At 37.8% G+C, this 50863-nt stretch overlaps 2 protein-coding genes across 2 annotated transcripts; one reads left to right on the top strand and one right to left on the bottom strand.

Annotated features, from left to right (window-relative positions):
• Positions 1–11905: 11905 nt before the first annotated feature.
• LOC578020 (pleckstrin homology domain-containing family F member 2) lies at positions 11906–45242 on the bottom strand. Its single transcript, XM_030993456.1, is given in 11 exon segments — positions 11906–13160; positions 14291–14388; positions 14865–14953; positions 14955–15019; positions 16066–16102; positions 16104–16167; positions 17111–17236; positions 25455–25518; positions 26273–26410; positions 36276–36340; positions 45125–45242. Coding segments are annotated over 11 exon segments (897 nt in total). The 3' UTR covers positions 11906–13127.
• Positions 45243–45387: 145 nt separating this feature from the next.
• Positions 45388–46936, top strand: LOC586856 (ribonuclease kappa). Its single transcript, XM_786619.5, has 2 exons — positions 45388–45607; positions 46220–46936. Exons 1-2 carry the CDS (start codon positions 45536–45538, stop codon positions 46427–46429), a joined length of 282 nt encoding a protein of 93 aa, XP_791712.1. The 5' UTR covers positions 45388–45535; the 3' UTR covers positions 46430–46936.
• The last annotated feature ends 3927 nt before the right edge of the window (positions 46937–50863 follow it).

Here is a 50863-nt window from a genome sequence, read left to right as displayed (position 1 = left end):
TTATATGGGTAGATGCATAATAACCTAGTCATACTATCAAAACCGACACCAGACCGACACCAGACGGAACAAAGAATGAATTACATCAAATTACCAGTGTGGAGTCTGATTGGCGGTGTGACTAAAGTGTAAGAAAGGAAAAGGTGTATAGTTAGCCCATATTTTTTTCTTCTTCCAACCGGTAACCAAATTAGGCAGCGAAAGAGCAGACGCTGTGGCAGTAGGAACGTTGTCAGGCTGGCAGATAAGTGGTGCAGGAGATCTCAGGGAACCGAGGCTCTTGACGGTACCAAAGACTACCGCCAGGAACAGGAGACGGCAGAACAGGGTAATGAGTTGGCCAAACATTGTCCATGAGGAAGAGGATTCTGATGAAGACATTCCCCTGGCCAAGCTCATCGAGAAGGAGAGGCTGAAAAGACTACAAAAAGAGGCTGCCAAAGATGACCATCCTCCAGAGACACTGTCGGAGGAGGTTAATACGGAAAACTTGGGTAAGGAGACGATTCCGTCCTCTCCAGAGTCAGAACTTCCAGGACCTTTTCTTCTGAGCCAGTCGCGACCGGGTGAAATGTCTACCGATTCCCGCGTCATGGACACGGTCACTGGGGAAAAGCAAATAAATTCAACAGTGTCAACGCGAAATGATGTCGGTGAAGATAAGGGACCTGACCAAGGTGTTCATACAGAAGTGCATTCGCATCCGCGTATAGAACAAAGCGATGATAATCTTCCAGAGCGACCAGAGGAACACATACCTATCAAGCCGTCCTCTGAGCCTGAACATGTGAAGAAGTCCGGTAAGTTCCTGTATGGAAATTCTAAGAAGGGCAAATCGCTGGTGAAGAAACGCAATCGTTCATCACAAGAACTATCGCGTGATCTCTCTTCGAATTCGAGTGATGCCGCTGCTAGGTTAGGTGGAAGACGCTTCGTTGTCAGTTGCTCTCCAAATACAGATAGCGTAGGCGATGGGAACCACTTATATTATAGGAACGATTCGAGTCCTGATATCTTTGATTGAATGTGAATTAATAACAGCGTTTAAGAATATCCTGCCATTGAAATATGTACAATGTCTATGCAAAGTTATTGTAAATAAGTTTGATTTGTAATCAATTTGTAATTTCTACCTCATGTAATCGCATCATAATATTCACGGCTGCCTCTTCTTCATAAATCAATTCGTCAAACTTTTTGTTTCTGGTGAAACAAGAGACAATCGATACTATTCAAAATTGAATGTAAATTGAAATGCTATACTTTGTTTGTCAAATAAGAGTATTTTATTAACTAGCGTCCCTATAATTATTATAGGGAGGTGACCCCATTTTTGCCCTCAATTTTATGTCGACACGTCCATGATTTATGTTGGCATTTATTGTATCACATTATTTCATTATTTATTTGTTGTAAAAATATTGTAGATTCCTATAAATTGTTTGTAAAATGATGGTTTGAATTTGTATTGATATGCCTGTATTCGCTAGAGTAAATCCATTAATTTTCACATGAGTTTTATTTAGGAGAACCTCAGTATCAAAAGAGTTTTCTCAAAAGAATATTCGGTCGTAGTTTACCTCTTGATCTTAATTTGTAGGCTTTTTACTAAACGAATCTAACCCCCTTTGAATGCTATTTGAGTCATTTTAGCGATTTTGTTTGTCAAGTGATAGCTATAATTAATAAGTTTTTTAAAATTAATTTCTGAAAAAGTTATAAACGAATGTTATGTTCGTGTTTGTTTCCTTATTTTTTTTAAGCGATATAGAGGTTAAATTTTTGTTCTCCTTTCGAATGCTTTCTTGTTAATTTCAATGTATTTCAGTATGACTATTGTTATTTTGTTGTTATCCGTATATTTTTGTTAACTGTAACGTTTTAGCAGGTAACAAACAAGAACAGTATTCTAATGTAAAAGCTTCGATGTGGCTGAAAGTCAGCTAAGTTTCGAATACGATAAAAACTTGCAACGAAAAATAAGGTAAATAAATTAAGTATGTTATTATCAGCATTTCTCGAGATAATATCATTCAAATGAATGCATGAAAGAAATATTGTAAATACTTTACCTTATGTACCATTAATGTAAACTTAGTGGTAAACTCGCTATGTGTTATGTTAAAGTTTAAGCACTGTTCAAAAAGAGGAAAATAAAAAGCAATGCAATTGTAAATATGTGTTTATATTGAAATATGAACAGGATTGGCTAATATATCTATGGTAAAATTTTGAATTCTTTGACATGGAGGTCAACATTGTGTTGCTTTTGGTGACTAAACAAGATATGAAATATAAAAAATGAAAAATAAAGAGTAAAGGTGAAAAAAGGGGGGAAATATCAAAGAGGAGAGAGAGAGAGAGAGAGAGAGAGAGAGAAGGGAATCGAACCGATGAAAAGAAAAAGAGGATTTAGAAGGAAAGACATACAGGAGGGAGAGAGAGAGAGAGAGAGAGAGAGAAGGGAAAGTGAGAGAGACAGAGACAGAGAGAGGGGGAAGAGGGAAGAGAGAACGACATAATCAGCTTGAGATGGACGGGGGGGGGGGGGGGGGGGGACAGTTCATGAGAAATAAGGGAGGGAAAGATTGAGTAGATAATGAAAGGCATACATTTTTAAGAGAGGGAGGGGGCATTGAGGAGAGAGAGATCTACGAGAAAGCAGTTATGAACGAGAATAGAAGATAGCAGAGAATTGGGGCACTAGAGAAAGGTACAAAGAGGGTGAGAGAAAAAAAATCGACGTCGCATCGACTATCTATTATGAGCTCTTTCTCTCAGACTCTCTCTCTGTATTTCAATCTCTAACGTGTGAACATTGGTTTCATTCATGATATATCTCTCTTTCCCTCTTTCAATTAATGATCATCTCTCTCTCCCGTCTTGCAGCAATATGGGCCCCATTTCTTAAAACTTGTAATCAATGACAAGTTACAATAACAGTTATAAGCTACTAAAATTCTTGCGTTTGATTGGCTGAGAGAAAAATTACAACTTTTTCATTTGAAATTGGTAAGAAGTTTTATGAAACGGGGCCCTGCTCTCAAGATACATGTAGTATTGGACTGATAAACCCCATGCTTGTGATGGACGTGGCTTCTGAAGTGCCAGCAGAATCGGACTGCACATGTAGCCATGCAGAAAACAGAAAAGGGTTGTATCACGTCATCATCGCTAACGATTACGGAATGGAACAGAACATAAAACAACCAACAACTGAAGGCATTTCTAGAAAGTAACCTCTGTTAACATTTATTCATTTCTACAGTATTAATCGAAATGGGCATACAAACGTACAAGAATAAAGTTTTAGAAGGCAACAGAAAAGAACAGTATTCTAACATAAAATCTTCGATGGCTAAAAGTCAGCTAAGTTTTGTACTCGATAAAAACTTTCAACGAAAAAAAGGTAAATAAGCTAGGTATGTTTTATCAGCATTTTTCGAGATAATAACCACTCGAAAATACATTCAAATGAATACATGAAAGAAACATTGTACATAACTAATGCATTTATACTCTAAATTTATTGGTAAACTCATTATATGGAAATTGTTATGTTCTGAGCACTGTTCAAAGAGACTAAAGTAAAACGCAATACAATTGTAAATTCATATATGTGTATATATTGAAATACGAACAAGATTGGCTAATATATCTATGGTAAAATTTTGAATTCTTTGACATGCAGGTAAACATTTTTGGCTTTTGGTGACTAAACAAGATATGAAATATAAAATATGAAATATAAACAGTAAGGGTGAAAAATGGAGATACACAATCAAAGAGGAGAGAAAGAGAAGGGAAACGAACCGATAAAAGAAAGAGGACTTAGAAGGAATGACTTAAAGAAGGGAGAGAGACAGAAAGGGAAAGTGATAGAGAGAGAGAGAGAAAATGACCTACTGTAATCAGCACGAGATGGACGGGAAAAAGGGAACAGTTCATGGGAAATAAGGAAGGGAAACATTGAGTAGATAATGAAAGGCATACATGTTTAAGAGAGGGGGGGGGGGGGGGGAAGAGAGGGCATTGAGGAGGAGAGAGATTTAACATGGTGAAAGACATCTACGAGAAAGCAGTTATGAACGAGAATAATAGAATAGCAGGGAATGGGGGCACAGGTAAAGGTAGAGAGAGGGTGAATTTAAAAAAATAAATAAATCGACGTTGCATCGACAATCTATTTTGAGCTCTCTCTCTCTCTGTATTTCAATCTCTAACGTATAAACATTTGGTTATTGGTTTAATTCATGATATCTCTCTCTTTCCCTCTTTCAATTTATTCACATCTCTCTCTCTTTCTCTCTCTGTCTTGCAGCAATATGGGCCCCATTTCTTAAAACTTGTAATCAATGACAAGTTACAATAACAGTTATAAGCTACTAAAATCCTTGCGTTTGATTGGCTGAGAGAAAAGTTAGAACTTTTCATTTGTTATTGATAAGAAGTTTTATGAAACGGGGCCCTGCTCTCAAGATACATGATACAAGATACATGTAGCAGTACTGGGGGTGTTTCACAAAGACTAAGAGCGACTTAACTATGGCAGGCCATTAATGCCACAATTCTCTCACCATTTACTGGCATTGGTCTCTCTAGGGACGTACAAATCATGGACACAAATCAACAGAATTTACATTTTTTGATAATTCATTATTGAAGGAAAAATATTATCTAAAGATCAGAAATGAGAGACCAATAGTGAGAGCAACCAGTGGCGTGAATAGTCTGCCATAGTTAAGTCCATCTTAAAGTTGATCTTAGTCTTTGTGAAACACCCTCCTGTACTAATAAATCTCATGCTTGCAATGGCTGTGGCTTCCAAAGTGCCAGCAAAACGGGACTGCACATGGAGCCATGCAAGAAAACACAGAAGGGCTTTACGACGTCCTCATCGCTAACGATTACGGAATAGAACATAAAACAATCAACAAAGCATATCTAGAAAGTAACCTCTCTTTACATTTTATTCATTTCTACAGTATTAATCGAAATGGGCATACAAACGTACAAGAATCTCCCTTTTTTCTCTCTCCCAAATTCCTTAACATTATCAATATACAACTGGGCACACTCTTACAGAATACATTGTTTTGTTCCGATCACAACTTTATGAAATCTAATTTCACAATAATTTTTTCCTCAATAAAAAATACCGCTTCCAAACATTCAGATTGTACTCCCCCATGGTTTAACAGAGCAAGCTTAGGATTTTTGTCCCTGGCGTTTTAGAGCCAGGAGGGTACAAAACTTTACTTTAACACAGAGTTAATGCCCTTCTGGCTCTCAACGGACATGTTTTGTCTGCTGGAAGCTAGTCGGGCACAAACTCATAATCTAGATAGAGTAAACCCTCTTTTAGCTTACAACAGATGATTAGGTCTGTTTAGAGCCAAAAGGGAATTAACTCTGTGTTAAAGCCCCACTGCACTACTTAAAGCTAATTGCGCCCTCTATATAGCAAACAATGCATAATCGGTGCCTGTTGGTCCCCCATGATCCCCTTTTCTTATGTTAATTGAGAGCTGATTTGATGAGAGAACCACCTGTCAGTGACCTTGCAGAGAGGTCTAATCCCCCTAGCCAAACTAGTACAGACGGGCTTTAATGTTATGAAGTTAATGCCGTTTAGGCTCCAAACACATGATTTGGTCTTTAAATTTGGAAAATGATACATGTGCAGGCAAATCATCTTAAGAGGAGCTTCATTAAACGGGCAAAAAAAAACAAATACAGGTCTTTCCATGGTGGTACATCGTCTTACCATGGTGGTACATTGTTTGTTTGGAGCCAGAAGGCATTATTTCATGAACTGTAACACAGAGTTAATGCCCTTCTGGCTCCAAATAGACAATATTGCCCTTCAACTAAAGATCTATAGTGCAATGTACGACGAGGCTTATTCCAACAAGGAATGCCTGCTTTTTTAATGTGAAAGCAAATAATTAGGACTTGCTTTGCTGTGGGGAAATAAAATGGATGCATTTTTTTTTCTTTCTTTAAATTATTTTGAAGTAAAGCAATGTCACTCAAATTGTTCACACCCATACCAGTTTAGAGTTTTCTAGGGGTCTAGATTAATCACCTTACCATCCTCAAATTAGCATCATTATTTGTACTTTCCACTCAATCATAGTTAAAAGAAAAATACAAATGTACATCAAGTGAATCAGTTTGAATGAAAATGACAAAAATCAACAATAAATTGCCAATTGCACATGAAAAATAGTGATTATAAATTTCACTTCGTGTTGCCAATTTAGAGGTTCCAATGATTACTCCCACAGAAGTGGACTCGGCTTTCCAAGCATTTTTTGCACTTTTTACTCATGTGCAATTTGCAATCGGAGCTTTCTAAATCAAAAGAAACAAATAAAATCCTCAAAGAGTGACCCTGAACTGTCATGGGATAGGAAAACATTAATTCCTGGGGGGTGTTTCACAAAGATCTGAAGTCAAACTTAAAATTATGGAGACCCATTTGTAGCCTTAAAATAAAATATATTCAAAAGCATAAATTCAAGTATTTTAGTTTTTTTCATAAAGTCCACATTGAGAACACGAAATCTCCTTGCATGAATTATTTGAATAAACATTTTATGCCTTTAAAAATAACTTTTACAAAGTATTTTCAAAGATGCTAACAGCTTTCCATAATTGTTAAGTCCATCTTAGAGATCAGTTCAACTTAGGATCTTGGTGAAACACCACCCTGGTTTCTTAATTGGAATATCATCTCATTCACCGATATTGCAACTAAAAACAGAACCTGCTTCTATCAGGACCAACGTAGTTAAAAAGCAAATGATACCCACATCAAGAATTCAAGGAAACTGTCTAAAACATGTCACTCCTATGTTTTGAAGGAACATTTCAATTTACAGAGAACGTCATACTCTAAAATAAAATAAAACACATGAGTGAGAAAATGTTATTGCATTTTATGTACATATATCATCTGACAGAATAAATTGTTAAAACAAAAAAATTTACAATATGGCAATAAACATTTTCAAAGCAAAATCTGATCATATTAATCTAAATTTTCAAATATTAGTGACATAGTCGGAAAGTAATCATTGAATTGAAATTGATCCTTATTATTTTCTGCACTGCATTATTTTCCACAAAGCTTCCAAACTTTTTTTGTTGTTGCATTTCCGATCAGTTCAAGAAGCCCCATGATTGAAGATAAAGCTACTATTCACCCATTTTTATTTTTTTCAAGTTGCAGATGAACTGTTTTGACAGCTCCATAAGATATATAAGACACAAAATTGATCCCCAAAAATCGAGTCATTCAATGAAACTATTTTCATTACAATTAAACAGTCAAACCTGCTTTAAAGACCACCTGTCTACAACTAGCACATTTTTGTTTCCCTTGAAAAGGGTTTCTCATTGAAACATGTACTCAAGGAACATGTCTACTAAGACCACTTTTTGTGTTTCCCTTGGGCAGTCACTGTAGACAGGTTTGACTGTAATACATTACAGTATCTCAATTTTGCATTTAAATCCTTCTACTTATGAAGTTTGTTTTATTATATATTTGATGCATTTCAATAAAAATACACTGTAAAAAAAGACACAATACCCTCTACTTGCACCAAGTTTAAATACCAAGGAATTTTAATAAATGAGTTTAAAAAAAAAATGGAAAGGACTAAATGGAAGCCATCCATCCAGTGTCAATTTTTAAAGAATTATTCAAAAAAAGACATATTGCCTTTTGGAGCCAAAAGGGAGTTAACTCATACGCTTTAACACAAAGTTAACGTCCTTCTAGGTCTGTACACATGATATTATGGATCTCTATCACTTGCCTAGCATTATTGTGGTTTCAACTGACTTTGGGTTTTGTTTTAAATGCAGAAAAGGGAGAATTTATTCATCAATGTTACGTGTTTCTGCTTTTCTTATAAATAATAGAATACAGTTGATTAAAAAAAATATATATACCAGGTACATGTATATTACGCACTAAACAAATTTAAAGTCATTAAGAACAGGCATTGAAGCTAAATGTACCTCCATATCAAAATAAGAGGGAAATTCTATGAGCAAATCTATGAGCAAATCAGGATAAACCAATTGAAATTGATGAAAACAGCATTTTATTGAAGTTGATGAATGCATTTTTCTACCATATATAGCTCTATTTCTTAAATGAATACCCGCAGGCAAAGCAACACAAAAGCCTTCAGAAACCGATGCCGAGGATTTTCGAGGGAGAGTGTATAATCAAAATGTCATGAATTATCATGCAAATACTTGAAATCATATATGAGATAATTTGAACGGCTTACATGGACCTGTACACAATAGGTACAAGACAAAAAATGTGTATAACCATAACGAACAGGCATGTTTACATTTGTCCAACACGCCTTGTATTTGGAACACAGACATACCCAGCACATTAAATGGTCATACAAGGTATAAAAATCTTCAAGAAAAAATTTACAAAAATATCTCCTTTATAGTTTGAAATCTCTTATGTTTACAATTTTCACAACCACGTCACCCCAATATCAAGATAAGAAAAGGAAACACACTTTATTCAAGTTAAAACTTTATATCCTAGCTGTAGTCCTCATTAAATCTGCAATAATGAGTCACAACATGAGTCTCAAAACGACAAAAGAAAGAAGTATTATTTACATCTGATAAATTTAGGATGTCTTTGTACAAAATGACTTTTTGACTTGTAACAGAACTGGTTCCGTTCACATATTGCAGAAAAGCATGCTACCTTCAATACATATATGCAAATAAGATGAGACAACGACACTCTATGACATGTATGTGCAAATGTACATTCATCTTTTTAGAGGAGTCCAATCCGGAAAATTACCAAACATAAAAGAATCAGATTTCTAAACGGAAATGTCAAAGCAACCCTTCCTATGGTACAATAAATTTCAGTATAATCAATCAAGCTAATTTCTCTCATTTCTTTTTTTATTTGGTCCTTATGAGTATTCTAGTCTAGCCCTAGTCTTGCAAGAGCCAATTTATAGATCTAGGTCCTATAGAGTGATCAAGGGCCAAGTCTTTCAAGAAAAAAGAAAAAGAAACAAGAACCAAGTTTAGTTTCTCTCATTTTTGTATTTAGTCCTTATGAGTATTCTAGTCTAGCCCTGGTCTTGCAAGAGCCATTTCATAGACCTAGGTCTTATAGAGTGATCCAGAGCCAAGTCTTTCACAGACAAGGAACAAGAACAAGTTTATTTTCTCTCATTTTTGTATTTGGTCCTTATGAGTAGTCTAGTCTAGCCCTGGTCTTGCAAGAGCCAGTTGATAGATCTAGGTCCTATAGAGTGATCCAGAGCCAAGTCCTTCACAGACAAGGAACAAGAACCAAGTTTAGTTTCTCTCATTTTTGTATTTGGTCCTTATGAGTAATGTAGCCTAGGCCTGGTCTTGCAAGAGCCGGTTCAAAGATCTAGGTCCTTAGAGTGAACAAGACCCAAGTCCTTCACAGTACCTGCAGCATCATCTCCTCAAAGCCAGAACAATGTTCATTTCATTTGACGTAATTTTGACAAGAAATATCGACCTCTTGCCACACATACTCAGAGATAAATATATTCATGTAACAATGCACAGGGTAGTTAAGGGGGTGTTTCACAAAGATTTTAAGTTGAACTTAGCTCTAAGTTAGACTTAAATATTACAGAGAGCAATTTGTAGCCTTATAATGAATATATTCAAAAGCAATAATTTAAGTATTTTAGAATTTTCATAAACTCCACATCAAGAACATGAAGCCTCCCATGATAATAGAAAATATGAATGATTTGAAACATTTTATATCTTTTAAAATAACTTTTACAAAATATTTTCAAGGATGGTAACTGCTTTCCATAAATGTTAAGTCCAAGTTAACTTCAACTTAGGATCTTTGTGAAACACCCCCCTCATGTGATTTTATCAAACGACTACGGCTGCCATGTTAGGCAAGGGACTCTGGAGGAATCTCGCAAGGCATTTTCTACTCTGAAACATGTCGCTTTATTGAGCAGACGGACCCATATTTACACTTCTGTACAGTAATACATGCAGGATACTATAAATATTATTCAAACAAACAAGAATTACTTATAATTTAACATATAAATTACCTATGAAAATGATCAAACCAGTTGACTACTGAAAATTGTATTGAACATTGAAGAAAAAAAAGGAATGAATTTTGTTTTTGTCATTTACAGCGTTAGGCTATGTACTTTGGTGTAAACCCATTGAAGAGACATCTTAAAGCAATACCGAACGGATGAATTTCTGCTCTAGTGTACTGTTTATTGCACAGCGCCATCTCATGGTCAACTTGCGAACAGTGTGTAACACAATACCTAATTCCCACTTTGCAGACAGAGGACTTTATGTACAACCAACAGTGCAGCATGCTGCTACAGCTGACCCGAGATGGCGCTAGAGGAGATTTTTACGGTAGTGCTTCTGTAAAGTATGGCTTTAAATTAAAGTGTACTGTCTAACATGTGTGTAACATCATAAACTAATCCCTGGCCACTTCATTACCCTTTCATTTTGAACACCAAATACATGTACGGTAGATTAAAGGAGAAAAATATGAAATATTGAAAGTGCAAATAGTTTAAAAGTGTATATTTGGCAGTTTTTAGTGTCTCCTATTACCCACATATTAAAAATAGTCAGTATTACAGGTGTGTAGTTGAAATGCTAAAATAGAAGAAAAAATAATGTCAAACCAATACTCAATAAAATATAGTGTAACTAATTATTATGGCCTAAAAGAACATCATTACTACCGGTACATAAATCGAAACTAACTATAACCTAGTTGATTTATAGATCTAAACCAAGCACGGAACAAAATTTATTAAAGTAAGTGTCAATTGAAATTGTAGCATAAATCATATTTCCGACACCAAAACTTCACCTTATTTTTTTGCTGATTTGACTATATTTTTAAAAGGATATTACACATACATAGCATGCAGATTAATAATGAAATAATAAGCTTTAAGCACATTGAAAGATCCAATACTGTATTATATATATATATATATATATATATATATATGTATAACACAAATCAATTAATACAAATATAATACAACCTTGTCTCATATACATTCAATTGACGTTCCATATTTTAATAAAACTTACTGAATACATGTTATCAATAGCTTGCCGGTTAACTAGTTTAATACTTTATCAATTCCATTATGAAAAGAACATGATATATCTGGGTATTTTATTAATCCTACATCCCCCCCCCCCCCCCCCCCCCCCCCCGGGAGAAAAAGTTGGATAGTAAAGGGACAAATTGTGTTTATTTTGTTAATATAATCATTAGATTAAAAAAATAATAAAATTAATAAAAATATTGTACATATATATGTTTTAAGGACAATTTCAGTTACTAGAAAAAATGAAAAAATAAAGGACAAAGTCAAACTTTGACAAATTGGCTCTTCCCCTACATAAAGGATGTATATTTATTCAAATTTCCAGTTACAATCTTATTTTTTTTTCTTCAATTTTATATAAATAATCACTGCTTGAAATTTGATGGAAAGCCAATTTCTTTTCTGTAATCTTCCTCATGAATTTCTTGTTAAACAAAAATAATACAAATACAGGCAGCATTGAGTAATTTTTGTAATAAAGGCATTGTTTAACAATGTTTCCAGTTTTACAAATCTGAGCTGCACGGCCCTACATGTTATCAGTGTTTGTGATATGGTGTAATATTGAGGCCCTAAAACAATTGCACTTCAAAATGATCATGAAGTGCTTCAAAAAAGGAAAATCTTTTGGTGACTTGTTTTTACCATACTCATTTTCACCAATAGATTGTAACGTTATAAAAACCCATTTGCCATTTCCCATTTGAAATTGATTTTTCGTATTAGTTTTTAAATATTCCTCTGAAGTACAAGGTGATAAATCAGACATAACCAAGTGTTATTGAGCAAAGGAATTATCACAAAACATTGTTGATTAAAAATCATGATCAGTCTTTATACACAGATTTCATTTTTAATTTTTACATTATTCATCCTAATTCTTATTTCATTGCAGTAAATCTCCACCAAACATTCTTTTTCTTTTACGTTTCCCCTACAACACGACTTTGTTAAAGGGATAGTTGAGTTTTGTTGCAGAGGGTGCTTCACAAAATAACCTTTTTTATGAGATAATGAAAAAACTGAGTGTCAAATTTGAAAGAATATACAATTTAAATGACAAAATCATCTTTGATTGATCAAATTCAGTTCAGAGATGGCCAAAATATCCATAAATATAAACATTTCTAATATCTGTGGTGCCCCACAACATTTCTAATATTTGTGGTGCCCCACAAATATTGGGGAACTTTGAACCAGTCGTTAAAAAGACAAGATAGCGCCTTATACGTTTTATTCCAGCCAATGCCAACATTGGCTTTTTTGTTGGCTTTTTTGTGTTGGTTATGATACGCACAACCAGCCGGCCAGTGCATTGTTATTAATAATTAATTAATTAATGGTCACCATATTTTTTTTTAAGCGAAGCTGAATCGGTATGATCGTATTCAATCTAAATTCACACATTTTGGGGTCTAAAATTACCTTCATAGCAATTTTAGGTTCCAAAAGGGCACTAGAAATGTCATAAATAAGAATAAGAGCAATAACCATGCACTTTGAAGGCATCTGCGGTCAGAAACAAGAACTCAACTATCCCTTTAAGTATTGACTCATCGATACCTTGACGTCACTGTATACATGCTTAACCAGGCAGACGTACGGAATTCCGATGAACACTACGAGGTGCTGTGTGTGAACGCTCATGGATCGTAAAGGCTTGTTAACACACGACATGGGAAACGGCAGCAGGTTTCTTTTTACACGTAAGGTAACGGCAAGCAGGGAGAAAAAGTAGCTACGCACAACAAAGGTCCTTCGCAAACATATCAGTCATGAGATACAGATATGTTTAGCACATTACACTAACGTCTTAAAGAAAAACTGCTGCAGTTAAATCATATGTAAAACAAGTCCTACAGAGGGCAGAGCACACGCCTTCTATCACGTTGTCTCCGTTAGTTCAAAATTGGCACTAGGGAATGGGGTCGCCTATTTACCCCCTCACCGATAGTTCTCTTCGTAGAATGTTGGATGCTGCAAGATCGTAAAAGAGAGAAGGGAAAGAAGTTTTTAAAGGGGCGTTTAAAAAAAGAAGACTTTGAATCACAATAATATCTGCAATGGAACTAGTAACTACCATGACATTTTCTGATGGGGTATCCTTACTTTAAATGTATGGTTGATAATAAGCCAGTTTTATAGTTGCAGTCTGAACATGAGCAGATAATTGCAGACCGAATTGTGAAATACATGTAGACAAAATACTGGATACGTGCTCATGAAAGTTATGTTATCATTATGCACAAACAGTGCACTTCATGATACACAGGTGGAAGTATTCTTTGAAAAATGGAAACAAACTCATGTAGCATCTCCATCACTGTAGGAGTGATTTTTGTTAAATGTACAAAGTGGGACCTCTTCATGTTTTGAAGATCTGTGGATATTCAGGGTCATTTGGGACATCTGGTCTATTTTGAAGGGGTTGTATAAAACCAACATGTAGTTTATCAATACTCATCAATATTTATAAGGGTATAGTAAGATTAAATCCTCTTTCTAAATTCATTTCAAAGAAAACTTAAATTACACTTCTATCTTCTTATCAATAGGCCATCTTTATTTTTTCAGTTAAATTTCTAATTCGATACCCTCAATACCTTGGTTTTACTTTTTTGTTCTGCCAAAATATTAATGTTATAACTTGATAATTCTTGGGACCATCAGCTTGTCAAGCCTAAATATTTAAGTGTCTTGCATGTTTTTTTTTAACTGAAGAAGGAATAAAGAATAAGCTTATTATCATACTACAATCAATGTTGTTGTTCTAGAGAACCAAGTAAAATTTCATAAGGGCTATACTTTCATTTTATTTTTAGAGCTTTTTTTAAAGCTATCCAGAGCTGAATGGCTCGAGCCATGCCTATTACTAATAGCAACTGTACTCAAACAAAAGTGCTTGAAGAATAATGTCTCACAGTCATTTTATGACACTAAAGAATTACAAACGTACCCTTGACCCACAGATATCAAAGCCCAATGCTAGCCTCAGCTAACATCCAAAGGTAACGTTACCCCTAAATAACTTTTATCATTGAAAAAAAATCCTAAACCAAAGTATGTATCATCTCGATATCATCCCATTATCAAAATGTTATACATACCACTTCTTCTGCTGGTGTATTTCTTGTGATGGCATCGATGTCTTCGTCATCATCGTCATCGTCATCGGAGTCCTGGTCAAGAGGGGCAGCATTCCGAGCTGAGGAAGAAGATAGATGTAAAGCTAATTTTTGAGGTCAGGACAAGACAAGGGTGGAGAGTGTAGATCTGCAGTCGGGTGACTTATCCACTAGACCACAGCACAAATCAACACGCATTTCAATGGGATATCGGCAAACTTGCACTTAATGACGGTTTTGTGAAACAATGCCTGCGCAATTATATTGTGATATTGCATCTCACGAACAATGACCTTGTGCATTGCTCATCATACACATTCCAAGAAATTTTGTTTTGAAGAGTTTTTTCTACTCAATTCAAGAATTCTATACAAAAGGCAGTTCTTCTCCAGAGAAAGTTGTTGGTAGCAGAAGTCACAGACCCTAACGGGGAAGAAGGAACTTATCCTATCCAAAGGTACCGTCATTTAACGTCCTATCTAAAGGCACTTTCATTCAACGTCCTATCCAAAGGCACTGTCATTTAACATCCTAACCTAGGGACGAATACTTACTCTCTCTCCCATCCTTTCTCTTGTGCCGTTCTTCTCCAGAGAAAGTTGTTGGTAGCAGTAGTCGCAGACCCTGACGGGGGCTTCGGACTGAAGGGAAGAAGAACTTCTTGGCGGAGCAAGACTGGCAGACCACCTTACCACACTTCCGACAATGGTGCTGTCAAAGACAAAATTGAAATGACAGATAAATATCATTAATCCTTTGGAGAATGACGACATCTGGAACTTTGCATTTAACCAACACATCTTTCAAAACAGTGCTACGGAGTTTGCTTCTAGAACAATTTATCCGGGTTTCATTTTGTTAAAAATATTGGGTAAAGATGAAGTTGCATTTATATTTTACATTAGGTTAAGAAATAGGCTTAGGCTCGGTGTGGCATTGGGTCTTAAGTTGGATTTAATAATTAGGTTGGAGTAAGAATAGACCATGGAGCATTTATCACCGGTTCATGTTTTGTGCACCCTTCAAAGTTTGTTCCTATTTCAGTTTCAACTAAGCTCATTTGAATCCTCTCGATGCTTCTCAAACAAGTGAACAGTTTGTGTGTGTGGGGGTATCTTTAACTCATAGCCTGCCATGAGGCTGCATGCACGCTACCTATTGAGTGCCATGTGCGTGCAAGGGCGCTTTCGTAATAGCAGTTATTGTTCACGTTGGGCTGTGCTGTGTGTATTGCACTCGCCATTCATAGAACCATCGCGTTAATCAGATTATCTCCAAATCAACCTGGCACAGTGGGGATTAGCCCTGTGGCACGATAAGAGTTAAGTACACTGCATACCATGAATACAGTTTCAGAGAAAAATAATAATAATAATAGGTCCACTTATATAACACGGCTACTACATGAATATACTCTACTGCGCTAAATACAAAGTATCATATTATTACCCCGGCTGTAGCTGAGCTACCATAATAAAGCGCTAAAGCATTCAAGGAATTTCTTCCTACCTGGTACCCATTTACTTCACCTGGGTGGAGAGTGGCAAATGTAGATTGATGTCTCACCAAATAACATTAGCGCCACAGCAGGACTCAATTAAACATAAACAAATGTTCTTGTGAGCAGGATAGATAACTTTTATTGCAAAGCATAAAGCTTCACATGTAACAATGAATACATCACTCTATGGTCATATTTAGTGGTCGGAACAAGGTTTTTCTCAAAATTTACGACTTTCGAAATGTAAATAACTCACCCTTCTGAACAGCGCTGTAAATCTCTTATTAAAGCATACAGTGAGGGGCATCATGGTCCGGCACCCAGACAGGACTGAGCTCTGTAGCGGGCTTCTTCCCACCTAGAAGGATAAACAAACAAATGTCTAGTTAGATGTGTTGCCTTACAATACAGTGAAACCTGTCTATAAAGACCACCAATGGGAGGCAAGAAAAGTGTTTATGTACAGGTTCCTTTAGTACATGTTTGAATGAGAAACATTTCTCGAGGGAAACAGACGGGACTAAGCTCTGTAGCGGGCTTCTTCCCACCTAGAAGGACAAACAGACAATGTTTAGTGAGATGTATTGCCTTACAATACAGTGAAACCTGTCTATAAAGACCACCAAAGGGAGTGTGTGTACGTGTGTGTGTGTGTAATTGGGTTTTTTACCTATGTATTTCAATCAGATATGATTATTTACGTCTGGGGACCGACCTTTAAAGTCACCATCCGAAAGACGTGACTCAGTTTCGAACTTGTGCCTCGGCTGAATCAGTTTGTAACTTCCATTGTTAGCTGGATTACAGGCGCACGCCACAATGCCCCGTTGGGACTAGAAAAGTGGTCTTTTTAGGCAGGTTATCTTTATGTACAGGTGCCTTTAGTACATGTTTGAATGAGGAACCATTCTCAAGAGAAACAAAAATGTGGTCTTTGCTGATCAAATGTAAAGAAATCATCTTTAAAGAAATGATATTACATATTCAAAATTATTATCTTGAAAAGTAAAAGTGGGGAAAACAATGACGGGGGCTGAGGCAATGTGCACGAGAAACTCAGAAAAAGCTTAAGCTAAATACACTATTCATATTTGTTTGTTTATCAATAAGTCAGTGCGATACATTAATATCAATGAACAACATACAGTTGTAGCTATTACAATCCAGTTTAGTTCCAATAACCAATCAAAATTTCTGGTTTTGCTAGCTGAAAAAAACCTTAAATTGGATTAAACCAATGAAAGTCAAAACAATTGGATAACTAAAACAACTTTAGCACTGATTTTAACTTTTAGACTTACTTTTTGCTAGGAGATCTGAGATGCATTTGTTTATATGGGCCATCCATTCAGATTTCTCTGTTGCCGTGGCAGCGTAAACTGTGAATGACTTGGTCGCACTGATGATCTGCCAACCATTCTTTAAATCTGAAACAACAATGAGAAACAACAATAACAACAATGTAAACAAAACATAAAATTAAAAAACAATAACAACATGTACAGTCAAACCTGCTTTAGTGACCACCTGTCTACAAAGACCACATTTGTTGTTTCCCTTGAAAATGGTTTCACATTGAAACATGTACTAAAGGAACATGTCTACAAAGACTTTTTGTGTTTCCCTTGGGCGGTCGCTATAGAGAGGTTTGACAGTATCAACTATTGTAAATCTCTGCCCTTGTGCTGTGGTAGCATACTCTATGAATGACTTGGTTGCATCAATGATTTACGAGCCATTCTTCAAATCTGAAAATGATATAAACAGTACATTTACATGCAATCTATAAACAATAAAGTAATATAAAATCTAACAAATAAAAAATAAAGTAGTATACATATATCAACCGTGAACATCATTAAGGCATGAGATATTTATTATTGCTGTCGTTCCGATGCAGGATCCTGCATGGAACGATCGGCGCCGATTTGGTACGCGCACTTTGCCTGACTGCAGTCTCCAAATTTAATTATCAAATTGAAATCGTCGCGACGCAAGAGGACGAATTTGGTACGCGCACTTTGCCTGACTGCAGTCTCCAAATTTAATTATTAGTTTGAAATCATCGCGACGCAGGAGGACGAATTTCAGTGCGCACATGCACAGCAATCATAAAAGGATGCGCTAGCTGAAGACACAGCGCGGCCGCTACGTACTCTCAGCCTAGCTAGCCACGTTGGCTATCTCCGCGCATGGTATAGGCGCAAGCCAAATGGAGTGAGCGAGCTAGAGCGTTGGAATTGCAGAGCAATGTGATTGAGATTATTCCTGATTAGTTTTTATTACAAGCTATAGATCGATGGGTTTTACAATAGTGAAGTTTATTTGCTCACAATTTAATTTCAAGCTATAGATCTAAGTATGCAAAATATAAATTGCTTGGGTTTTATCAACACATTCCATGATAAATCTAACCTCAATTCTGTCCACGACCTCGTGTAAAAAAGACGTATCGGCACGTAAATCTTGACCCATTAAAATCTAAACCTTTTGTTTATGTTTGGCTGAGAGGTATATTGCGCAATTCTGAACTGGAGTTCTATTTTGAGATTTGAATGCGAGGAGACAAAATGCCGCCCATTTGAACCCTTGAACTTTGTTTGAACAAAGGCCCTGCGCGCAATTCCTTGGGTGTTGATAAACAAACATGAGGAAAGATGGAGACAAGAGAGAGGGAGAGGAAGGGGTACACTTGGAAGATGGAGGGAGGGAAAGAGCGAGAGAATAGATTGATGGGGAAATTAAGTCTACGAGAGTCAAAATCGGGATAGATGTGAAAATCAATTGTTAATAAAGACGATAAAGTATCAAGTTATTTATTTAATACCCATGATTCTTTTATAAAATTCTAATCGTAATAATGCGAAACTAATCTTGTCTAGTGTTCCTATTATTTAGACAGTCATTTCGAGCTCCTCGATCTATTCGCGGTGTAGGCCTATTTTGTTGCTTGTTTGTGTGTTTGTGTGGTTGTGATGTGCCTGTATGAATTAGGCCCTACTTGTCATGTCATGTCGGTTATTTTTTTCGAAAATTGAAGCAATGATACAAAATTTTGATTATAAAATTCAGCAATTTTATTAAAAATTGTTACGATCGATATGATTGAGGAGTCTTAAGTTCGCAATGCTAAGATCACGATACCAGTCATGACTCATGATAGCGAATTATCTCAGTGGTGATTTTAGAATTAAATCCCTTTTCTGCAGTATTTTAATGAATAGTCAAATATGGATCTCTGTTTTGTGACAATAAATATTCATTAAATTATTACACAAAGAAAACGATTCGTTGTACCGTTCTCGACTATAATGTCCACCCCCCCCCCCTCCCCTCCAGCCGCAGCGTGGGAGCTTTGACATTTCATTAAATTACTAGAGAAAGAAGACGATTCGTTGTACCGTTCTCGATTATTAATCCTTGTCTGATTTCAGTTCCCCCCCCCCCCTCCAGTGCGAAGCGTGGAAGCTTTATATCATTAAATTATTAGAGAAAGAACTCGATTCGTTGTACCGTTCTTGACTCTTAATCCTTGTCTGAATTCAGCCCCCCCCCCCCCGTCCCGTGCGGAAGCTTTGACATTTCATTAAATTTTTAAAGAAGGAAGATGATTCGTAGTACAGTTCTTGACTCTTAATCCTTGTCTGAATTCAGCCCCACCCCCCCCCGTCCCGTGCGGAAGCTTTGCGGTTTCATGAAATTTTTAGAGAAAGAAGACGATTCGTAGTACCGTTCTTGACTCTTAATCCTTGTCTGAATTCAGCCCCCCCCCCCTCCTCCTGCGCGAAGCTTTCAAGAAGACGATTCGTTGTATACCGTTCTCGATTATTAATCCTTGTATCAATTCAGCCCCACCCCCCCCCCCCCCCGTCCCGTGCGGAAGCTTTGACATTTCATGAAATTATTAGAGAAAGAAGACGATTCGTAGTACCGTTGTTGACTCTTAATCATCCTTGTCTGGATTCAGCCCCCCCCCCCCCCGTCCCGCGCGGAAGATATGACATTTCCTTCAATTATTATTAGAGAAAGAAGACGTTTCGTTGTACCGTTCTCGTCTATTAATGTTTATCTAAATTCAGCCCCCCCCCCCGATCCCCTCCAGCGCGAAGCGTGAAATCTTCGACATTTCATTAAATTACTAGAGAAAGAAAACGATTCGTTGTACCGTTCTCGATTATTAATCCTTGTCTGAATTCAGTTCCCCCCCCCCCCCCCTCCAGTGCAAAAGCGTGAAATCTTTGACATGTCATTAAATTATTAGAGAAAGAAGACATTTCGTAGTACCGTTCTTGACTCTTAATCCTTGTCTGAATTGAGCCCACCCCCCCCCGTCCCGTGCGGAAGCTTTGACATTTCATTAAATTACTAGAGAAAGAAGACGATTCGTTGTACCGTTCTTGACTCTTAATCCTTTTCTGAATTCAGCCACACCCCCCCCCCCCCAGTCCCGTGCGGAAGCTTTGACATTTCATTAAATTATTAGAGAAAGAAGACATTTCGTTGTACCGTTCTTCACTCTTAATCCTTGTCTGGATTCAGCCCCCCCCCCCCCCCCGTCCCATGCGGAAGCTTTGACATTTTCTTAAATTACTAGAGAAAGAAGACGATTCGTAGTACCGTTGTTGACTCTTAATCATCCTTGTCTGGATTCAGCCCCCCCCCCCCGTCCCGTGCGGAAGCTTTGACACTTCCTTAAATTATTAGAGAAAGAAGACGATTCGTTGTACCGATCTTGACTCTTAATCCTTGTCTGAATTCAGTCCACCCCCCCCCCCGTCCCGCGCGGAAGATATGACATTTCCTTCAATATTAGAGAAAGAAGGCGATTTCTCGACTATTAATGCTTATCTAAATTCAGTCCCCCCCCCCCCCCCCCTCTCGTCCCGTGCGGAAGCTTTGACATAATCATTAAATTACTAGAGAAAGAGACGATTTCTCGACTATTAATGCTTATCTAAATTCAGTCCCCCCCCCCCCCCCCCCATCCAAGGCGGAAATATGACATTTCGGAAATTATTAGAGAAAGAAGACGATTCGTTGTACCGTTCTCGATTATTAATCCTTGTCTGAATTCAGTTCCCCCCCCCCCCTCCAGTGCGAAGCGTGGAAGCTTTGACATTTCATTAAATTACTAGAGAAAGAAGACGATTCGTTGTACCGTTCTCGATTATTAATCCTTGTCTGAATTCAGTTCCCCCCCCCCCCCTCCAGTGCGAAGCGTGGAAGCTTTGACATGTCATTAAATTATTAAAGAAAGAATTCGATTCGTTGTACCGTTCTTGACTCTTAATCCTTGTCTGAATTCAGCCCCCACCCCCCCCCCCCCGTCCCATGCGGAAGCTTTGACATTTCCTTAAATTACTAGAGAAAGAAGACGATTCGTAGTACCGTTCTTGACTCTTAATCATCCTTGTCTGAATTCAGCCCCCCCCCCCCAGTCCCGTGCGGAAGCTTTGACATTTCCTTAAATTATTAGAGAAAGAAGTCGATTCATTGTACCGTTCTTGACTCTTACTCCTTGTTTGAATTTAGTCCCCCCCCCCCCCCCCGTCCCGTGCGGAAGCTTTGACATCAATAAATTACTAGAGAAAGCAGACGATTCGTTGTACCGTTCTCGATTATTAATCCTTGTCTGAATTCAGTTCCCCCCCCCCTCCAGTGCGAAGCGTGGAAGCTCTGACATTTCATTAAATTATTAGAGTAAGAAGTTGATTCGTTGTACCGTTCTCGACTATTAATGCTTGTCTGAATGCAGTCCCCCCCCCCCCCACTCCAGCGCGAAGCGTGGAAGCTCTGACATTTCATTAAATTACTAGAGAAAGAAGACGATTCGTTGTACCGTTCTCGACTCTTAATACTTGTCTGAATTCAGTTCCCTCCCCCCCTCCAGTGCGAAGCGTGGAAGCTTTGACATGTCATTAAATTATTAAAGAAAGAAGTCGATTCGTTGTACCGTTCTTGACTCTTAATCCTTGTTTGAATTTAGTCCCCCCCCCCCCGTCCCGTGCGGAAGCTTTGACATCAATAAATTACTAGAGAAAGCAGACGATTCGTTGTACCGTTCTCGATTATTAATCCTTGTCTGAATTCAGTTCCCCCCCCCCCCCTCCAGTGCGAAGCGTGGAAGCTTTGACATGTCATTAAATTATTAGAGAAAGAAGTCGATTCGTTGTACCGTTCTTGACTCTTAATCCTTGTCTGAATTCAGCCCCCACCCCCCCCCCCCCCCCCCCCGTCCCATGCGGAAGCTTTGACATTTCCTTAAATTACTAGAGAAAGAAGACGATTCGTAGTACCGTTCTTGACTCTTAATCATCCTTGCCTGAATTCAGCCCCCCCCCCCAGCCCCGTGCGGAAGCTTTGACATTTCCTTAAATTATTAGAGAAAGAAGTCGATTCATTGTACCGTTCTTGACTCTTACTCCTTGTTTGAATTTAGTCCCCCCCCCCCCCGTCCCGTGCGGAAGCTTTGACATCAATAAATTACTAGAGAAAGCAGACGATTCGTTGTACCGTTCTCGATTATTAATCCTTGTCTGAATTCAGTTTCCCCCCCCCCCTCCAGTGCGAAGCGTGGAAGCTCTGACATTTCATTAAATTATTAGAGTAAGAAGTTGATTCGTTGTTGTACCGTTCTCGACTATTAATGCTTGTCTGAATGCAGTCCCCCCCCCCCCCACTCCAGCGCGAAGCGTGGAAGCTCTGACATTTCATTACATTATTAGAGAAAGAAGAGGATTCGTTTACATTTATCGACTCTTAATACTTGTCTGAATTTAGTACCCCCCCCCCCCCTCCCCCGCGCGGAAGCTTTGACATTTCAATAAATTATAAGAGAAAGAAGACGGTTCGTTGTACCTCCTCGACTATTAATCCTTGTCTGAATTCTCTATCTTTAAAACTTAAAAAAGAAGTTATTTTTTTCGGATTTTGAAAGAATGTTTGGTTGTCCCAAGGACTATCAAAATTCAATATATATAAATTTCTTTCTTCTGTGTACCAGCCTACCAGGTTCGACATTCACTGCTGCAAATTTAAGAAAGAGAAACCAAATTTTCATGGTCTTATATTTAGGATAAAAATTAAGTCTAAATCTGAATATGTAATTGCAGCCAAATATGGCAAGTTAAGCCTCCATTTTAAAAAGTTTATATTTGAGTTGTAGTGGACTATATGATGTTTTTGTCATTTCACATTCCTGTACATGATTGTAAACAGCAAGTTGGCTTTCATGTTATGTTTGAGCACCCAATAAAAAACAAATTTAAAAAAAATTAAAAAATAATCCTTGTCTGAATTCAGTTCCCCCGCCCCCGATCGCAAAAAGTCTCCATGTTCGACAAGAAATCATGGCCTATCCAATGGCCAACAGACTCTTGGGTGTAATTCCTTGTTTATTAGATGAACTAGTTGTAGACAAAACGATAGTAATTATGAATTTGGATTTGCCAAATTGTCATCATAGCTGTGTGCTTTTAACTCGCCCCTTTGAGGTTACGTCAAAAATATAAAATTCGCATACCTGTATAAAAAGGTCATGACTTAAAATATATATTTATATGAAAGGATTCCAAAATTGCGAAAGAAAAAGAAAATGAGGTAGAACATATATGGTGGCGACTTTTGATTGAAAATATTTCACATCAAAATCCTCCCCCCCCCCCCCTTGGATGGCAATCTCATTGTCATAAAAGTAAGAGGGGTTACAGCATGGAGATATAAGAAGAGATCTCCATGGTTACAGTACGTGATTACATTTCCCAGACATGTTTTGACAGTTCTTATCTAAGATATATGACACGCCCCAGCCAGCTGAAACCAAGAAGTTACAGGGCTTGTATAGTCTGCCAATTCAGACTTCATACCACTTGGAATACCTCAGGAGAATAAATGACAACTGAAAACAAGCAAACATTTGCTTTCAAAAAATAAACTTGCAAATTATTATTTAGCCAATGAGAAGACCCTTTTCGAGTAGAAGACAGTTTCATTATGATTTGGATATACAGTAGCACTCCGATAAACTTTTAAAGAAATTAGTCTCAAAGCTGATTATCGATTGGCACAGGCCGCCCAAGCAGTGTGTTGGACATTAGCTGAGCACATGTTTTTTTTGTGTGTGTGTGTGGATATAGCGTTGGGTTCAGTTGTGATGACCTAGAAATTCTATCATAACTCCCGTCATGTGTGTTCGGATGTAGATTTAGTAGAAATTATTTTGTCGCGTTTATAACCAACGCACAGTTGTAGCAGGGAGGTGTTTTAGAAACTCACATACCCTGGTTGTAGCAGTCTTCTTGGTTGTCGTACAATTTATTTCACTCTGTCATTTTTATAAACAAATTACGCACAGTTGTACTTGTAGCAGTAGAAATTACTTAAACTCTGTCATGCTTATAAAAAAAACGCAGAATTTGTAGTAGATCTAGAAGTTATTAAACTCCGTCATGTTTATAAACAAACACACGGTCTTAATTAGAACAAATACTTTAAACTCTGTCATGTTTAAAAACAACCAAATACCGGTAGTTGTAGTAGAAATTATTTTAACTCCATGATTAATCATGTTTATAAACAAACGCATATTTGTAGTAGAAATCATTTTTAAATGTAATGTTTATAAACAAATTACACACATGCAATTGTGGTAGAAATTATATTAACTCCGTGATGCTCATAAACAAACGCACATAATTTGTAGTAGAAGTTATTTAAACTCCGTCATGTAATATAAACAAACACACGGTCTTAGAAGAAATTATTTTAAACTCCGTCATGTTTAAAAACAACCAAACAGTTGTAGTAGAAATTATTTTAACTCCGTCATGTTTATTAACAAACGCACGATTGTACGTAGAAATTATTAGTAAATGTCATGTTTATAAACACACGCACAGCTGTGGTAGAAGTTATTTTAACTCCGACTTGTTTATAATATAGAAATGTCAATGTCGGGACACTCGATACATAATTTTGTGTCGTGCGCATGTACAGTGTACCGGCTTAAACGCTTGCCAGCGCTGCGCGTATATATATTAAATCAATTAATCCTACTGCAGTCGGACGATTATCACGCCGTCGCGTTCTGGCGCAGTGTTGTATAATATTTGTACTCCTGTCACTGATCATTGCGCCGATCGTTCTGGAGCGCGCATTGCAGGATCCTGCATCGGAACGACAGCAATAATAAATATCTCATGCCTAAACAACAAAAACAACAATAACTATCAATAAATTGTAACAATAATTTACTGTAATTCCTGTAAGTCAGCTTTAAAGCCAGTATCAGTATGCAAGCCCTCAACAATTTATCTGAAGCAGCAAGTTGAGTTCATGAAAGTATGAGCAAAATTTCAAAACAAGATACACTGTGCTTTTCTCTATGAATGAAAATGAAAGATGTAATTTTTACACAACAAATGGGGAGAATAGAACACTGCCACTTGCAAAATTCAAACTTCAAAAGAAAAATGACTGTACTTTTAATAATGAATATTATGCCACTATATTTTCAGGAAAGTTTTCAACTACGATTTTTTAACATTTTGGCCCTCATACAAGTTTTGAGATTTTCACAGCGCAAACCCTGCAATGCCCCAAAATAAATGAGGAATGTTTACGTAAAATTGAAAAAAAGTCACTTACTGCCTTCGTCGTCGACGGATTTTAACCTCACGTCTTCTAATGGCAATACATGCTGCTTGTTATACTGAAGAGAAAAATATGAAACAAAGATAAAAAGAGAGAAAACAAATATCATACACACTATCAACATACATGTACCGGTACATAAATTTCAAAAGGAAAATTTCATTTGTACACATTAGATAATATAAACGGGGTACTGCATTTCCATCCAAATAACTTTATTTCTTCCTCTACAGTAAAATACATGTTTTTTGTTGATACAGGCACAGAATTTTGTCTAGTTTGAATGATTACTACTCTCAAACTGGATACAAATACGACTCATTTAGGTATTCCTGCTGATTGTAAAGTACAACATTCGGTTGTTGTTTTTTCAGAGCGAGGAGAAACAAGAGAAACAAAAGGGGAAGTAAAGAGGTTTAAGAAAGGAGACATAAAGAGAGAAGAAAAAACGTGTGTGAGGAGAGAAAAGGAGATAGATAGATAAAGGAAAAGAGACAGAGAGAGAGAAGGAAGAGAGAGAGAAATAGAAAGAGACAGCGGAGAGAGAGAGTAAAGGACAAAACTGTCTATAGGTGGATACAGTAGAAAATTTCAAGAGTCTCTTAAAGACACATTATTTTGTTTGTTAAAATAGTATACTGTTATGACAAAGCAGTTAATTTTTCTCTTCTTTTCCCTCATGTCTACTATTATCTCCTTTTCTTTTTTCTGAGCTCATAGGAACTTCAATTAATTTTTGTGATATGTGCTATATACATGTAAGAATGGTTTATTATCATTATGAAAGTGTGGCAGTATTGTAGTCTTAATACCTTCTTTTTACTGAGTACAATATTGCCGTAGACCAAGGCATCGTTGAAGAGGAAGAATTGACGAGGTTTGCATCGCTTCCGGCAGTTCTTTGTGAGGACTCCCTCGCCGACCAACACCCGCCCTGGAACAGCTAGGGGCTGCAGAGACAAGATGGAGGATAAAAAAGTTGTTAAGCTTCGTTCATGCTAGGAGTCCACTAGGCCAGCGCAAGTTGGTGCCAGTTTGCGCCAATGTAATTTACTGTGGCGCCTAGTGTCGCCAATAAGGTGCCTAGTGGCGTGTAGTGGCTCAAACTGCCTCCCAACTGGCTCGTGGTGGCCCGTAACGGCACCAAATTTGAATGTGGCGGCAAGAAAATTTCAAAATGTTTGAAATTTTCGTCGCGCCACTTGCATCGAGCAATCAGCGCCAAGTGTCCGCCAAGTGGCACCAAATGGTGCGAAACATATCGCCCTTTGGTGCAAACAATCCGCCTATTGGAATCCACTGGAATGTAATGGCGCACGCCAAGTTGCGCCAATGAGATTTTCGCGCCAAATAATTCCAACAGAGGCGGATAGCCTGCCAAAGTGCGCCAAATGTGCAGTGGCCACCTCAGCATCTCTCATCTTCTGATGGAGCAGCATCAAACCGGAGTGTTGGCTCAGTCAGTAGAGCGTCAGCCTCACAACCGGGAGGTCGTGGGTTCGAACCCCGGCCGCGTCATACCAAAAGACGTTAAAAGATGGAGTTGTTGCTACCTTGTTTGGCGTTCAACAAAAAGGGATAGAGCAACGTCGATCTGGCGCTGCTCAGTGGCTGCCGGGCTCACGATCAATTGGGCAAAAAGAATTTCCATTTCGGTTTAATAAAATTTGGAGTGGACTATTAGGCTATTATTATTATTATTATTATTATTATTATTATTATCATCACTCTAACATTATCAAAAGCCTCAGACATATCAAAATTGTAAATATTTAGGAGAGATGTTGTTCATACAGCAGCTGAGGAGGCTCTGAACCAGGTAGCCAATGGCCGGTATTTATATAGTCGGCAAGTAGCGCCAATCGGCGGCAAGTTCAAACCAATTTGGCGACCTTTGGCACAAACTAATCAACAAGTGGCGCAAAGTAGCCGTCTATTGGCGCGAACGGCGCCAACAGGGTGAATTTTGGAATCAAATGGCCGTGTAATGGCGCGAACTGGCGCAAACTGGCGCAACATTTTGGAGCAAGCCGGGTGGCATTTGGCGCACGCCATATGGCACCCAGTTTATGCCGAGCGGACATTAATTCGGCGCCACAGCGAGCCGATCACATAATCTTTGGCGCGAACTGGCGCTGGCCCAGTGGACTCCTAGCATCAGATATAGCACGGTATACAGTGAAACCTCAGCGACTTTGTTGTTGTAATGACATTTTATAATTGAAATACATTTCACATTTCTGTGTCTAATAAATAGCCCAGAGCTCAGGGAATAAATAAACATGCACTAGTTTGGCCAGGGGGATTAGACCTCCATGCAAGGTCACTGAAAAAGAGGATCATGGGGGACCAACATGCACTGATTAGGCATTGCTTGCAATAGAGGATGCAAGTAGCTATAAGTTGTGCAGTGGGGCTTTAAAGATGAACAAGGATGAGGAAATTGATTTCTAAAAAACTACCTTCACTGCTTTATAAGGAAGTCTTCTGGAAAATATCAAATTCCAAATTAAAATGTCTATGCTCAGCCATTACTACAATATTAGAAAAGCATGTACATGAGGTACTTGCATTCACAATGAACTGTAAATCTAGAGGTACATTGTAAGTATTGCTTCAATCATTTCCTTCTTTCTCTCTTTTTCTTTTTCTTTGGCAAGGACACGGTTTCCTTACAATATTCTCCCTCTCTCTCTCTCGCTCTCTCTCTCTCTCTCTCTCTCCCTGGAAATGCTAGAGGTAACAAAGGAAATGGAATGAGGACAGAAAATGTAAAAATGACATTTGACAAAAATATGTTAATGAGCCATTGCTGAATTGCTGTATTAATCCCTTAGTGTCACAAATGGCTTCAATTGCATAAACTATGATACAGTGAAACATGTACAAAAGACTGCTCAGGGGAGAAAAGTGGTCTTTATAGGCAGGTAATCTTTCTGTACAGGTTCCTTTAGTACATGTTTCAATGCGAAACCAAGAGAAACAAAATATTAAGGTCTTCATAGAGTGGTGAAGTGTGACGTCATCAAAAATATATTTTTAGAATTTTTCAATTTTTTTCTTCATTTTCCGAAAGAGTATAAGAAAACAATGTCTAAATGACGAAAACCTATTGAATATGTTAAGTATTGGCTGAGATATGACCATCTGAATAAAAAAGATTGCCTATGCTATGGGAACTCAGTGTTATATGCTCTGGCTCCTAACCATTAGGAGCCAGAGCATATAACACTGAGTTCCTGTAGGAAATATATTGCTTCAGATGATCATACACTGTATCTCAGCCAATACTTAATATATTCAATTGGTTTTTGACATTTGGAAATTATTTTTGATGCTCTTTCGGAAAATGAAGAAAAAATTGAGAAATTCTAAGAATAGATTTTTGATAACTTCACACTTCACCACTAAATGTTATTTTCTGGTCCCATTTATCCTTTCAATGTTAACCATTCACATTTGATTGTTATATATTGATGTACTTTTTTGTTTGGATAATAAACTTCAAACTCAAACTCAAACTCAAACTAATATATTTTGACAAAGGAAGATTGTCTTTCTTCATGCTTGAAATACAAAAGAAGCTTTATTGCCTAGATGAACTGTGAAGCTTCTAACAATAGTATTACTAACATGTCTCGTTTACCCAGGGCAGCCTCATCTGTATTAATATTCCTTATATAATTGCTCTCGCAGTAATTTGATAGTACTTGAGTGGCATTGTACGAGAGGGAAACTAGTTCGCAACTGTCATTTTACATCGTGTGGTTTGGCTTAATAACTTTTGAATCAGAGCAATTAAAAATATGTCAGATGCTTGAGTATATTCAAAGGGTACAAACTTGTTTGCACACAGCTTCTGTGTTTGTTTCACGACTATATTGCGTTCGATGCCATGAATTCTAAAGAGAAAAATAAACTATTAAATCCTTATTAAAATTGACAACACTTTGAGAGATTCAAAATCCTATTATCTACATGTATTGATCAAAATTTGCCATTTTCTCAACTTCTCAACATTGTCTTTAGAGACATTACTGGTACATTTTTTTTTTTAGAATGCAGCAAGAAAAGAAAAATATAATTGTTGCCAATTTGAAGGGAAAATGTGTGATATATTTAGCCCTAAATATAAACCCTGTCCAATACTCTTTTCACACTGGTTTTGCTTAACCCTGTACTTTGCTTCGCCCCGTACTATCCTTAACCCCGGACTTTTTTGGGGGGCTTTTCACACACGCTGTTTTTAGTCCCGTACTCGCACCTACAGTGTATTCCGGAATAAGAAAATTCACGCTGTCCCCACTGCAATTCGTTAACCCCGGATATCGTGTATGTTATGATTGGACATGCTTCGCATCTGGCCAGCTGCGATACGCTCCATTGCGTAGTACCGTACTATTTTCATTCATTTGCTTGGCACCGCAATTGCAGGGTTAGCAGGAGTCAGCACCACAATTGCGGGGTTAGCCCTGCTATTTTGCAGGGTTAGTTAACCCCGTTCTATAGGTAGGGTTAGCCAACTTTAGCCCACTTTGGTAAAAGCCAGTCTGAACAGAAAATGGAATAGGCTTAACCCCGTACTATAGGTAGGGCTAAGACCCCCCCCCCCCCTTAACCCCACCTATAGTACAGGGTTAAGCAAAATATTGCCAGTGTGAAAACAGTATCTGAAGGGTTAAAAAGACATGCATACATGTACAGTACTTGTCAGGTAATGCAAGAGACTGAGCAGGAATGAGGAGAAGGAAGTACTCTAAAAAAGGTGGACTTAATTATTACCTAGTACTGCATCTTCTAAAGGCTTGATTTCTGAAAGCTGTATATTACATATATAAGATGTTCAGTATGAACACAGCATACATACATGTACATACATGTGCACAAATTAATGTGAAGGATAAAAGTTCCAAGATGTTCCAAATATGAATGCATCACCTTTTAAAGTTAATACATGTACTGTAAACTTGATAATGTACCGGTATAAGATGTTCGCGTGAACACAACATATGCCTGTGTGACCATATAATGGCAATTGTATTAGATAGGAAATCTAAACAAGCATCTAGACATCTACCTGATTTAGCTTCTAAATAATGACAAGCATACAAACAACCAGAATGTTAGTGCATTGAACTCTTCAAGTCAGAAAAAAGGCAGAATCGGCTTTAAATCGTAGACAAAAGCATGAATGCTCTGACGTCGGTACGATTCTGAGCCTGTTTATCTTTTCCTCGTCCAAGGAAGCATGAAATCTCTTGGAATTTAGAATATCTAAATCATACATGACTATTCAGATCCTCGGTCATGAAAATTTTACATGTTTGAATGCTCACATCTAATACCAATCATTGCAAATTCTTCCAAAAATCTGATCATAGTTGGATCGTATAGTGTGCGGTGGGCTACAGAAGTTTGAATTCTTAATATTGATGACTTGTCTTTATGAACACAGGCTACAGTCGTGGTATACTACAGAGATAGATGACTAAAGCTGAAGATTTTACACGTTTGAAAGTTCTAAAGTGCCGTCCTAGAGTACCAGATTGCAGAAATCTTGGAACTCGCTGGCAATGCTGCCCACAAAAACAAGAAGTTTGAATTCTTAATCTTGATGATCTATCCAATATGAACATAGCTGTAGTAGTTACAGAGATACATGTAGATGACTAAAGCTTAACATGTTACACATATGAATGTTCTCATCAAATGCTATTGCAAATTCTTCCAAAATCGGGACATATAGTATGCGGTGGGCCCGTTTACATGGCTGCCGTCCTAGAGTACCTAAACTCGCTGGCAATGCTGTCCGTGATGTTGATGTAGATTGTAAAGTGCACTTTTTTAATAAAGCGCTTAGAGAATTAAGTGTTAATCGTTATGCGCTAAATAAATCGAAAGTTATTTTCATTATTATTATAAGTTTAACTTCTTAATCTTGCCCAGCTCTCTGATGTGAACACAGCCATAGTATCCTACAGAGTTGAATGGGTGACTAATACAGTGGTTAACCTTCAGTATGAACACAGCCATAGTATCCTACAGAGATGGATGGGTGACTAATGCAGTGGTTAACCTTCAGTATGAACACAGCCGTAGCCGTAGTATCCTACAGAGATGGATGGGTGACTAATGCGGTGGTTAACCTTCAGTATGAACACAGCCGTAGTATCCTACCAAGTTGGATGGGTGACTAATGCGGTGGTTAACCTTCAGGATGACAGTGTGTTTTGAAGAGAATCTCTGAAGGTCAGCACGGAAAGGAAATAAAAATATGATTCACCTGTTCCAGTATCAGGAGGGGTAGTGATTAAAGGGATCCAGTAACTTTGTCTCATATTCAAAAACAAAATCCTGGATTTAGCTCATGCTGCAATTATAATTATAAACCTTTAGGTCAGTCAGAAACCCGATGACTTTAACAAGCCGATCGTCTGTATGATTATCAAGATATTTGTGATTGGAAATCAAAACCAAATTTTGCGTTTTCCTAACACTATAGTCTATTGGGGAAAACAAGTATGGTAAAACCGGTCACTCAAAGATTTTTACTTTTTTAGAGGCACTTCTAGATCATTTTGAAGCAATTTTTTTTTTTTTAGGGCTTCAATATTGCACCATATCACAGACACTGATAACACGTAGGGCCATACATCTCAGGTTTGACATTTTTAAACGATGCCTTTAAAGGGGAAGTGTGCATGTTTAATCGTTAATGCCTTATAGCAGTTTGGTCCACAACCAGTTCGTCTACCACCCATTGATCTATTCCCATATGGTCTACACCCAGCCCGTCTACTATCCACATGGTCTAGTAATAGTTTAATCATAAATGATAATAATCATCATATGAAATTTTATTAGACCTTATGGATAGTAGTGTATGGCATTAGACAAACTGGAAATTAGACTAAACTGGTTATGGTAATTAGACTAAATGAACGATAGACCAAATGGCTATTACCCTAAATGGTCATTAGACCAAATGATAAGTAGACAAAATTATTATTAGACCATAGATGTGGATAGTAGACGGACTGGGTGTAGAACATAATGGCATTTCAGTCAGTTAACAAATAAATTATTCATTCCTTTGGCTTTACCAAGTTTTGTAAACACTTTAAGCATGTGAAAAATAGATTTGTCCTGACTGATGTTTCTCGAGAGTGGGATATCGAAGCTTACATTAAAAGTATTCGACAAGGGCCCTACATTGTAATTCAACAAGTCCATCATTCATTCTTGAGTTACGAATAACACAAAAAAACATCAAATCTAAAAGGGTTATAAATAATTTAGTAACGTGTTAACTGTATGTCGAATACTTGAAAAGGAGCAAATTGAATACATGCACTCTTTAGGCAAAGAGCCTAGTATACTACATGTATAAAGCAATTTGATTACCACACACGATGTACCAGAATGTGTTTCCAAGTCTACTTCTAATGAATTAATGGTAGCAAAATTATTTTGGCATGAACCTATTGAATATAGTCTCATATTGTTCCACTTTAAAGGGAAAGTCCACCCCCAAAATAAGTTTGTTTCGATAGAGGCAGAATAATAAGAAAATCAGGTGAGTGAAAGTTTGAGCAAATTCTGAATGAAAATAAGAAAGTTATGAATTATTGAAGTTGTGATCAATCAAATACAAATTGGCAACTCTGTGACTTATTATACGAGCTCTCCTTCATTTGCTTTGTGCATAATATTCCATAACATCATGTTTTCTTCGTTATTGATGACAGAATATATATTTGTTCCTTGCAGGGGGAGTATAGAAACATATTTGCAATTATTATATTTAGGGTGCATGTATGGTTGAAATTTTTCTTGAGGGAAAATGAAAATTTTAGATTTTTTTAGTACTGAGCAAATGGAAGTTGAGCTCGCACGATACGTCATAGAGTTGCCAATTTGTGTTTGATTGATCACAACTTCAAAAATCCTAACTTCCTTATTTTTAATCAGAATTTGCTCAAACTTTCACCGACTCGTTTCTCTCATTTTTCTACTCCTATTAAAACTAACTTAATTTCAGGGTGGACTTCCCCTTTAATCACAAACACGAATGTTCCGGATATCTATGACTGTCAACGGACTTTCATGTAAACATCTCAAATGAACTCCAAAATGAGTCTGATAAAGACAACACAGACTAGCATATTTCTGATAATACGGGGCAAATTTCACTAGTACTAATAGATGGGGAATCTGTTTAGAAGAAAAGTGAATCCTAATTTGCCTTAATTGGTTGAGTGCTTTTGTTTCTAGACCCATTATTTTGAAACAACATCGAAGACATCCACTAGCAGACTTATGTAGCAGTGCTCCTTGAAGAAAATACTATTTTCTTGTGTCCACCTTTACTTTTAGAAGTGGTATGATGCCTGAGCTTCAAACAAGCTTTTTAATTGAACTTGATGATCCTTTTTTTTTAATATTCATATGACACTTTTTATACTTATATTTGTATTCCTTTTTGTGTATTAGCTTTCTCTCTTCACTTTGTTTTCTTAAAGTTGTTTTTTCCTGTGTATTTATATACAATTTGGTGCCTATGCAATTTGGTGTCTATATGATCTGTTTCATGTTTAATACAGACTTGCTGAAAAGCAGTATTTTTAGGCTGATGTCAGTTTTAGAGCGATTAAATAAATTCAATAAAAAACTGTAATAAATGGCAGATGGAAAACTTGTACACGTAGCATTCCACACACATTTTCCTTTTCCTTTTTCAGTGTTTTTAATAAATTTATTAAACACAGACATGAAAATATACAAATTGTGTTTTATTTATACTGGAAAAATTTGAACTGCTGCATTGTGTCACTGAATGCTCGCTAAAACAGAAGCCCCTCTAACAAATTTGTCAATGTTAGTAATTAGTATCATTTTTCATGTGAAAAGGCTTGCCTTCCACTCGTACCGGTGAATGTTACCCACCGTTATGTATGCTAGCTGTTTTATTTTTGACCCACCCTGTATTGTATAAGAACTTGCCAAACTGCAATCCAATAAAGGTTTAAACAAGGAAATTGACACACATAGTTCCCAATGCTTTTACACACAGCTGTTGTCATGGATATTTATCATTTGGACCCAGATGAACATACTCTTTTTTCAGATCTTGTTTGCTCAATGATTCACTGAAACGCTTATCACTCAGACAAGGTGATGGCGAAAACTGCTGGAATGTTTTTAATTTGTTAGAATAAATATACATGTAAATGAATAGCAAGTAGAGAAGTCATGAGAAGCTGCGCACAAAAATAGCCCTATGCAAAATGTTTACTGCACATGACTTATCTGTGTATTATAAGACAGTGAAAATACAGAGAGCATTGTGCTTATACTACAAATGATATCCTTGCTTAAAGGTTATTACAAATGTTATCATAACAAAAACTCCACTGTTTACCATGTCATAGTGAAGTCTCCTAGAGGTACTAAAAAATATCCAGAAGGCAACAACAATAAAATATCCATTACTGAGAAACATTATGTGCCTTCCATCCCCAGAAGCATTAAAGTGTTCGTACAAAGTCCAATAGCTATGTCAAATGTGTGCAGCTGTGTGGCTGTATGTCATTATTGTCATGTACATGCGCGCTGACATGTAAATTGCTATACAAACATTTAAAAGATTGTTAAAAGCCATGAAAATCAGGGGGGGGGGGGTGGAAAGCACCTTTTTTTTTAATGTGTTCATATAATTTGCTAAATGACATTTTTATAATATGTTAAATGCTTTCCTGCAAAATCAAAAAGGAAGCTGCACGTAACATGGATATATTGTTTGTGTACATCAAACGGGCAAATAACATGTTGGACTTGAGACCCAAGTGAACACATTTTGTATGAGAAAAGTAAACGTTAAATGCTTTAGCTGGAACATTAAACTGTGTAATGCAATGCTTTTGCTAATCAACCTTTTTCCACAGTCCGGTGACATATCCATTCGACTACGACACCTCTACATGTACAGTACAGTCGAACCTGCTTTAGTGACCACCTGTCTACAAAGACCACATTTTTTGTTTCCCTTAAAACTTGTTTCTCATTGAAACATGTACTACAGGAACCTGTACATAAATAACACCTGCTTATAAAGACAACTTTTCTTGTCTCCCTTGGATGGTCTTTATAAACAGGTTTCACTGTATTTTCACTAAAGGAACCTGTACATAAAGACCACCTTCCTATAAAGACCACTTTTCTTGTCTCCCTTAGGCGGTCTTTATAGACAGGTTTCACTGTACTACCCTTGTAAACCAGGGTTGAGAGAGCAAAAGGCAGATAAATGCCATACTTTCATCACAGTGCTCCCATAAACAACTATGGGTGGTATTCTCGAAAGCGGACTAACTTTAGTCCATAGTTTAATCCACCCACTAAGTATGAAATCCCAAGTGTCCATGTATGAATATATTTTTGAATAATTGTATTGTCCCTAAATTACCATGGTAACATAATCATATCATAGTTATATTGTTGTTTATCAATTATGTTATTACATTTAATTTTAATCTAGTGACAGATTGAATTATTCAAAAACATATTCATACGGACACTTGGCATTCCATACTTAGTCGGTGGATTAAACCATGGACTAAAGTTAGTCCGCTTTCGAGAATCTCTCTCTCTCTCTCTCTCTCTCTCTCTCTCTAAGTGCCATATCGTTTGACTTAGGCCATCATGCTGTTCTACAGTACAACCCTCGGCTCCTAGCCTTCTCTATTAGTACCACTCCCAGTTCTTTCACTCCTATCTCTACCACCCTAAAATGATAAAAAAGATGGAAAATGTTTTTACCTGGCCCGAGCCTCCAAAGCATAGTTCCACCTGCTCTATCCTCTTCCGATTAGCTTCACTGTTCACTGTATACAAAAACAATACAAAAAAACATGTTACCCAATTGATGCAAAATAATTAAAACAAGACAATAAGTAGAAAAAATAATAATCAATGAATCAGTAGGCTGTATAATATAGTCATTATAGTGTGTCACTGCAAATCTTGAAAAAAGATGCAATTCATTGGTCAAAAGTGGATAAAATGGTGATACATTGTGTAAATATGAAAGTCATTTGGAATTTGTACATGTAAAAGGTAATTACCGTAAATAACGTTGTATAAACCGCCCTCGTGTATTAACCGCACCCCTCTTTTTCGCCCTTAAAAAAAAAAAAAAAAAAAAAAAAAAACTTTTTTTTTTTTTTTTTTTTTTTTGCCGAGATTTTTTTTTTGTGTGTAAGATCATTACGCCACTGTAAATTAAAAAACAGTAGGGACCTAGGATAGAACCTTGTGGTACACCATGTAATAGAAGAAAAATTGGAGGAATTATTATTATAAACTAGGTCTACATATTGAGATCTATCAGAAAGATTACTTTCAAACCAAGATGACAGACAAATTTGAGTGTTGTTCTAGTTTCCGAGTGGTGAGTCAACACACCGATTACCGAGCTGGGAGACATTGCCAGGCATAGCGCCAGGTGGAGGGGCATAAATTGAAACTTTAAAAAAAAAAAAAAAAAAAAAAAAAAAAAAATTTTTTTTTTTTTTTTTTTTGTGTACCGTGTATAAACCGCACCCCCGACTTTGAAATTTTTTCGGCGGCAAAAAAGTGCGGTTTATACACCGTTATATACGGTATCTATCTTGTGACTGATCTTAACACTCCCATTTGTACTAGAAATGCCTTATGCCTCGGTCACAAATGCCATTACGAACTGCTACGAACGCCGTACGATTTTCAGACAATGGAAAAACAGGGAGATTCGTACGAAATTATCGTTCGTACAAATCTTTGTGACCGTAGCATAAATAAGCCAGTTCATAATTGCAGTCTGAGCATGAGCAGATAAAGGTCATTGCAGACCAAATTGTGAAATACACTGAGACAAAATACTACTGGATACATGCTCATTAAAGTTATTTAATCACTATTAGTTTATACACAAGCAGTGCACTAAATGAAACACAGGTGGAAGTATTCTTTGAAAAGGGGAAACAAACTATAGCACCTCCATCACTGTAAGAGTCATTATTTCAAAATATACAAAGTGGGACCTCTTCATGTTTTGAAGATCTGTGGATATTCGGGGTCATATAGGACATGTGCTAACCGTGAACTGGTCTATAATTACTTATCATCTTTTTCATTCATCATCTCCCCCCCCCCCCCCACCAGTTTTGTCCCCCTTCCCCTTTCTCTCCCCTGCCCTCCCTCTCTCTCTCTCTCTCCCTCTCTCTCTCTATCTCTCCATCTCTGGACGAGGAAGCACCCATTGTTACAGTGGCAAACCAACTCCACACTAGATATTGTACATCATTACTTTCCAACGGTCCACTTCAGGCACTCTTGACTACATAAATGCCATCAACTGGTCTTGGGCTTAAAGGTACTACAGAATGTCCCATTTGCAGGCCAAAAATTTAAAACGGAAAAAAAAAAAAAATCCACTGGCATTTGAAAGATAATACCGTCAATCTCTGTGTATAAGGCGCACCCCTATTTTGGGGAGATTAAAAAAAAAAATTAAAAAATGAGGAATTATTATTATAAATTACATATTGAGATCTATTAGAAAGATTACTTTCAAACCAAGATGACAGACAAATTTAAGTGTTGTTGTAGTTTCCGAGTGGTGAGTCAACACACTGATTACTGAGCTGGGAGACATTGCCAGGCATAGCGCCATAAATCGAAACCAAAAAAAAAAAAAAAAAAAAATTTGTACCTGGGAATAAGGTGCACCCCCGACTTCCAATTTTTTTCGGCGGCAAAAAAGTGCGCCTCATACACGGAGATTTACGGTACTATAAGTTTAGAACTTCCCTCAAAAAGAGGGCATGAAAATGTCTTTTAGTGGGAAAATAACAACTGTTCGTTGTCAAATCGACTTAAGTGATTGCAATCCATTTAATAAATAGCCTGATTTTCAGACCCTTGGACCGGATGGTCGTACGTTTTGTGCTGTGCAAAGATCCAATCAGTTTAATTTTGGCCATTACAAGAAGTGGGTTATTGATGTAGACAAATTAATGCTCATGTACCCTTTACAGCTCATTTATGTATGTTATTACTGCCTCTGTGTACTTAAGAGTGCTAGGAATTAGTCAGAACCGCAACCCTACATTGGTGGCAGCGGTGGGATTCGAACCCACGCCATCGAAATGACTGGTGCCTCAAACCAGACGGTAGGAATTTTGGGCAGTGGGTACGAAGGCTGGAAGTAGCGGTTGAAGTTCTTCCCCAGACAGAAAGAAAACTGCATCTCATCCTTCCATCCAGACTAGCGGGTGCGGCTTTCACAGTTTGGGAGAGTATTCCGAGCACAGATCAACAAGAGTACAGTGTGGTTAGAAAGAAACTTTCTGCTGTTTTTGGGAATACTAATTATTTGACCACGTTCAAGTCATGTATCGATGCTCGGAAGCGGCAACAGAATGAGGTTTTGGAAGTTTTTGCGGCAGCAATTACGACACTAGTGGAAGAAGCCTTCCCTAATTATGACGCTGCAGGAAAGGATGGAGAGAAATTTCGCAGATTTCTCGCCGGTATTGACAAACCCCTGCAGATAAGAATACATGAGATGGGTGCGACGTCGTTTAGCGAGGCACTGGATGTTGCGGTGCGAGTTGAAAGAGCGAATCGGTTGGGGCAACCATCAGTGGCAACAGACTTTACCATTGCGTCAACTTCTCCGAAGAGGGATGCCACCTCGGCGACGCTTGAGAAGGTTTTACAGCGTTTAGATGAGCTAGAACTCAAGTTGGAGAAACGCAACTCTACACCTAGACCTCAATTCTCTGATCGTCGTCTCCAACCGTCGAGATCACCAAGTCCTTATGACCACCCGTCTCGGTCGAGTCGCCGTTATTCAGATGATCATTGGCGCCAACCATCTCGATCGCCTAGCCCATACCAACCACATCAACGACGCTTCAGGTCGCCCAGCCCCCTACGTCACCAACGCACTCAGAGCCCTACACATCATCGTACACTTCGCGGGTCAACCCCACCCAGGCGTAATGCATACGATGATGGTAGATCTGCTAGCCCACGACAGTCAAGATACTCGAACCACGCTAACTGGCAGTCTTCACGTTCTGACGACCGCCACGCATCTGGTACAAGGGATACCCCTTATCATCAGTTGAACGGTGAACAGCACAGGAAGGTTCGTTTCGATGACCAGGGAAACTACTGGTAGTTGGTGAGGAGAGTCACTCATCAACTTCACCACTCTTGACCAAACAGACTCAAACTGACAACAAATCTCAACCTCCATCTACTTCGGCTGTTAATGATCATTCTTCTCCTTCACCTCCGCCACCATATATTCCAGCAATCGTTGACAACTCATATATTTTGGCTTTTATTGACAGTGGTTCATTTATATCACTGATGAGTGCAGATTTCTACTACTCCATCCCAGAAGGCCAGCGAAGTATATTACAGAAGTCGACAACTCTGGCTTCAACGATAACCAGAGAAGGCATTGACATCATTGGCACAACCTCTCCCACCATCCATCTTGGTAACAAAACAACCAGACATATGTTCAATGTTGCAAGGAACATAACTCATCCTTTCGTCCTTGGTTGGGATTTCATGTTCAAACATGATGCCACTCTATCTACTACGACATTCACTATGCCTGGTATGAGTATTCCACTGGTCGACCGTCGTCAATATCAAGTACCACTCAAGTGCAATGTTTCGCTGATAGGAAAGGCAACTCTTCCTGGGATGAGTGAGGTACATGTCCAAGGCCGCCTTATTCCCCCTCAGCCTGATGTGATTCCACAAGACTACGATGGAATCTTTGAGCCCTCCATCCATGAACATCTCCATGTAGCAGGTGCAAGGTCTCTATCTCGACCGCAAGATGGTATCATCTTACTCAGGCTGATCAACCCTTCATCGGAGACAGTGCAATTATCTGCAGACACCACCCTTGGGCAGTTCTATTCTACTACTGGAGACGGTGAGGAAGAATATGAAATCATCGACAGTATTGTAGCTGGCACACAGAAAAGTTCGTCTTTTCAAGCTTCTTCGATGCTTCCTACTTCTAGTCTGTCCAAGACCGAGTATGAGTCTGCTGAAAGTCTACTCAATTCATACTCTGATGTTTTCAGCAGCACATCCGAGGATATTGGACAGACTAACCTCGCCTACCATGACATCACTACATCAACAGAGACACCAACCCGTAAAAGGGCATACAGGACTTCACCAACTATGAGAGTCGAGATCCAGAACCAGGTTGATGAGCTACTTCGTCGAGACATCATCGAGGAAAGTTTTAGTCCATGGGCAAGCCCCATCGTTATGGTGCGAAAGAAGGACAAGACTTACAGGTTTTGTGTTGACTACAGAGCTTTGAATGCTGTTACGGTACGGGATTCGCATCCGATTCCACGACAGGACGATTCTATCGATGCTTTGTCCTCCTCGTCCTACTTCAGTGTAATTGACCTATCTTCAGGCTATTGGCAGATCCCCTTGGATCCGAAAGACAAGGAGAAGACCGCATTTACCACTGGAACTGGCCTCTATCAGTTTAAGGTCATGCCATTTGGTTTAGTCAACGCGCCAATGACGTTCCAGCGAGTAATGGAAGCCGTCCTCCATGGTCTCCATTGGTCAACATGTCTTATCTACTTAGATGATTGCATTATTCTCGGCAAGACATTTCAAGATCACCTACACAATCTCCGGGAAGTCTTACAACGATTCCGAGAAGCCAATCTCAAGCTGAAACCTTCGAAATGTCAATTCTTTCGAAAGGAAGTAACCTATCTGGGACATGTGATCAGTACTACTGGAGTTCGCCCCGATCCTGTCAACACCAAGAAAGTCTCATCCTGGCCTCAACCTAAGACTCCAACCCAAGTGAGAGCATTTCTAGGACTTGCCTCCTACTATCGTCGGTTTATGCCAAGTTTTGCTCAAGTGGCATCTCCACTCACTGACTTGACTCATAAAGGCAAGAAGTTCATCTGGACTGATGATTGTGAGGAAGCTTTCGACCAACTGAAGTCGTCTCTCACAAGCCCACCAATCCTTGCATACCCGGACTTCAACAACAAGTTTAGCTTAGCCACTGATGCTTCACAAGATGCTATTGGAGCCGTACTCTCTCAGTTGCAAGATGGTAATGACCGAGTGGTTGCTTTCTACAGTCGGAAGCTTACAGAGTCCCAGCGTAGATGGTCTACCTACGATAGGGAACTGTGGGCAGTTATCTCGTCTATCCGCCATTTCAGACATTATCTTAGAGGCCAAGAATTTAACATTCTCACTGACCATCGCCCTCTGTTGGGCTACAACAGTGTACCTATCCAAGACGATGCGACAGGAAGGAGAGCAAGATGGATTGTAGAGTTGAATGCATATTCTTTCACCATAACTCACAAGAAGGGCACTGCACATCAAAACGCTGATGCAATGTCGCGCATGCCGGAAGATGTTACACACCCTGTTAGTATGGTGAACACACGCTCCTCTACCACTCAACCAGTCCAAGAATCAACCGTTCCACAGTCATCCAACTCTTTGGCTGATAAAGCTCCCAAGAACTTTATCCTGGCTAGCCATCATGCTGATTTACAGTATCATCAGCAACACGATAAAGACATTCAGAGAATAATCAAGTACATCAAGGAAGTCCGTCATCCAACAGTGAGAGAAGTCCGGCGACAATCACCTCGTCTACGACGTCTCCTATGGCAACTCCCTCGTTTTGTACTTGAGAATGATCTCTTATACCGACGACGACAAGACAACTCAGGTTCGTCCTCTCTTCAGGTAGTTGTGCCAGAATCTCTTATCCCTCAAGTCCTGCAAGAGATACATGGTAATCCATCCTCTGGACACTTCGGAGTTCAACGCACGCTACACAGGGCTGAATCTATGTGCTTTTGGCCATTCATGCACAAGGATATAACCGACTACTGCAGAACTTGTCCTGCCTGTGAGTCGATTAGATCTCCAAGTCCTACGCACCAAGCTCCACTCCAGAGCATAAAGACCGATCACCCTCTTCAAATGGTTTTCGCTGATATAGCCGAGCTGCCTACTTCAAGAAGCGGGTACCACTATATTTTGGTTGTTGTTGATCACTTTAGTAAATACACCAATATTTACCCCATGCGAGACCAGACCGCCCAGACTGTGGCTGGACACTTATTCGAAGAATACATCAAGGAGCATGGAGTTCCTGAGTCACTACATACAGACCAAGGAAGACAATTTGAATCCAGACTAGTCCAGGATCTCTGCAAGAGGCTCGGCATTCGCAAATCTCGATCATCCCCTTACCACCCACAGGGAGCTGGCATCGTTGAAAGAGCGAACAGAGTTATCAAAGAACAACTTGCTAAGTACATAGCAGACCAAGGAGGTGACTGGGACAAGCACATACATCAATTGCAGCTAGCCTACAACACTAGTGTCCATACAAGCACTGGCATGACACCCTATTTCATCATGCATGGTCGTGAAGCAAGGACCCCAGCTAGTGTCACTTGTCCTATCATGACTCAGTCATATGATTCTCCTCAAGAGTATGTCACTGATGTGTGTTCCCGGCTAAGACAGGCTTTCCAACATACCAGACAGAAGGCGGAACAAGCTCAACTCAGGCAGAAAAGGGACTATGATGCGTCAACTAGGACCATCAAGTATGCGCCAGGAGATCTAGTTTGGTTACACAATCCCGTCAATGCTAGACGCAAACTGGAGCCCAACTGGAAGGGACCTTTCATCATTCAATATATACCCTTTGTTTATGTTTGAATATTCAAGAATACTTTGTGATGCTGATTTATACTTGTATGGGACTAAATGAATATTTATTGGTTTCTTCTACTTTGCATGGAATGTATGTGGAATGCTACATAGAATGCTGTAATGCTTTGCTACATTAAAACCTGGTCAGTTAGCCAGGAGTTATCAATCGTACAACATGTCTGCTGGGCTGCCTCTGTGTACTTAAGAGTGCTAGGAATTAGCCAAACAAAAAAAGAAGTCATTCAGTCACTCAACAGTGTCTGACAGTAAAGTCTAGAAAGTAAACGGGTTTCCTTGCAAAATTTGAATACTAGGACACTACATGTATTTGTTAAGTTGTAGTAGATCTACTACAACTTACTACTGACTACTATTAATACTTACCTTTCACAGATCTAGGACATGTACCGGTACGTGGTTTATTCTTAAAGATAAACTTTAGTACTGGTAATGCGATTGCATTGTGAAAGAAAAGGTGTGAAAGGATCAGAAACAGTTGATCATGTAGCATGTAAGTATTGGTGTGCACTGCAAGGTTCTGGAGTCATCAAAATCATAATAAATTTGACCGAGTCTTGGTAAAGAAACAAACACTCACATAGAAAGCTATATATGGGACAACACACATGGTGTCGGGGCTAGTACTACCTTGGTTTCCTTGTCTTTCTATGCTCATTACTCAGCCAGTATACATTTTCTTCCAAAATTGTTTGGCACATGTCATTTATTTGTAATCTTGAACATTCAGTGTAAGTTTCGTTTGATTCTGTGAGATTTTTTTTTTTTTTTTTTTACCAGTACTGGAGTTTATCTTTAATTCCTGCAAAGTTCTACAGAATTTGATGATGGCTGCAAAAGGGATACACTATCGATACTTTTACTTCAGGCTTTAAAGCTTATCTGCCATAGTTTACAGGAGGGATTAGACCGCCCTACAAGGTCACTGGACAGGTGGTTATCTCATCAACTCAGCTCTCAGTTAACATAAGAAAAGGAGGATCATGGGGGATCAATGGTCACCGATTAGGCATTGTTTGTTATATAGAGGGCGCAAGTAGCTACAAGTAGTGCAGTGGGCCTTTAAAAATAATAAAATGATTGGGAAAAATCTAAATCTACAATGTAAATTCAATCATAAAATCAAGGTTGCCAAGACATGGACACTGCTTTGTCACAGGAAGTAAATAAAGACATGAAGAGGCTAGACAAACGAAAATCACAATTTATTATTGACATTGATAACAATATTAAAATATTTTTAATGGCCTCTACCCGACCAGAGTCCACCAAGTGGCAAGTCAGACTCTTTCATTCATTTTCTCTTACTCACAAACATGCCAGTCCACGTCATGACGTGCACCTGATAATCACACAGAGACTTTCTAATGAATCTCTCTAGATTCTAGTATCATTATCAGTTAAGTAGATGTAGACTACATCAACAACAAGGTTTAGTCTCTTGCGTAAAGAATAAAGAGAACAAAATACTTTGTTTTAAATTCTCTCATTCACACACAGCTAGTGGCAATGCACATTGCATGCACACAATCCTCCAATGGCCGATACACGCCTCTTTTCAACCATCGGGTTAATCACACCATCACACGCCGAAATGGGCGGCGTAGATTTCCTAGAAAAACGGGTAGCACGCGCAAGAAAAACACGTTCGCTGTTGATTCCACTCTGTCTTTGACCGCCCCAATCACCCCTTTCTCAACAAATATGAACATTTACAATAAGTATCCGTTATCTGTAATGCTTATATTTTCTCTTAAATGTCAAGTTAGGGCCCGGAAATAGAAAGGGAGGTTAGAAATAGCGAAACAAACTATCGGAAGTAAAGCGGTACTCACCAAGTCGATCGACCATGTTTATAATGTGAAGAAAAGTTGAAATAACCTTTGATCCAGTCACATGACTAATATTTTGTGATCCTTTAAACTGAAATGAAAACCCCAAAAGGGACGTCATTTGAATGTTTTCGATATTTTGTCATTCAGAAGATAATAATACATTTCTATTTCGTAATCTTGCTACACCTACAAGCTTATTAGAGTTAATTTTAGTTTTTTTTAAAGGAAATTTTTGCCAAATCAATAAATAACTTTATCGATATCACTCCGATAATCACGTTCACTATCGGATCACATGACAGCAAAGGGCCAGCGCAAACGTCCTTACTTATGCGGCTAAATTCACTATTTCTCGTTGATTTTATCATACTTTGACATTTTCGTTCACAAGGGAGTAGTATTTTAGCCAAAATGGTGAAGATCTGTGGACCAAAATGCTCGACATGTTGCTCTTTGCTGAGTATATGGGGTGTAGTAATGCTGGTAAGTCGAAACAGAATGTGACTGTCTGTGTGATGTGCTGTGAATGAATTGCCTACTGTACTATTGCATTGACAATACGTGATGAGAGATGCACAGAAATGGTCAGTCAGTGTTTCATCAATGCCAATGCAATGCAAATGGCATGGCCATTTGTCCATTGTAACTTGGATATTAGTGGATTTGTTATAAGCTGTAGTTGATACTGATTTATTACAATTAATTATCCATGTTTTGACTCTTCTACAATTGCTGATGAATGATGAGTTAAAAATTGAAAAGTCAACGACAAAAACAGTCAAAGTCAGAGATTTGGTTTTTTTTTTTCTTTTTTTCCAGTTGTTATTGATGTGTTATTATTACTGCTAACTGTATTATTAGTATCAATCATCATCACACATACATACCAGTACATGAACTTCAAATTGTTTTTATTAATCCCTTTACAGCTTCTTATAGCAATATGGGACTCCGGGAGAGTTTAACAATGTCGTCGTCATCATTGAATGATGATATCGACGATGATGATGATGATGATTATGATTGTTGTTATTGATGTTGTCATTATTACTGGTATCTGTATTATTGTAATTGTTTTTATTAATCCCTCTACAGCTTCTTATGGGGGTCTTCTTCAGGATAAATGCCTTGGCTTTCATTGAAGACGTCAACCTCAAGGAGGACTTCGACCAGGATGACTTGGATGCGGCCTACACAAGTGTCTCAAATAATTGCTTCATCGCTGCGGGGATTTACCTTCTCTTTGCCGGCTTTTCCATCTACCAATATTCAGTCAACAAGAGGTTGCAGTATCAGGTGGATTAAAGATTCAGTTTGTGATTGATTGATTGATGTACTATCCTATCATCAACCCTCTATCAAGATGGATTGGACCCTATCCAAACTGCCAATAAGCCATTACCAACTCTGCAACCAACAGGGACATCCGTCTATTAAAGTAGCCAGCTTCAAATAAATCCGTCTTCGTGGCCACCTCTATTTAAAGCCCCTCTGTAGTAGTCTGGCCAGGGGAATTAGACCTCCCTGCAAGGTCACTGACAGGTGGTTATCTCATCAAATCAGCTCGCAATCAACATGGTTAAATGTCATCCTCTATGAAGAACATCATGGTTCATGGTTCTAGGCTTCCAAGAAAAATAGCATTCTACCAAGTTGACAAAAATTGTTATTGAGACAACCAAAGCAAAAACAATATCATATAAACCAACATCTCAAACAATTAACTCTGCATACGTCGAATCTATACTAACCACCACAAAAAAAATCGACTTGGAAAGAGTAATTAAGACATATTTTGGATAGTTAGGATTTAAAAAAAAATGATTTGACTCACTGGTATGGTATTTGACTTGTGCAACTTATGCAAGTTATGCAAAGTTAACTGTATCATTGGAATTCATAGCGTATTTGCCCAAGGATGTAAAGCAGTGAATATGATTAAGATTAAGAACGGTTGGCATTTGTTCATTGTGTCTAGGTTGAATTTTAACACATTCCATCCAAATACACGATCCACTGTGAACATTCAATGTACCGGTAGGCATATACTGTACATGTTCATGTATGTTTGCCACCTGTTTAATATACACCATGTACATTTGTATGTTGTATGCTCATGCTGAGAGCCAAAAGGGTATAGACTCATTGACACAGGGTTAATGACCTTCTTGCTCTCAGCAAATTATATGTGAACATTCAAAGACTGGATGGCCCAAATTCACAAAGGAGGTTTGTTTCGCCAAACCTCCTTTTGTTCTTTACAAACCAGGTTTGTAAAATGCGCGTAAAAAACGTGTCATATGACGTACGAAAACCAAGGTTTGTCGACAAACCTCCTTTGTGAATTCGGGTCGATATGTTTGCCACTTGTAAAATACATGTACACTGTACATTTGTATGCTGTTTGCTTAGAGCCATGAGGATTTAACTCTTAATGTTTGAAGAGTCAATGCCCTCCTGGCTCTCAGCAAAGAATACCTGTACATGCTCCAGATAGTAGGACATTTGACAAAGAAGCCCCAATCGATACATGTACCTGTAGTAAAGATTGTTCTCAAATCATGATTAAATTTTCAAAGAATTGTGCAATTTTATACAAATGGTTATGAGTACAGTATATGTTTCTGTTCTACATGTAAGTTTCATAATATGTAAAGATAACACAAACAATGTACATGTAGTGAATTGTGATGTTTTTGGCTAGCAATAAAATATATCAAGATCTATAGAATGACAGATATAAATATGTACTTCTGGTGTAGGTTAGTTCAGTAGCTTCATGTACATATAAATAGTAGTTATATTAGTCTAAAATACTTTGTTTTGAGATTATTAATTATTTCACCATACATTATAACATTACATGTAGTTTAGCTGTCAGAGAAAATATTTGCAAGGTCAAGTATTTAAATGTATGTACGTTGTTATCATTGTGGGGGAAAAAGCTTCTTTTCTTGAATATTACAAGAAAGATTTCTTTCAAGATAGCTATATATTTGACATTCTAGATGGTCTCGTACTTTGGTGATAAATGAATTATGGTTGGATTTGGAAAACAGTATTCTGTGACATTCTTTCTATATATTAAAAAAAAGTAAGCATTAATATTTGTAATATCTCTTTTTCCTTATTGTTATGTTAATTGTTTACATTCTTTTGTTATCCACTTATAAGGATAATTTATATCCAGTCATTTAGCTGGTTTTGTGTGTTTTATTAAAAGGTGCACCAGTGTTAAAGTGTATCTTAATTATCCTTAACTCTTTATTTGACACGGATCCGCATTCAGGACTGTGGCATGTATTACACAGGCCACAGGGTATGTGCCCCAAAAGTTTACTGCAGCAATCCTCACTGTTTTGTTCCTCTGGTCAACAGAAGTCACCAAAGAGTTAATCTAGCTGTTATTCAAGAATTCCCCATACTTTTCATATACATGTATGACTGAGAAAATGGTGCATTTGAAGTCAATTGAAGATGTTTGTTACCTACATGTGTAACGAGCTTCTGTCTTGTGAGAACTGTATTAACTATTTTCTTTTTAACCACATTTCAGTGCATAGTTTATCATTGAATGTCGTCTTGTATTTAATATCAAAAGTAATTTGACATTTCTATATACTAACGGTAGTGCACACAGTACTAAATATATCAGTGTTGGTATGACTGTGAATTGTTATTGTTGTTGGTTGGGGTGGGGGAGGGGAGGGGAAGGGGGTGATGGAACAGAGAAGGTGGGGGATTTTCATGCATTATAGCACTTGATATGTTACATTCATGGAAAAAAAAAGAACTTTTATATCTTTCTGCATGAAGTGCAAAATTTCAGAAATCAGTGTAATGTTTTTTTTGTTAAAGGAAAGAAAAAACAGGTATATGTGGAGTTTGAAGCCTGAGCAAATAAATATCCTTAAATAGATTGTGTTCAGTGTACAGGGAAATATCTTCATGTTTACAATTCATTTCAACATTGGCACTTTTTTCATTTATTTTTTTCTTCTCAATTTTATTGACTGTTTTTACAGTGCAAGGGATAAATATCATTGGTGTATAAACAGATATCAAAATCTAAATATGCATGTACATGTATTGTACAATTTATGTAATAAATGAGTATCAGATATATTTAATTGATGTGTTTCATAGATTGTTTTTTCCCCTTCATCAAAGACGAGTTTACTAATGCGTAAATGTAGATTTACAACAGTACAAGTATTACAATTTCTGCACTTTTTTTAAAATACAGGCTGTAGTGTTTCAAAACTCGAGTGCTTGGCAAAGATTCACTAGACATAGCATCAACTGGACAACGACAAAATAAACCAATCAGAATCCAAGATAAATGATTATTGACTGAATTACAAAACAACAATGAATCCCAATAAAGACATTTTTAGTATCTAAGGATCATTTTAAAGTTTGTTTAGAATGAAAAATTGGTTATAACTTGTCCACCCTTTAACTATAATACTATCTCAAGACTCAAGACTCTAAAAAAAGGAGATCTACCTCGTTTACAGTTTTACATACGGTTGCCACTGATAAATGTTCTCATGAATATAGTATACAAATAATGAATGTAAATGAGTTCAATAGTGCGAATATTTTCATGACAAGGCGTCACTATTGAACGAATGAAAAACATTCATTATTTGCTTTATAATATACATCTAATGCACACTGAATAGAACAAAAATGCATGGCAAATATAGTCCAAAATGTAGTTGTTCAATAGATTTTTTATTGAATATCACGTGACCAACAATCCTCCAATCAAATGACAAGTACGGTATCTACTTAGATGTCATATAATTTCATGTATGTATGACAAACACAGTACTTGGTGCATATTGTGACACAAAAGTAAACCTGCATTTATCATTAGGAGTGTACATACTATAGAATAGTCATTACGGTAGTCGGTCCTTTTCATATATTGTATGCATTTGTACACAATTCCATGCCCGCTTACACAGGAATCCATGTACTCATTTATGTAATCCTGAATAGAGTACATTCATATCTGTACTTATAATGATGTCTAGTCATTACACAACTAAAATCTGCACGTGAACCCTGTATAGTCATATCTGACAGGAAATGTCCCTACAGTGTATAGGGACATAGATCTTCATTACAGATATCTGTAAAAATATCAGCCTTGTAACCAGACCAAAACAGGTTTTTTTAATGCCCTCAATAGGACCCACAAACTTGATACAGTCAAACCTGCTTCAGCGACCACCTGTATAGAAAGAACAGCTCTCTTCAGAGACCCCATATGTTGTTTCCCTTGAAAATGGTTTCTCATAGAAACATGTACTAAAGGAACCTGTACATAAAGACCACCTGCCTATAAAGACCACTTTTCTTGTCTCCCTTGGGTGGTCATTATAGAATGGATTCACTGATCACATGTAGGGATGCTTGGATATATCTCAATGGTAAATGTTGTTGTTTTAGTTTATAGGCATTTGTCATTTACTTTTTTTAATATAGGTTTGGATAAATTGGATTTTAAAACTGTTCTTTGTGCTTATATAATGCTAGACTGGTTACAAGACCTCATCAGTGGTTTTTTCTTTGTATCTTAATTCCCCTTGATTTTTTTTTCTCAAATTGTTTTAATTTTTATTTAGTGACATCCCTCCCAGCTCAGTAGTATATCCCTTCTGTTACAAAGTATGTGAGTATTTTCCTGCTCAATTTACAAGAGACTACTTTGTCGTTTAGGATTAA

Source organism: Strongylocentrotus purpuratus, unplaced genomic scaffold, assembly GCF_000002235.5.
Source record: "Strongylocentrotus purpuratus isolate Spur 01 unplaced genomic scaffold, Spur_5.0 spur5_scaffold_20, whole genome shotgun sequence".
In the NCBI taxonomy this organism is placed as follows: domain Eukaryota; kingdom Metazoa; phylum Echinodermata; class Echinoidea; order Camarodonta; family Strongylocentrotidae; genus Strongylocentrotus; species Strongylocentrotus purpuratus.
Note: the sequence above shows the minus strand (reverse complement) of the source record. Positions and strands in the feature narration are given on the sequence as shown.

Coding starts and splice junctions, on each gene's coding strand:
- LOC586856 (XM_786619.5), top strand. CDS start 45,536: ATGGTGAAGATCTGTGGACCAAAATGCTCGACATGTTGCTCTTTGCTG. Junction 45,608..46,219: donor TATGGGGTGTAGTAATGCTG/GTAAGTCGAAAC, acceptor ATCCCTCTACAG/CTTCTTATGGGGGTCTTCTT.